Source organism: Tachysurus vachellii, chromosome 18 (genome assembly GCF_030014155.1).
Source record: "Tachysurus vachellii isolate PV-2020 chromosome 18, HZAU_Pvac_v1, whole genome shotgun sequence".
NCBI classification, from domain to species: domain Eukaryota; kingdom Metazoa; phylum Chordata; class Actinopteri; order Siluriformes; family Bagridae; genus Tachysurus; species Tachysurus vachellii.
The window spans coordinates 3318105-3390193 of NC_083477.1; the positions used below are offsets into that span (position 1 = coordinate 3318105).

Below are 72089 nucleotides of genomic sequence, written 5' to 3' on the forward strand. Positions count from 1 at the left end.
AATGCTAGCAGGTGCTAGCTAGCAGGTGCTAAAGCTAAAGTGCTAGTTTGGAATGAAATGGGTTTATTTCTAGCCAGCTAAAGAATGTTGTCTCGTTTCAGATCCATCATTTAAATGTAAAGTTCCTGCATCGACATTAAGTCAGTTTTTTATAATACACTTTCTTTCCTTTTCTTTTTTCTTTTCTTTTCTCATACAGTTGAGTGAAGGTTAAAGTGACCGTGTGAACAGAAATGATTAACAATACATAAACTCTAATCCTTGACTGAGTCATATGGCTGTGCACCTGTTCAGTCTTCAGTAAGAGTTTTAATCCTGGTCAGGATCTTGGACGATCTGGAGACAGGAATACATCCTGGTCTATCGCTGGGCTCAACACATTCAGACATACAGGCAATTTAGCATTATCAATATAAAGAATATGGGAAGGCTGTGGAGATCCAGGAGGAAGAACTAACTGGACGGAGATATGCCGATTGTTTACCGATAACAGTAGACGAACATGGGGGCTGAGGGTTCTTTAACTGTCGCAGCTAATCTGATCGTATCGAGTGTTTAGTGCAGAACATGTGTGCACTCAGAACATTTGGATTCTCACACAACTCTCCCTAACAAGTGTTCACATTGCTTTAGTTCATACATATGATTAGTTTTCTGCAGTATTTATGCACGACCTAAAGCCATGTCTGTCTCATCTTGGTTTTGTTGCTTTGCTTCCAGGCTGAGTGATGAGGCGCTGTCTCTTCTTGCTCCCTGCACTTCTGCTGCTGCTGGCTCTGCCTGACACCAGAGGGCGTTACAACGACGATTTTGATGATGGCGAAGACCAGGCCGAGTTTGATGACAACGACTTTGCAGAGTTTGAGGATATCGCCGAGGAGCAGGCGGTCGAGACGGAAAACAAGCCTCCAGCCAGACAGATGCCTTCTTCCGCTCCAGAGGAGGACGATGAGGATGAAGCCACAGTGGAGAATGAGGATGGACAAGATGAGTTTGAGGATGGCGATGGACAGGTGAGCCTGATGCTCATTCGCAGCTGAGATGAAAGTCGATGGCCTGGTATTTTTGTTTTCAGATTTTTGTTTTGTGCCACAACAATACAGGGAGACAGAAGAAGAAACCGAGGAAAAGGGTGTGGGGATGTAAAAGGTACATTTGCTTGTGGTAGGGATGTGGTAGCCTAGTGGTTAAGGTTTTGGACTACCAATCGGAAGGTTGTGAGTTCGATTCCCACGTCCACCAAGCTGCCACTGCTGGGCCCCTGAGCAAGGCCCTTAACCCTCAATTGCTCAGTTGTATAAAAATGAGAGAAAATGTAAGTCGCTCTGGATAAGAGCGTCTACTTAATGCCGTAAATGTAGAGCTTTATCTTGCCTGAGGTGCAGTTGTTGGTTGGATTGTGTGATTATAACGATGTGGTTTTACATTACCGTTGATGTTTGGTGTCTGTCATTACAATATATAAGAAAACGTTCTCATTTGTCAATTTGCTCTTTTTAAGCTGTAAAAATACATGAGTTTTTGCATTTTTGTTAAATATATTTTCAAACCTCATGATGATTGCAATTAATTGTGATCATAACTTTTAAGAACATCTGTAATACTCCAATTAGTTTTTATTTAATGTGACCATTGTCTTTTATATGGGTAAGAACAAATTATTAATTTTCCTTCTGCATTTTAAAAAAGGAATAAAGTTTTTTTTTTTTTTTTAACTCCTGAGATCTTTAGTTAGCATTGTTGGAAGTTATGTGTATGAGTATTTTCATTCATTGAGATCCCAGAAGCATCAATGCTTGTTATATGAGGATGATTTGCAAAAGAAAAGCAATAATTAATATATTAAGTTTTACTTCTGCTTTACTTAGATGGCATTAAAGAGGGGGGAACGTTCTTCAGCAGTTATTCCTACTTTCATTTGATATAGCGGTCACAGGTTTCTTTTACTTAACTGAACACGCAGTCATAGTTCTATGTACGACTTTACAGGATCAGGACATTTACATCTATGACAATGAGGAGTTTGAGGGCCAAGACACGACCAGCCCCTCCAGCAAGGACACACTAATCTACCGTGAGGTAAAATGTCTTGTGACCGTTGTGCACATCAGTGCTGAAAATGACAGATGACTGATGTTTTACTGACGTGTGCTAGGTCCCAGCACATCTGCAGAACAGCTGGGAGAGCTATTACATGGAGATCCTGATGGTGACAGGTCTCCTGGCTTACATTATGAATTACATCATAGGCAAGAACAAGAACAGCAGACTGGCTCAGGCCTGGTTTAACTCGCACAGAGAGCTGCTGGAGAGCAACTTCGCCCTCGTCGGTGAGCGTCTTTTTTCCTTGCTTCCTCCTGACCTGAATTTACCTCTTCTTTACCATCTTATTTACATTTCATTGGGGTAAATTTAGGTACTGTGTTATGTTGTATGTTATTGTTGAGATTGATTGATTAATTTGCTGAGTTTTGGTCCACCGTGTGATTTGCAGGTGATGACGGGACGAGTAAGGAGCCCACCAGCACAGGGAAGCTGAACCAAGAGAACGAGCACATCTACAACCTGTGGTGCTCCGGACGCGTGTGTTGCGAGGGCATGCTCATTCAGCTCAAGGTAGATGCACAATGTTCAGTCGTAAAAGGTTTTCCATAGTTTCTCAGCGAGAAGACGCGTTTCTTTCATTTTGTACTGGAGCCCCAAGGCTAATGAGTAGCTGAAGCTTCATGCAAGCTGCAACCTAGGGCTGGGCGATAAATCGATTTTATCGATTAACTCGGATGTGTAGTTTACATCGATTTGTTTGAATGAAAATAGAGATACACAAACAACATAGAGATACACAAACAACATGGCAGCGAGCAGGGAAGAACTTATTCCCAAGAAAGGCACATTGTCATCTGTCATATGGAATCGGTTCTGTTTTGCGGCGTCAGACGCAGAACACACAACACCCCGATGCAAAGTGTCTTTAAAGTCTGTTGCTAGCAAAGGTAGCAGTACGACTAATTTACTGCAGCACCTTAAACAGAGGCATGCTGTCGAGTGGGAGAGATGTCGCACCCTGCGAAATGAAAAAGACCGCGGCAGCACAAACAAACCGCCAAAAAACAACCTGCCGTCTTAGAAACATTTACAAACTGTATCCAGTATGATAAGAAGGGGGCCTGTTGGAAAGCGACCATGGAGGCAGAGAATTCCTGTTATACGCAGCAACAAACATTATACTCTATGTTGTGTATTGCGACTTAAGTAAAGTTGGCCGCATGTTCACAGATTCGAGTTTCCCGAATCAATAACTCCTGAGTTAAACGCTCTTATTACACAAATAACACCTCCTTTTTTATCGTAGTAATGTAGAGAGGCAGCTATAACCCAATTTTCCTCAATATCAGCTTTCCTCCACGTTGGACAAAATACATAAGTGCGAAATACATATGTGCGAACACCTAAGAGACAGATTCCAAAGGACCGTCTGCAAAGTGCAAAACCCGAAAAGCGAATACAATAAAAACAGTCAATAACTTCACTGTAATACACTGTATTACAGTGGTTATTGACTGTTTTTATTGTATTCGCTTTTCGGGTTTTGCACTTTGCAGACGGTCCCTTGGAATCTCTCAGGTGCATAGAAGCCTTTATTATTGCCACATATACATTACAGCATAGTGGAATTCTTTTCTTCACATACCCCAATAGAGGAGGTTGGGGTCAGAGTGCAGGGGCAGTTATGATAGTGCCCCTGGAGCAGGGAGGGGTTGAGGGCCTTGCTCAAGGGCCCAGCAGTGGCAGCTATGCTGTGCTGGGCCTTGAACCCCGATCCTCTGATCAACAACCCAGAGCCTTAACCAGTTGAGAAACCACTGCCCCATGGGCATTGGTGACTCAATTGGTGGCTTTTGTTTTTTTGCCCCTAGGGCTGGGGACAAAAATTGGTACACAAGAGACACCAGTTGAAATAAACCTCTACTACAAAAGTCTAAATAAATAGTGCCTATTTCTGATACTTTGTGCCAAATTTCTATATATGTAAACATTTAAGTTAAAAAAAACGCATCATTGCACCTGTAATGCTAATTTACTTGCAGCAAGCAGCTGTTCCAGTGACACAGTCCTTTTTCTTGTGCTCATCTAGTCATATATGGGGGAAATGTGCCATTCTCTGTAGTACAAGGGTCAATGGTGTCTGAGGTGGGGAAAGCTTTGTTTACCGTAATATGCAGTTTGTTATAAATGAAACGCAGCTATTGGAAAAAAAAATGAGCTATCTAATCCTTACTGAAAACGTACCCAGCCCTGATGGGTAACTAACTTGTGCAGTCCTGAGTGTAGAGTATAAGTGTTAAATACAGTCTCATTTATTTACTTTATTGTTTGCAGTTTCTTAAAAGACAGGATCTGTTGAACGTCCTGGCCAGGATGATGAGGCCTGCTTGTGATCAAGTGGTAGGTGTATTTATATAAATATACACTTTCACTATACAACTGTTGTGTTTGTTTTTTGGAGAAGCAAGAGGTAGTTAAATTTTTTTTTTCTTGTTGCTTGTCTCTCATCTCTCCTCAGCAAATCAAAGTAACTCTGAACGACGAGGACATGGACACGTTTGTGTTTGCGATGGGAAACCGGAAGGCCATGGGGCGCATGCAAAAGGACATGCAGGACCTGGTGAGGACACTCTTAAGCAAACGAGAGCTCCGTCATGCAACAACGTTTTTTTTTTTTTTTTTTTTATCCTCTTACTTTAAATTTCTGTCTGTATTGCTGTTCTTCAGAGTGAGTTCTGCGGAGACAAGCCCAAGTCGGGGGCGAAGTACGGCCTCCCTGACTCTCTTGCCATCCTATCAGAGATGGGTGAGGTCACGGATGGACTGATGGACAACAAGGTGAGGTGTACGAAGCTTGCGGTACACTTGAACCTACCATAGATTCCCTGCGTTCTAAAGTTTTTCCCTTGCTTGCTCCTAAATCTTTTGGATTTTCTTTTCTTTTAGATGGTACACTACATCACCAACCATGCCGACAAAATAGAGTCCGTCCATTTCTCGGACCAATTTTCTGGTCCAAAAGTTATGCAAGAGTAAGCGATTGACATCTGTATACACGTGTTCTGTATGTTTTGATGGTTATGGGTCTAGTGTTTAAACTTATTAACTTTCAAACTGTCTGGTTGCCTGGTCTAGAGCCAATTTGCACCATCCGATCATGTGACTTGATAGGAAGAACACATACCAGTATTCAAAAATATCCCGTTATGACATTATATGCAACCACGAACGTGACGTGTTTTATTTATTTATTTTTTTTTTTTTAAATTTCAGTCACAAAAGTGACTAAAAGCTAATAATCGTCCTCGCACTGATATACGAGTCTAGCGAGAAGGGAAAACAGGGTCCTTATGCTGATGTTTCAGAGCAATAAGCCACACTATAATGGTGGGATCCTTCAGCATTTTGACAGACAGGATGTCGTTTTTAATCTTCCTGATATGTGAATTTGCTTCTGAATGGATTAAAAACTGGATTTGTAGGGACGTAAACGTCATGTTGTTCTTATTGAACAAGGTGAAAATTTATACGTTATCCTTACAAAAACTTGACAAACCGTTATTTCTATTTTTCATGCTGTTGTGTTTGTGTTTTAGGGAGGGTCAGCCCTTAAAGCTCCCCGAGACCAAGAAAACACTACTGTTTACATTTAATGGTGAGAGACAAAGAAACACTGAGGAAATCATCTACTAATGATCTATTTATAATGTTTTTAGAATTGTGTACCGAGTATCTGAAATGTTTGTGTCTCTAGTGCCTGGAATGGGGAACACTTCACCCAAAGACATGGACAGCCTGCTGCCGCTCATGAACATGGTGATCTACAGCATCGACAAAGTCAAGAAGCTACGCCTCAACAGAGAGGTGAGCGTGTGTGCGCGCACACACACACACACACACACGTACGTGTACCTTATTTCAGATTATTTTACGACGTGTGTGTATAGGGGAAGATGAAGGCGGAACGGAACCGCGCTCGCGTCGAAGAGAACTTCCTGAAGCAGACTCACGCTCAGAGGCAGGAAGCTGCTCAGACACGTCGGGAGGAAAAGAAGAGAGCGGAGAAAGAGAGGATCATGAACGAGGAGGACCCTGAGAGACAGCGGCGCCTAGAGGTAGGAGACGGAGATTGCGGCGAACAGATAATTGTAGAAATGCTGAACAACATAATTGAACCATTTCACCAGTGACCGTGAGACTCGTGTCAGTCATATGTTTAAATAATTTAGTTCCTGTCATCATAAACATGTAATCTTTGATGAAAAAAAAATAAAGCGCAGTCGTATTAAACGGCAACATAAATCGTTCGCTTTTAGAAAATCAGTGTTTTCTGTCTTTCAAAAGAAAACTTTACTGATCGATTTATGTGCAGAACGGAACATGTTACAGTCCAGAACAGTGTTTAGTGTTCATAATGTTGTTTTTATCTACTACATCACTTTACAGGGTTTCCGCGGGGTCATAAAAAGTCATAAATCTAAATAACAATAAGTATTTAAGGCCATAAAAAGACATAAAAAACGTCCGGATTTTCCATACAAGGTCATAAAAAACATTTAGCCACGTCTTAAATTGATCTGCTCATCCATTCATTTGTTCTTCAATCAAAATGCGCTCGCGGCTGCAATGGCATTCATTTGTTTCGCCTGTTGTAGTTCTGTATGAGGAATCTGGGTGGTATCACACTGGTATCACAGCGTTCCAGAACTACAAGGTCCATGCGGCAGAATACAGACTTGTCGGAAGGACTTTCACAGAAACCCGCACGAACTCCGAACATACTGTATCATACTGAGTCACTGCTTAGTTTAATTGAAATCATCCTCGCTATCACAATGGGAAAATGTACCTTTAAGGATCTGTGGCTCGAAGACGGTGCGTTTAGTAGCTGCCTCAAGCCCGTCGCTAACAATCGGTATCAAGCCTATTGCACTCTGTGTAAGAAGACATTGGAGCTGTCTAGTTCAGGCATAAAAGCCTTGAAGTCGCATGCAAAGTCGGAAAAGCATATCGTTGCTGTAAAAGGCCTGCAGCGGGTGCAGGCGATCCGGCTCCGTCACTAACGTTACCCGGTCCAAGTACAGCGCGGGATTCTGTTTCTGTCGCATCCAGTGCCACACACAGTGGTTTCGGATCAACCTCCACACTGAAAGCGGAGGTCCTGTGGGTGTTGAATACTATAATAATAGAATTACTCTTTAAATAATAAAACTTATTACTTTCAATGAAAGTCAATAATAAAGACTTTTGAAAGGAATTTTAATGACTGAAGTTCTTTATTGTAATTCGTGTAGGTCATAAATTCAAATCATAATGGTCATAAAAAGGTCTTAAAAAGTCTTAAATTTGACTGATTAAACCCTGCAGAAACCCTGCTTTATATCAGGGTTTACAGAGCAGTTCATAAATCATGTACCGACTGCAACGACTCACCGTCCATGAAGTATTCTTGTACATGATCGATTCTTTCTGTGTTCGTCTCTCCTGCAGGAAGCCGCTCAGCGCCGAGAGCAAAAGAAAATGGAGAAGAAGCAGATGAAGATGAAGCAAATTAAAGTGAAAGCCATGTAAACCCCCCCCAACACACACACACACACACACACACACACACACACACACACACACACACACTGCTTCCATAGCTGCTGGCATCTAAGAATGTATCCATTGCTTCCATAAGATCCAAACTTGTAAGAGTCTGATAGCCGTTAGCTTTCAGGTTGTTTTTTTTAATTGAAAGAAACAGTTTCGAATTTGATTTTCTGCTGCGCCGCGTTTGTCCAGTAACCGAGAGACGCCGGACGTGAGATCTGCACCTCCTCGACGTTTAAAGGTCTGATTAGTTGGAATAAAACTATGGCGATGAAATTAAAAGAATCTCTTAACTGAATTTCGCACTTAAGGGTCTGTGTTATGATGCGTGTACATTTCAAAATGCTGATGAAATAATATAATGATAATGATGATGAATTTTCCAGATGACTCAGATTTTTATTTAGAATTTGAAGTTTTTAATCGCCCACCTTTTTAAGTGTGACGTTCAGTTTGAGATTTTAGATTTAGAACCAAGTTTCAGCTTGTATTTAATTAAAAAATTCTAACGGCTAAATTCACCCAAAAGAACCGAAACACTCCTGGTTTAGTAGCAGCATCTGAGCAGAGAGCTTAGTGGCTTTAGTCAATTAATGTACTTCAGTCTGTGTAAGATGATTTAAATAAAGAATACAGAATCATGTGAGATGAATACACTACAAAACTATGTTTAATTTTCTCTCTGTAATGTGATCGTGATGGAAAAGCAGGAAAATTGATTTATTTACGCTACTAAACTCTTGTAATCCTATTTAATATCGAAAGGAAAGACACAGTTTTTAATAATGAGATCAATTCCATTATACCCAGATTAAATAGATCACGAATAACCACTTTTAACGTTTGTTTGTAAGATTTAAAAATATTTGATCAAGTCCAAAAACAATCCAAAACTAATGATTAAGGATTTCTGAAGTGACCCTGCACTGGATTTGCTCCAGTACGTCGACGTCTAGCCGATTCATTCTGTTTAAACATCACCGGCCCTGAAATTTCTCACCACCCAAATGTTTCTGTCTGTTTTTCCGGAGAAGTAGAACCACCTCTTCCCACATGCCGGGTCTCACCTGTAGCTCAGTACAGAACTTGCTCCACCTGAATCACCCGAATGCTTCCCTTTGGTCCTGCGCTGAGCTGTGCAGCGTGTAAGCTTTCTTCCGTATCATACGGTGACGACGCTGTAAAACACGCCTCACTCGTCTCGTATCAATTTTCACACCTTCGTCCGTCTCAGAGCTGTAGTTTTCCCCGCTTTCACTTGAACCCGGGCGAGCGAGGAAGCACACGGTGCGTTTTATAATACTGTACACTCACAAAAATTCATCTCCTTTTATAGAAAAAAATGGCGACCGTTTTACTTTTTATGAGAAAACGAACGAGAAAGGGCTCGGCGTGTCTGTCTTCGTTCACTCACAGCAATCACTTTATGTATTTAATAAGATTTTTTTTCTTTTTTTTTTAATTTATAATTTACGTGTGTGGTTCATCTGTCACATGGATGTGTTTGTTGATGCACATGAGAAGCGTCACACTTCAGCCTGTTTCTGTACAATTTGTCTTTTCGTCCAAAGAGACGCTGAGCAAAACCGAATAAAACATGCACTGAACAATTGAACTGAAATTACTATTTTTTTTTTCTTTAATTAAATTGTCGTTTAAGTGCACGAATCGCATACGAAGTGTCCGTTTCATACCCAAAAAAAAGCCACATTTCGTCTACTTAAAAAAAAAAAAAGTTAAGAGAATATTATCATCACTGAGACTCGGTCATGTGCAGTGACCTCACCATGGGGCATAGCTGAGTAACAATCTGGGGTGAAAAAACAACTGAGCGCATAATACGCTTAAAATAATCTGTGCTTTGATGTACAGCAGCAGACTGAGTCCCTGTATACAGATATGCTGAATTAAAAAAAAATAAAACCAAGACTTTCTGAGCAATCAGAGTAGAGAATTCAACTGTGGTTTGTGAGACCTGAAACTCACCTCCATAATCAGTTAAGTGTGAGTTTGAACATGAAACATGATTACTTCAGCACAGTTACAGAAAATTTAGATGTCACTTCACCGGTCTGATCATCTTACAATCCCAAGAGTCCTCCAAAGAGATCACGTGTCTCTGGATATTGTTCAGAACCCGTATTGTGTTCACGTCATCGAAAAGCAGCCAGTTTTTATTTTTCACCTATAAATCCAACTACTGCTATTACTCAGTCAGCCCCGGATATGAAACGTAAACACAGCAGAACTGGGATCTGAAGACGTTTAGTGGACTTGGTTTTAAATGTAAATGCTACCACCAAATATATACAGTACTGTGCAAAGGTTTTAGGCAGGTGTGAAAAAATACTGTAAACAAAATGCTTTCAGAAATATAAATAATGAGTGTTTATTTCTGTCAATTTACAAAATGCAAAGTGAGCAAACAAAAGAAAAATCTAAATCAAATCAATATTCGGTGTTACTACCTTCTGCCTTCAAACCAGCATGAAGCGATGGCACGACCCCCACAGAGCCCTGATCTCAACATCATCCAGTGTGTCTGGGATTACATGAAGAGACAGAAGGATGTGAGAAAGCCGACATCCACAGAAGATCTACGGTTAGTTCTCCAAGATGTTTGGAACGACCTACCGGCCGAGTTCCTTCAAAAACCGTGTGCGAGTGTATTTAGAAGAATCGCTGTTGTTTTGAAGGCAAAGGGAGGTCACAGCAAATATCGATTAGATTTAGATTTCTCTTTTGTTCGTTCACTGCATTTTGTTCATTTATGAAAATAAATCTTTAACAATTCTTTGTTTACAGCATTTTTTCATACCTGCCTGAAACTTTTCACAGTACTGTGTATATACACAGCATATCGTCGCTGTCGGGCGGAAACCTTGTATGTCCAAATTTGGTCAATTTCATATTTTTTCACATATCGATGCTATTGGTCAGTCCCCACGTGGGTCTGTTATTTTTACAAGTTATTAACCAATCTAAAGTCTTGAAAATAGCTTGAGTGCAAATCTCATAACTCCATTGGACACTTCAACTGTCCACCTCTTCCTCACTCCGCGGGAGAGCTTCACGGCATATTTCTCCTCAAGAAGAGTCGCAACGAATCAACACGTCTTCTGAGGTAAATGTCTTCAAAACACTGGGCTCAAAGAAAAAAAAATCTTGACCCCCGCTAGTTCTGGTGCTCGTCTGAGGACAGGAATTTCGCGCAAGACAATCCACTGCAACGCGGACTAAACCCTGTGCACTGCAGATAAGGTACGGCGTTTTTTTAATTTCCTGAAAAATAACGGTTTTGGAGATACGAGGATTCCGTCTGACAGCGACGATATATAAAAACTAAATGAGCTAAAGTGAGAAAATGGTCACAAGAAGGAACGCACACAATATGTTTGATTTATTAATTAAACCACTCTGATGATGATTGATTTCAATAACACAACATGGGAAAAGTGTTGGATTCACAGCAATGTGCCAACAAATTGATTCTCATTTATTTAAAAAAAAACAAAACAAACAAAACTTAATTCTAGTTACACCCATTTTCTTTTAGCGCCACCGTAACCAAGTACGCTTATATATTTATATATGATCTCTACATACATTCATGCGCTAGGTGTCAACTTTTGAAGAGACACCTAGTTTATGTAAACTGTACAAAAATATCACCGGCATTGAAAGCTCAGAAATTTTAGGCAGGAACATGATCACTGTGCCCTCATCACATAGAAACCGTTCCTCGTCCGTTGGCACTATGTAAGGGTAGACGATGTAGTACACTCTAGGAACATAGTACAGCAGCAAGAGTACCAGGATGCCCAGAATGATCCGGAAGGCTTTCCTCTTAGCCGGGTCGAGCGTTCCGTTACTTCCTGGACTGCTGGAAGACAGAGCTCTCAGCGTGCTGATGGTGAAGAACATGCTGGGAAGATTGGTGTTATAGAGCAGCATAGACCAGACTAGATCAAAAATGTTGGTTTCTTCGACTACAACGGCTACGTTTACGGCCAAGGCGTAAACCCATCCGAGTGTGACGACCATCCACTCCCAGTGGAGCCAGGGTTTGGCGGTCATGTAGGTCACCGGATGAACGATGGCTAAGTAGAAGATCACACACATGGCGAGTAAGAAGACAGGCCTTGCTGTTAAGGTTGTGCTGAAGAAAACCATGTACAGGGTATTAGAGAATTTACTGACTTGCACAGCTTCCAGAAACAGCATCAAATTAAAGACGAAGAGGCAGACGTTGACCAGGTTGATTTGTAGGAGGAAGATTTCGGCCGACGACAAGCTCCTTGCTTTATAAACTCTGATCAGAAGTTTCACAATAACAACAAAGGTGGCGGGAAAACTCACAAAAAGCAGGATAGCATTCAGCACTTTGTGAACGGTCTCCAAAGACTCGCTGCAGTACTGAGAAGTTCCATCTTGCTGTTGTCCTTGAGTCAGGTTGAACATTTTAAAGTCTCTCATTTGAGAAGAGAAGTCAAGTTCGTTTTCTTCATCCGTAGAACGCTCGACTTTATAAATCGTATGTACCAGGACCTGTAATTTTTATTTCATGACCTCACAAACCACCAGCTCTCTTCTCCAATAAAATATAGACGCTAAAACAGCAGATTAAAAATACATTCGTTAGAACTGTCACTGATATCAATCTCACTGTTGTGGCATGTTAATGTCCTGCGGGTTTCATTTAAATAAACCATTGAATAGTACAGAAACATTATGGATTTGGATTACAACTGGAAACGACGTGTTGTTCTCTTGTGGTTGCGTTTTTGCATTTCCTCAAGTTACATAGCATTTTATTTGACTACGGGAAATCTGTTCTTACACACTCACTCACTCACTCACTCATTTTCTACCGCTTATCCAAACTACCTCGGGTCACGGGGAGCCTGTGCCTATCTCAGGCGTCATCGGGCATCAAGGCAGGATACACCCTGGACGGAGTGCCAACCCATCGCAGGGCACACACACACACTCTCATTCACTCACACACTCACACACTACGGACAATTTTCCAGAGATGCCAATCAACCTACCATGCATGTCTTTGGACCGGGGGAGGAAACCGGAGTACCCGGAGGAAACCCCCAAGGCACGGGGAGAACATGCAAACTCCACACACACAAGGCGGAGGCAGGAATCGAACCCCCAACCCTGGAGGTGTGAGGCCAACGTGGTCTTACACAAATACACTTAAACACTTAAATGACATGCTGAATTATTGTAACCCAATGGGATGCAACTGTAATTCATATTACGTATATATCGTGTATATACAATAAAAAAATTAAATAAAAGCATTAAAAATAAACTGCCAACAAAACAAATTCTGCGAAGCAGATTATATAGAATTGAGCTCTGTCATTGCACCTCTTTAAAGACTTTTCAATTATTCATTTTGTTTGAAGTTTTGTTTTTCTCTCTTTTTTTTCTTCTTACGATTTCAGGAGACACCTTTCACTCTTTTCTGAGTAAATAATGGTTATTGAATAATGGTTTTCTCTGACTGACTGTCTCTTTCAACATATAAAAGTATTTCAATTCCCTTTCCTAGCTTTGTTATTAACGTAAGTAAGTAAACATTTTACTTTTAAGGTATTTTAGAGCTGTTCATTGTTTCTTCCTTTCACTGCACAGCCATCGTCTTGAATGAAGCACATCCGAAGTCGCAGGCTTTCAATTCAATTTTATTTGTATAGCACTTTGAGCAAGCCTACGGTGACGGTGGCATCTAAACTTCCTTAGATGGTGTGAGGAAGAAACCTTGAGTGGAACCAGACTCAAAAGGGAACCTCATCCTCATTTGGGTGACACCAGAAGACGAAGCCTTTATTTTGTCACGTGTACAGGTGCATCTCAAGAAATTAGAATATCGTGGAAAAGTTCATTTCTTTCAGTAATTCAACTCAAATAGTGAAACTTGTGTATTATATAAATTCAGTACACACAGACTGAGGTAGTTTAAGTCTTTGGTTCTTTTAATTGTGATGATTTTGGCTCACATTTTACAAAAGCCCACCAATTCACTATCTCAAAAAATTGAATAGAATATGGTGACATGCCGGGGGGCACGGTGGCTTAGTGGTTAGCACGTTCGCCTCACACCTCCAGGGTCGGGGTTCGATTCCCGCCTCCACCTTGTGTGTGTGGAGTTTGCATGTTCTCCCCGTGCCTCGGGGGTTTCCTCCGGGTACTCCGGTTTCCTCCCCCGGTCCAAAGACATGCATGGTAGGTTGATTGGCATCTCTGGAAAATTGTCCCTAGTGTGTGATTGCGTGAGTGAATGAGTGTGTGTGTGTGCCCTGCGATGGGTTGGCACTCCGTCCAGGGTGTATCCTGCCTTGATGCCCGATGACGCTTGAGATAGGCACAGGCTCCCCGTGACCCGAGGTAGTTCGGATAAGCGGTAGAAGATGAATGAATGAATGAATGGTGACATGCCAATCAGCTAATCAACTCAAACCTGTAAAGGTTTCCTGAGCCATCAAAATGGTCTCTGAATTCGGTTCACTAGGCTGCACAATCATGGGGAAGGCTGCTGATCTGACGTCCAGAAGACAATCATTGACACCCTTCACAAAAAGGGTAAGCCACAAGCATTCATTGGCAAAGAAGCTGGATGTTCACAGAGTGCTGTATCCAAGCACTCACTCACTCAAGTAATACACAAAGTAATAATACACAAGTTTCACTATTTGAGTTGAATTACTGAAATAAGCGACATATAATAAGCACCTGTACATTACAGCACAGTGAAATTCTTTCTTCGCATATTCTAACTTTGGAGGTTGGGGTCAGAGCACAGGGTCAGCCATGATACAGCACCACTGGAGCAGAGAGGGTTAAGGGCCTCGCTCAAGGGCCCAACAGTGACAGCTTGACAGTGCTTAGGCTTGAACCCTGATCAACAACCAAGAGACTTAACCGTTTGGGCCACCACTTCCCCAGAGTGTGGATATAAATTATTATAAACACTCGACAGTGTGAATAATAAAAAATGTCCTTTCTACGGTCTTTTGCAGTCTATTTGGATTCGTATAACCAGGAACTCCTGAGCAACTCATAAATCTGCTTATCATCTGAGTTCTTTACAGATTCAACACCAACTCATCCGTGCCAAAGCCTTCAAATGCTCAATGATGCAGATACAGCATATGTAGAATGTTATTTTGTGTATTGATTAAGAGGTTGTCCTCCTGGTTCCTCATGGTTTGGTCGCCATTTACATGCCTCCTTGGAAGACAGGGCCTTCTAAAAGCAAGCCGATAGTTAGAGGAAAACAGGGTGAGAAAATGGTTACATTTATGGCAGAGGAACTGATCCAAAAGAGTGTGCTGATCAGACAATCCCATTGGTGCCAGGTTTTGGCAGATGACTAGATGAATGATAGCTGAGTAAATGGTCTCACAGATGGCGAGTATCATGCAATGTGTCAAGTTTGTCATAGAGTTTAAAAGAAGCTGTTCAGAAGTTTCACGCTAGCAGTTACAGTCAGTAAAGTTGTATAAAGTACTAGAAAGCAATACTTGAGTAAAAGTACAAGTATCGTACTAGAAAAAGACTTTGGTAGAAGTGAAAGTTACCTTTTAGAATATTACTCAAGTAAAAGTCTTAAAGTATCTGATATTTACTGTACTTAAGTATCAAAAGTCATTTTCTGATATTTAATGTACTTAAGTATTTAAAGTAAAAGTAAAAAGTACAATTTCAGTGATTTTCGGTAGACATAAGAGACACTTCATCCGGTAGAAAGAATCTTTCATTCCAATGTACAGAAACATTTCTTGCAAATACAGCCACAGGTGTATAACGTTATCTTCTTCACCCTGTTCATCACTATCGTCGGGGTGGTCGTCTACGACAGGGGCGGCCAACCCGCGGCTCCCGAGCCACATGCGGCTCTTTGCCTGGTTTCATGCGGCTCTTACGTTCATATCGAAGTTTGTATTTGTGTCTTTTTAATATGCGTGTTCGCTTCGCTTGAGTTCAATACAGTATTTTTGTCAAACGCAAAAAGTGGGATGAAAATACCTCAAAGTTTCCCAGTAGGAGCAAAATCATTTGAGTAAAAAGGTGATGTTCATGTGTGCCCATGTGTATGATGCGGCTCTTTGCGGTAACACAGTAAAAAATGTGGCTCTTGGTCTCTGACTGGTTGGCCACCCCGGTCTACGATAACGGGAGGTCCTCCAGTAGGTGCTCCCATGGCGGTTTCAGTTGTGCTTCCGCCTCCTTTTGGCAACATTACGCTGAAATAGAGCATGCGGAGCTGCGTAATGCAATCTAGGAGCAGTGAATCACCAAACCTCCCTTATTGCAGTCGCACACATTTCTTCTCATTTTATTTTGTAGTAACGAGTAACGAAGACGCTTAGTGGAAATATAGCGGAGTAAAAGTGTACATTTTATCTAGGAAATGTAGTGGAGTAAAAGTGAAAGTTGACATAGTAACGAAGTTGACACTACAAAGTTGACGGTAACGAAGTATTTGTACTCCGTTACATTACAACACTGGTTACAGTGATAAGAAAACCATCATCATCAGTCAGTCACTGGAAACATTCATTTTTAGTTGAATCCCTTCTTTATTCTGTCATGGTAATAGATTGCAGCTTGATTGATTTGAATAAAGATAAACATCGGTCAAAATTGTCATGGTTAGGATTTGGATTTCATGTGCAAACACTGCCGAACGTGTCAATGTTCTGTCAGTCAAATGCATGATATGTTTCCTTGAGGTTAAAATGTGGCAAATTCTCAAATTAAATAGCAATTCATTTGATTACACAGACGATCTAGCAAAATATTAAAAAAACAAACGGAATTCATGTTACAGTGGAATGCGTTGGGCTTCATATCTTTATTTTGTAAGGATTAAAACGTTTAATGTACTTTTACATGTTTACAGATTTCATTTACATATCACAAGTAACAAAAACAGTCAAGTAGTGTATGTTAAGCTCAGTGATAAGATGGTGGCTGAAAGTTTGTGGACACAAGTTTCTTTTAAACAGCTCCCTCTAGGATTAGTCCTGCATTGCTGAAGGCTTTCGACTAGATGTTAAAGTGTAGATTAGAGGATGTGTTCTTTCAGCTACAAGAGCATCAGACACTGAGGTCAGGTTAGGAGACGCCAGTTCCAGTTCATCCCGGAGATGTTAAGTGGGGTTGAGTCAGGGCTTTATACAGGACACCAGGGGCAGTTCTAGGATTTCATCCTTAGGGGGTTTTAGTCCTCAGTGAGAATTTAAAACAAGAAGAGTTTTATATTATATATTATATGACTACATAGTAAGCCAAAAGTTATGGTATTATTTAAAAGGGCAAAAGTGGACACCAAAATTTTATGCATGATGTAATGATGTCAGTCTTGAATCAGATCAGTTCATGTATGTGTGCATTCTCTACAAACAGTGTGTCCAATGAATGCAGTCATTAATAAATAAATATTCACAAGACAAAGACCAAATCAATAAATGTTATTTTTATTTAGTATTGAATGGATTGTTTGCATTAATATTTTGTTTGTGCTACAACTCTGGTAATAAGAATAGTGACATTTCACTGCTTTTGGTTGCCGTCTTTGCGGCTTACCGCAGATTAACGTTATAGATAAACGCCTCCAGCTCTGACCTGGCGTGCACGCTGCGCGTCCCTGTGCTTCTCCATTCAAATAAAGCAGACAGCTAATGATGCACTTTTGAAAGGCTAAGCAAAGTAGAAAAATTCGCTCTTGGATAAAACTGATAAATAATTTTCTTTCCCATTGACGACTTGTCCATTTTTTATTTTTGAAAGTAAAAATTATACTTATAGTTTTAGGGTGGTTGAGATCACAGACAGGGGGGCTGGAGCCACCCTAAAAAAGGTCTAGAACCACCTCTGCACGACACACAAGTTCTTCCAGTCCAACCTTCACCTCCATGTCATGTCTTTATGGAGCTGGCTTTGTGGAGCTGGCTATTTACTTTGTGCATTGTCATGCTGGAACAGGTTCGAGCCTCTTAGTTCCAGTAAAGGGAAATTTCAGCCCTACAAGATACAAAGATGATCTATATAATTTTGTGGCATCAGTTTGGGAAAGAACCACATGGGTGTAATGCACAAAATAAGTCTTTGGATTGCAGGTGTGACTAAATATCTAGTTTAGCTAAACTGCACAGGCATATTACAGGCATGGCCAAGTCAGAAAGCATCGGTACCATCCGAATCACCAAACCCTCAGAACAGTGAAACCTTTGCCAGTCTGTTGGTGCTACAAAACAGTAGGTGAAGAAGTAAGCTTGGGTCACATAGTACATCTGCGAGGCCACCAGGCTGCTGAGAATGACCCGGAAGGCTTTTCTCTTGTTCGGGTTGACGGTTTGTCTGCTATTACCAGGACCCTTGGACGACAGCGCCCTTAGCATGGCGATGTTGAAGAAACATATGAATAGATCGGTTATGTGGAACAACGACATGAAGACTAGTTGAGAAGTGTCGGTTTTGTAAATGATAAAGGAGACGGTAATGGCTAAGGGGTAGATCCATCCGAGTGTGGCGATCAGCCATTCCCAATGGCGGTAGGTTTTGGCAGCGATGTAGGTCACCGGATGAACGATGGCCAAGTAGATGATCACACAGATGACAAGTAAGAAGATGGGTCTTGCCGTTAAGCTCAGGATGTAAAAAAAACAGGAAAAGGGTTCTAGAAAACTGACTGATGTGCACAACATCCAGAAAAAGAAGCAAATAAGCGATGAAGAGGCAGATGTTAGTGAAGGTGATTTGTACTGTAGAAGGAAGACTTCAGCTGGCGAGAAGCTCCTGGTTTGATATAATCGGTTCAGAAGTATCACTACAACCACAACGGTGGTGGGAAAACCGAAGAATACTAAGATAATGTTCATCACAAAATAAATAGTATTGTAAGGCTCACTGCAGGAACTGATAGTCCAGTTGTGCTGTTGGTTTAGCATCAGATTTTCCATTTGGAAGTCTTCTTGTTCTTTCACAACCTTTCATCTTTTCAAGTGACAAACTGGCCAGACAAAGGTTTACTTCATGACCCACCAAAACCCCATCCCTCATGTCCACTGAAATATAGATACTGAACAAGTGAATAGTAAAGTGAAGTACTCAGAGCATGTTACACTAGATAGACCAACCATTAATCAACCACAGAAAACAACATTTTGGGTTTCTTCCCTTCTCTTCTGTAACATGCTAATGGACTGTGGCTTAAGTGATTTGAATAGAAATAAATATCGTCGCTGTCGGGCGGAATCCTCGTATCTCCAAAACCGTTATTTTTCAGGAAATTAAAAAAACGCCGTACCTTATCTGCAGTGCACAGGGTTTACTCCCCGTTGCAGTGGATTGTCTTGCGCTAAATTCCTGTCCTCAGATGAGCACCAGAACTAGCGGGGGTCAAGATTTTTTTTTCTTTGAGCCAGTGTTTTGAAGACATTTACCTCAGAAGACATGTTGATTCGTTGCGACTCTTCTTGAGGAGAAATATGCCGTGAAGCTCTCCCACGGAGTGAGGAAGAGGTGGACAGTTGAAGTGTCCAATGGAGTTATGAGATTTGCGCTCAAGCTATTTTCAAGACTTTAGATTGGTTAATAACTTGTAAAAATAACAGACCCACGTGGGGACTGACCAATAGCATCGATATGTGAAAAAATATGAAATTGACAAAATTTGGACATACAAGGTTTCCGCCCGACAGCGACGATATACTGGGATTTGAACTCACAACCTTTCAACCGGTAGTCCGACACCTTATCCTCTAGGCCAGAGGTATTCAACTAAAATTTAAAGAGGTCCAGTAAGAGAAAATTTCTTGAAGCAAAGGTCCAGAAGATCATAATGTCTAACTAGTTAGTGTGATATATATTTAAGTAGCCTAGTAGTTGTATCAACATCTGCAAGCAATCAATACCTGACTGTCAAATCAAATAAATTCAGTACAATTCAAAAACTTTTTGACAATATTTATTGTCACGTAACATAGAACTGAACAAATGTATGATTGTAGATATGTATAACGTTCTCTCATTAAATACAGAAAAGTAGGGCTACATTTCAAAATAAGAGAAAATAAATAAAATGTGAAAATAGTTAACTTTCCCTTTTATATCTCAGTGAGAGAACTGAGCTCTAGCTTGGCTTGGGTTAGGGTTAAACCTGGGCTTGGGTTAGGGTTAAACCTGGGCTTGGGTTAGGGTTAAACCTGGGCTTGGGCTTGGGTTAGGGTAAAACCTGGGCTTGGGTTAGAGTTAAACCTGGGCTTGGGTTAGGGTTAAATCTGGGCTTGGGCTTGGGTTAGGGTTAAACCTGGGCTTGGGCTTGGGTTAGGGTTAAACCTGGGCTTGAATGGAGTCAGGGCCGTTTCTCATACACATGTGGAGGTGCTCATTAGTGACCCTGGAGCCATATTTAGTTTTGATTATGTTCATTGTAGAGAAAGCTGCCTCGCAGTTGTATGTAGAGCCAAACATGGTCTTGATGTATAGGGCGACTTCCCTCAGACCTGGGAAAGCTGTCTCAGGGACGCTGTCTTCAGATTAGAGTGGATATGTTTGTTCAAAAATTTTTTTGTCGTCTCATAATGGTATTTCACAATGCCTCATAATATGAGACATTCTGCTGAAGTGTGACGTGTGACGTGTGAACAGAAGTCAGTCTCCGTTGCACTCGTCTGTTTCTCTCCCTTTCTCAAAAAATTTTTTGAACAAACATATCCACTCTAATCTGAAGACAGCGTCCCCAGGTTCCTGAAGTAAACACTGCGACTCAACAGTGCAAGACAGATGAGAGAGAATTAGAGTGATTAGAATATTTTGGTCATTTAACAAATAGGCTTTAGGTTATAAAGTGTAAAAGACATACCATGCATTTATGTGCAACAAATCAAGGTAAATTTTTAAAAACATTTTATTTATCTCCAAGGTTTCAAGTCATTTATGACAAATAAAAAGATCCTGGGCAACAACAGAAGAAGTTTGAGACAAGAAAAACTCTAATCTTATATATAAACATAGACCTGAGGTAGACAGCACACTGCTGTTACCAACGGGACACTCTTTTATACCTTAAGGCGAAGTCTTGTTTGATAGCTTTTTCACTGCCGCTTCTTATTCATTCATTCATTTTCTACCGCTTATCCGAACTACCTCGGGTCAATCGCACACTACGGACAATTTTCCAGAGATGCCAATCAACCTACCATGCATGTCTTTGGACCGGGGGAGGAAACCGGAGTACCCGGAGAAAACCCCCGAGGCACGGGGAGAACATGCAAACTCCACACACACAAGGCGGAGATGGGAATTGAACCCCCAACCCTGGAGGTGTGAGGCGAACGTGCTAACCACTAAGCCACCGTGCCCTTCTGCTTCTTAATTATAGTAAAATTAAGATTACTTCTTTTTAGAGATTTAATGTTACATATATTTACATAAAGACAAGAACTGGAGATTTGATTAGATGCCAACTTTATGTAAACTGAACAGAAATAATATAGGCATTATAAACTCAGAAACCTTAGGAAGCAACATAATCACCAGGCCCTCAGAACACAAGAACCTCTGCCAGTCCATCGGGGCTACAAGGGGATAAATGAGAAAGTACACTCTTGGAATGTAGTACAGCAGCGTGATAATCAGGAAGCTTAGAATGAGCTGGAAGGCTTTTCTCTTGGCCGGGTTGAGGGTTTGCTCGCCGTTTCCAGAGCCACTGGAAATAAGAGCTCTCAGATTGGCGATGTAAAGGAAAAGGCTGGGAAGAATGGTGATGTGGAACGTCACCATGAAGCCGGGGTGAAATATGTCAATTTCATAAATCATAATTGCTACATTTATGGCCACCGCGTAGATCCAGACGAGTGTGACGACCAGCCATTCCCAATGGCGCAAGAGCTGGGCATTCCTGTAGGTCACTGGATGAACTATGGCGATGTAAACAAGCACAACGATGGAGAATATGAAGAGAGGTCTTGCTGTTAAGCTCGGGCTGAAGAAAACCAGGAAAATTGTCATAGAGAAGTGACTGACATGCATGGCATCGAGAAAAAGCAGTAAATAAGAGATGAAGAGGCAGATGTTAGCAAAGTTGATTTGTAGGAGGAAGACTGCAGATGCTGAGAAGCTCCTTGTTTTATGTAATCGGATCAGAAGTTTCACGATAACCATAACGTTGGTGGGAAAACTTAAAAAAAGTAGGATATCATTCAGCAGTAAAGAAATGGCATCCTTGCAGGAACTGAGAGTCGAGTTTTGATCATGGTTTAGAATCATATTTTCCATTTTGAAGTCTATCTTGTATTTCCAATCGGTGTAGTCCTAGTTCTTCGTTCTTGGATCTTCATGAACGTACAGTATGCAACAAAAGTAAACCAGTGAAAAATGTTCGCTTTCACAACCTCTCAAAAAAAATAAAATAAATAAACACCCCTACTGTCTATTAAAATGTAGCTCCAAACTGTCATCAGTCACTGTTGCTAACATCACTGTTTTTCCTCCTGTAATCAGTATGTGGCTTGAATCATTTGTGTAAAAATATAAACCTGTAGAAAGATCATAGCCAGGATTTCATGTGCAAAGGATAAAAACGAAAAAACGTCTAAAATTTACATAATGCTTCTGTTGTTTCAGTCATTTCCGTCGGGGTTAAATTTGCCGCAGATTCTCAAATGACATTGGATTTCATTTGAATTTTGGAGATGAAAGAATTACTGGCCAGAAAAATAAAAACGCTTACAATTACAATGATGACAAGAGAATGAATGTTATTCAAATAACCAGGTACGGATGGGGTTTCAGTGCCCTCTCGTGGTTTAGCAGCATGTCTTTGTGGTTCTTGGAGCCAGGGTGATAGTAGAGGGGAAAATTAAACCTGGAAAAGAAGCGAGACCAGCACACTTGATGGGGGTTCGGGCATTTAGCAGTTCAAAATTATTTCAGATTCATAGATTCAAACTTTGCTCTTGGTTCATTATTTGGAAGTCTATTTTATTTTCTTTATTTTCCTTTTGTTCACACAGACTTTTTTCCTTTGAAAACGTTTGCAGCCAAATAAATCAGCTGGCAAAAGCTTTTTTCCACAATTCCTAGAAAGAAAAAAAAAACGAACAAAAAAACGACACATCCCTTCGTTCCATTAAAATCGAGCTGCAAACTCTGTTGTCAGCGTCACTGCTTTTCTCCTCCAATAAATTAAAATGCTAATGAACTATGGGTGGATTTATTTGTAGAAAAATAAAGATTTATGAAAACAATGTCAGCGTCTAAAAAAACTGTACATAATGCGTCTGCTGTCTCAGCTGTACAGTATGTGTTACTCTGTTTTCTTGTGGTTAAACTGCAGCAGGTTCTCAGATGACATAGGATTGTATTTGGTTAAAGGAAATGAATTACTGCCCAGAAAAATGAAAAAGAGCCACATACAAATAGGCCAATGTTGTTTAAATAGGCTGTTAAAATACATTACAACTAGAATATTGACTGGAAAAGTTTGTAAAGCTCTACATTGTGCTATGTGGAAACATTTCACTACACTGTGGACTTGGATTGTTATAGACCAGTGGTCTTCACTATTTTTTTCATGCGAGCCAAACTGATAGGACAAAGTCAATAAGAGAGCCACTTTCACCGCAAAGTATGCCAAGTTATTCAGTCTTAAATCGCTTATCTGCTTAAATACAATGTACAATATTGCAATACAATAATGACTTAAAAATCATTCTTTATTATGCACCTGTCAAGGGTTCGATCTGTGAAGGACAAATAAAAATTCATCTGTCCACTTTTCTTGAAATTTTCTATGCTCATCTTTTTTTTAGCAGGTGCGGACTCTCCACAACCTCCGTCTCCGTCTTCCTCTCGAGTTGCGGATGATGCATGCTCCCCATCAGTTACCTCTTTTGTCACTGTCACATTGCTTTGTTGCTGTTCATTTTGTGCGCGGGATTGTTTGATAAGAAATTGATCCATTTTTTAGTCTGTGTGTGTTCAGTAAACACAAGCAAACACAAACTAGCTTCTGGCAGGCCGCCAAAAACTGGCTATTGCGCAGAACGCAGAGTCAGTGACGAGTCAAATAATATATATAAATATATATTATTATTTGTAATAGAGCACATTCGTTTTTCTATGCTTCCCTGATTGTTTTTAATGTTATTTAAATGAAAAATAAATTTTAACCACATGATCATATCATCGTATTATTTACTGCCATTCGAGCCGCATATTAAAGCTTGGTGAGCCGCAGGAGGCTCGTGAGCCGCGCAATGAGTAACACTGTTATAGACAGAGGCAGTGTTGGCTCAAGTGGTTAAAGCTCTGGTTTGTTGATTGGAAGGTCAGCGTTCAAGCCCCATCACTGCCAAGCTGCCACCGTTGGGCCCTTGACCCTCCCTGCTCTAGGTGCGCTGTATCATAGCTTCCCCTGAGCTCCGACCCCAACCTCTTCAGTCGGGATATGTAAAGAAAAGAATTCCACTGTGCTGTAATGTATATGAGGTAATAATAAAGGCTTCTATGCCTCAATTTTATTCATCTCTAAGGGCTTTTTTTTTAGATCAATAGTACTATTTTATAATCAATGCACAATTTCATTGAGAGCCAGTGTAGTGTGGATAAGATAATATTGGGGTGATTATGGTTCTACAGTACAGTGAACTTGCTGATGAACTCTAGACTAACCTACAAAGCTTCAAATAAAAGGCTGGAGTCAATAATTAGACCAAAGTCTTTTTACTGCCGTACATAAATATAAAGACAGATCATTTACAGTAATCATCCCATTCATTAAGACATAACAACTACAAAACATGAAAAAAATCTAAAAGGTTTTGCTATAGTTCTGCACCAATTAGACGCTACTGTATATTAGATTTTACAATCCCTTTAAGGTTTTCAGAATAAAAGGTATATACAGTACGATTAGGTCATCTTGAGCAACAAGAGAAGAAAATGAGACAATTACATATATAACTGTTGAGTTAGAAAAGAAAAAAAAATGACAGAAGTTAGATTTTTTTTTTTTTTTTTTTTAGAAAACAGTGAAGAGTTCAGTCAAATGCATTGTTGCAGTTTAGCTCCAGATTATTTATGATGAGAAGCAAACAGTATATTTCTCATTTTAAGAGCTTTTTTTTTTAATAACAAATACATTTATTATAAATGCAAAAATTTGGGTTTTGGTTACAGGTGTGATTAGACCCCTAATTTATGTAAACTGTACAGGAATATTACAGGCATTGCAAACTCAGAAAGTTTAGCTACCATCAGTATCCCCTGGCCCTCAGCACAAATAAACCTATCGTAGTCCATTGGTGCTATATTGAGATAGACGTACACGTAGGTTCGGGGCACGTAAAACATTAGCAAGACCACCTGGATGCTCAGAATGATCCGGAAAGCTTTCTTCTTGGCCGGGTTGAGGGATTGACCGTCATTTCCAGGTCCACTGGAAATCAGGGCTCTCACCGTGGTGATGTTGAAGAACAAAGTTATTGGAAGGCTCATGAGGAGCATAGCCATAAAGACGGGATGAGAAGAGCTATACATGTTAAAGACAATGGCTAAATTTACAGCCAATGTGTAGATCCAGACGAATGTGATGACCAGCCAGTCCCAGTGGAACCAGGTTTTGGTAGCCATGTAGGTCACTGGATGAACAATGGCCAAGTAAAAAATCACACACATGGCGAGTAAGAAGATGGGTCTCGCTGTTAGCGACGGGCTGTAAAAAAGAAAATATAGTGTGAAAGAGAAGTTAATGACGTTCAGCTCAAACAGAATAAGCAGCAAAAAAGAGATGAAGAGGCAGATGTTAGTGAAGTTGATCTGTAGCAGGAAGGCTTCGGCTGCTGAGAAACTCCTGGTTTTATAGATTTTGTTGAGAAGTTTTGTAATAATGATAACGGTGGATGGAAAACCGAAGAAAAGTAGAGTAGTGTTCAGCACGAAGTAAATAGTAGGGTAAGCCTCCTTGCAGAAACTTAGCTGTAGGGTTAGTGTTTGATTGTCCATTCTGATGTTTGTTTTTTTCTCTTTTAATCCTTGTGGTCCTTTTACTTTGCCTCTAGTAGCACATGCAAACAAGTAAACCAAGTGCCGAAAGTTTTCTTTCATTACCCCACTAAGCCCCACCCCTCTTGTTAACATTTACAGCATTTGGCAGACGCCCTTATCCAGAGCGACATGGAAAAGTGCTTTTAAGTATCTACTGATGAATACCTCAACACTAGTTCATTCAGGCTGCAGATTTAGGCTACCATCAACCTAGCTGTTTTTTTTAATTTAATTTAATTCTTTTTAAACATACACATAACAAACAAGGGAAAAAGTGCTAGTTCAAGTGTTTCAGGAAGAAGAAGGTCTTCACCCATCATTTGAAGCTGTTCGGACATCTAGGGGAAGTTAGAACAGAAAAGAGTGTACCTAGTATCCTTACCTCTTACCTTGAGAGATGGTGGGACCAGTCGAGCAATGCTGGTAAATCTGAGGGTGCGAGGTGCAGTGCGAGGAGTGATAAGGGGTTTGAGATAAGAGGGAGCTGGTTAATTTTTGGCTTTTTAAGCAAGCATCAGTGTTTTGAATCTGATGTGTGCAGCTACCGGAAGCCAGTGGAGGGAGCGCAGTAGCGGGGTGGTGTGGAGAACTTTGGCAGGTGGAAAACGAGTCGTGCAGCTGCATTTTGGATCATTTGCAGAGGACGAATTGATTTCATGGGTAGACCTCCAACAGATAGTTACAGTAGTCCAGTCTTGAGATGACAAACAAATGACTGAACAAGTAGCCTGTGTAGACAAAAATGGCCGAATCCTTCTAATGTTGTAGAGAAGGAGCCGACATGAGCGCGTCACATTAGCAATATGCAAGGAAAAGGATAGTTGATTATCCATATTAAGAGTTGAGTGTCATCAGCATACCAGTGGAACCTATGTGAGAAAATAACATTACTAAGAGAGTGAGTATAAAGAGAAAAAAGGAGAGGACCAAGTACTGAGCCCTGTGGGACACCAGTGGAGAGTCTGCATGGAGCAGATTTGCCACTCTCCTCCATTGCCACTCCCCTCTTGTCAATTAAATATATTTTATATAGCTGACAATGTCAGCAGATGAATGTTTAAAACCACCTCAATCACTTTCTTTTTTGGGGCATATTCATGACCTGAGGCTTGATTCATTTGAATAAAAATAAACATGTAGCATTGAAATATCTTGGTTAGGAAGTGAGTCTGAGTTTCAAACACTGAAGGCATGCAAAATTTACACAATGTTTTCCTGTCCTATAAGCCATGTGTGTGACATGTTCTGGTTAAATTGTGAAAGGTTCTCAAATTTCATTGTATTTTAGCAGGTAAAATAGTTTATCTTAATGAAATCCAAGGAATACATATTACTGACTGCAAAAGTTTGTACACCCTTACTTTGTAATTATGAAATCATTTAATGCATGGTAGGTTTCACAGATCTTCTTTCAATATTTAATTATCAGTAATAAAATCAAGTTGCGTATATTAAAAACCATCCTCTTCAGAAGAATTAAGACGACAGTACAGGAAAACCGCAGTGTAGTAGGATAATATCCATCATGAAATAAACAGCGCTGGTCAACACTGTTCGGTTTAGAGGCAATGTAGCCGTACTTTTCTTCAAATATTCGGACAACACAAATGGCAAGCATTATATTTTACTGCCCTCATTGTCACTTTACAAAATCCTCATTGTCACTACACTCAGGACATTAAATTTACATAAGGCCTGGCTACCTGTCTGTGTCTGTTTCATCCGTGTGCGATATGATGTTCTTTTGTGGTTAAGTGGTTGCAGGCTTTGAATGAAATATAATAACATTTAATTTCATCATGTAACATTTGCTGTCTAAAGATGAGGTATGAAGAATACTGATGAAGGTGTTTGTGAAGGTCTTGAAAGTTGATGAAGGTGTGCTCTCTCTCTCTCTCTCTCTCTCTCTCTCTCTCTCTCTCTCTCTCTCTCTCTCTCTCTCTCTCTATATATATATATATATATATATATATATATATATATATATATATATATATATATATACTGTATATATAGGAAGATTTATATTTATATAAAATAACAACTGAACATGATGAAAAAACATCTATTAATAACAGGTAAAAAATTAGATATATACAATATCATCCCTGATCCCTGATTTTTTTATTCAATAATAAAGAAAATTAATTAAAAAAAATGTAATTAAAATTAGAAAATAATTATTTCTTCTTTATATTGTATCCACTTGTGCCTTATTTTTATTCCTTTATTCCTTTATTTTATTCTTTTATTCTCTACTATTGGCATTTTACTTCATGTCGTTCTGTTTATGATTGTGTATGTGACAAATAAAATTGGATTTTGTATTTCCTTCCTCCATATCACCATGTTTATTGTAAATCTATCTGCCTCGCTAGAGCTCAAACATACTAATCAACTAATCCAGCTGGAATCCAGTAAAATGTGCTAAAAATCAGATTTTATTCTATTCAGGATAATAATGTTACTTAAATAATAAGGCAGATTTTTTACATTTAGTCTTTTAGTAGTTATTTTTTTTCTTTAAGCATCCTGTTCTCATCTCCGAGCCTGTTAACGAAATTTCACTTTGATCCTAGAGAGGCACTTTGGTGTAGTAAACGGCTGATCCTGAAGTGGGCAGCACAAACAACATTGCAAACTGTTCTACTCACTCATTCACTAATTTTCTACCGCTTATCCGAACTACCTCGGGTCACGGGGAGCCTGTGCCTATCTCAGGCATCATCGGGCATCAAGGCAGGATACACCCTGGACAGAGTGCCAACCCATTACAGGGCACACACACACTCTCATTCACTCATGCAATCACACACTACGGACAATTTTTCCAGAGATGCCAATCAACCTACCATGCATGTCTTTGGACCGGGGGAGGAAACCGGAGTACCCGGAGGAAACCCCCGAGGCACGGGGAGAACATGCAAACTCCACACACACAAGGCGGAGGTGGGAATCGAATCCCCAACCCTGGAGGTGTGAGGCGAACGTGCTAACCACTAAGCCCACTAAACCACTAGTGTCCCCCTTTTCTTTCATATATATATATATATATATATATATATATATATATATATATATATATATATATATATATATATATATAATATTATTATATTATTATATATATACTGTTGTAGCAGGGAAATGATTTATATTCACACTCTCTGGTGTCACACAGGCATGGAGTCTGGGTCCTCTCAAGGTTTCTTCATCATATCGTTTCAGGGTGTTTTGCGATTTCATTTCTATTTAAGTATGAATGTAAATGAAAATTTGAACACAATTTTTTCCCCGCTAAATTTTAAACTTTGTGAAACTTCGCAAAAACAAGGATGCAGGGAACAATAATAAAAACCGGATGCGTGAATAATAACTGCACAAAAAAATCAACATCGTTTATCATATTATTTATGAAAACACGTGTTCAAATAAAAGATTTCAGCACTGCATTCTCATTGTATTACATTGTAAAAAATGTCATTGTGAAGTAGGATTTCCGCTGAATACAAATATTTCATCAATCCACGATTAGTCCTGTGTCACTACAGTGATTTTAGCGGAGCAGAGCGCCTCCCCGTGGACGTTGATGGCTTTGCATGTGTAAGTGCCGCTGTGCTGCAGGGTGACGCGCTCCAGTGTGAGGACACACATCCCGTCTTCTTCATAATCCACATGCACAGAGCCGTCCTGATCCTCCAGGACCTCATCATCCCTCAGCCACAGCACTTCAGGGTCTGGGTAACCTATAACACACACACACACACACACACACACACACACACGTATATATAAAGGTTCCATTTAACACTACTTCTTCAATAAATAGTATGTTATACTGTATGTATTGTATTTTTTAAAAGTGCAAACATTTTTTTTTTGGTCTTTAAAGCCTGATCTGGTCCAACTAGCAGGAAGATAAACGAGCTCTTGTGTCTGGATAAAGGCGTCTGATAAATGCTGTACATGTAAATGTAATTGATGTAAAAAGAATCCTGACAGTAGACAAAGGTGTGTGTGTGTGTTTAATGATAATAAGGTTATCTAACCAGCGACATGACAGACGAGCTGCGCCGTGGACTTCTCGAGGACCGACAAGTCAAATGGAGTCCTGATGAACTCAGGTTTCGACTGCATCCTCTCCTCTAGGGACCTGAGGACATGTTGTGTATCTGCAGCGAGGAGACAGAGACAGAGACTATCACAGACAGGGGATGATACTTTCTGACATCTGATGACTCATAAGAGGTGCTCGAGAAAAATACACACGCTCAGATGAGAAAAAAAAAGCATGCACGTTTTGAAGGAATACTAACATTGTAACACTTGACCTGTCTGTGTTTAAGTCAAATTGTATGTGTGTCGTATAAGTGCAGAAACTACAGCGATGATGATGATGGTGATGATGATGATGGTGATGATGATGATGATGATGATGATGATCTGTTCGCTGAAGGAGATTATGATGTAGTGAGTGTATTTACCATCCACGGGGCTGGTGATGGACGAGGAGTTGTCGGATTTGGACAGCAATGCCATCCTCTTCAGAGCCAGCACGGCTTTGCCCGTTTTCTGCAGACAAAAAGCGGATGCGAGTCTCTATTCCTCCATAGAACAAACTTTATCAGCTACAGTACCGTTTTTCACTGTTCTTTTACTCTATGCAAAAGAGACAGAGTGAGACATAAACAGTAGCTTCATACCAATATATGATATGTCTCGTATTCTCGTATCAGAGTGTTATAAAGGATGTTGTTTCTATAGCAACAACCAACAACCAACAACTACGAGTGACCCAGCGTATAACTCAAGGCTAATAATAATAATAATAATAATAATAATAATAATAATAATAATAATAGCAATAATAATAATAATAATAATAATAATAATAATAATAATAACAAATCAAAAATGTGTTATCATTTAACAAAAAAAAATCAGTTAGAATTGTTGATTTGGTAAAATTTTGGGCTAAAAAGACGATTTTTTTTTACTTTTATAGAAGGAGTCTCCAGTGTCAATGAGTTTTCCACTAGGGGAAAGACTTTATAACAGGAGTAACATGACAAACTGTGTGTGTGTGTGTGTGTGTGTGTGTGTGTGTGTGTGTGTGTGTGTGAGAGAGAGAGAGAGAGAGAGAGAGAGAGAGAGAGAGAGAGAATCTTGGAATCTTTCAATCCAAGAAAATCTTGCCAAAAAACCCTCTGACTCTCAACTTTTTTATATTATTTTTATTTTTATAATTAAAAAAAAAATAAATTCTACATACCTTCCACTTCTGCCTGGCTAAGAACTTCTTTATCTTGTCTTTAGAGATGTTCTTGGCAGTGCCGGAGTCTGTGGAATCTAACGTCTTCATCCAGATGTGAGACAGAGCTTCGTTACAGGACATCCGTTGCCTGTTTACAGAGAAGTCAGTTTGTTTCTGTGTGTGTGTGTGTGTGTGTGTGTGAGATATTGAGTGTATGAAAGTGTGTGTCCCAATGCCCCAATATCTAACCTGACATTTTTCTGCAGTAGAGAGCTGATAAAATCTTTGGCATGGTTTGTGATATCCACAAAACTCTCCTCATCAAACTCCCACTGGGCCGCAGTCACTAAAGCCAGTGTCTCTGTATCGCTTTCACCCTGGAACGGAGACTCACCACTCAGCCTGTAAACACACACACACACACACACACACACACACACACACACACACACACACACACACACACACACACACACACAAACAATTCGCTCAGCAATATTTTACTCTTGCATGCAATCATCATGGACACCACTAGATGGCAGCATTGCATTCTCACCCATGAAGACAATTAATACGGACACGTTTCCTATTAGCGTTAAATTATATACTGGGTTCAATAAATAACTTGTTACCATAGAAACGAAATCCTAATTTGGCACCCTTATCTATTTTTTTGTCTTAAAGCAAAACAAACCACATCTAAACAATTAAAAGGACAGAAATCCTAGCAGGGATCCACTGTGACACAGAGCACGTGGATACAGATCTAATCACATAGTGTGTGTCTCTCACACTCTCTCACTCACTCTCTCTCTCACTCATTTTCTACCGCTTATCTGAACTACCTCGGGTCACGGGGAGCCTGTGCCTATCTCAGGCGTCATTGGGCATCAAGGCAGGATACACCCTGGACGGAGTGCCAACCCATCACAGGGCACACACACACACACTCTCATTCACTCACACAATCACACACTACGGACAATTTTCCAGAGATGCCAATCAACCTACCATGCATGTCTTTGGACCGGGGGAGGAAACCGGAGTACCCGGAGGAAACCCCCGAGGCAAGGGGAGAACATGCAAACTCCACACACACAAGGTGGAGGCGGGAATCGAACCCCCAACCCTGGAGGTGTGAGACGAACGTGCTAACCACTAAGCCACCGTGCCCCCCATAGTGTGTGTCTGAGAGTTCCAAATCAAATCAAATTTGACTTGTCACATACACATACATACAGAATACAACATGCAGTGAAATGCTTTTTGTGTCTGTCTGGTATTTAAGCATAAAAGGAATACAATTAGGGGTAAAAAAAAATAAATAAACAGAAACCAAAAGGAGATAGATAAATAAAAAGTATAAACTATATAAAAATTATATAAAATATGAAAATATATGTGAAAAAATAATGTATGTACATATACATAAATATACATATACTGTACATATACATACATAACAGTTCACCTGTTCAATCTTCAGGAAACCAAAGATAACTGGATTTACTCGTTCGTGTTATTTTGTATTATACTGTATTAACGTTTGAACTCGGCGTGAACCTCCGTGAGATCTTCTGTCAGGACTTCTGTAATTATAGCGTCACCTAAAAGCTGTCATGTGTTTTAGAAGCTGCTAACAATGCTAACTGAAAAACATCATGCAGAGAGAAAAATATAATTGCAGGTCACCGGGTTGAATTTGTTTATGGATATGTGCCAAACAACAGCACGCACACACGCACACACACACACACACACACACACACACACACACACACACACACACACACACACACACACACACACAAACACCTGGAACTTACAGTATATAGCAGATCACCCCAATGCTCCACATGTCTGTCGTCAGACACACAGGTTCATAGTTGATGACCTCCGGAGCCACAAACTCAGGGGTTCCGTGCATCACCTTCAGAGGAGTGGAAGAGTCTGAACAAAACACACACACACACACACACACACACACACACACACACATTGTTTTGTACACCCAAACACTGACCCATAAACACACTGTCCTGTGGACACACACTGACCCCATATATACACATACATTCCTGTACACACATACTGACACGTACACATACACACACAGCCCACTTACACACACGCACGCACACACACACACACACACACACACACACACACACACACACACACACACACACACACTAGTATACACATTGACCCACCCACACACACTCTCCCTTTAAAAACACACACAAACACACACACACATACACACACACACACACACACACACACACACACGCACGCAGACCAGTGTACACACTGACCCACCGACACACACACACACACACACACAGATTAGTATACACATTGACCCACCCACACACTCTCCCTTTAAAAACACACACACACACTCACACACACACACACACACACACACACACACACACACACACACACATACACACACACATACACACACACATACACACACACACGCACATACACACACACACACACACACACACACACACACACACACACACACACACACACACACACACACACAAACATACACACATACACACATACACTCACCCATTACACACTCAACCCTACACACACACTCACCCCTTACACACATTATCCCTTTCACACACTCACCCCTTACACACACACTCACCCAGCTTGCTAGCGAGCCCAAAGTCGATAATTTTAATCCGGAATCCTGTTCTGTCCTCACACACAATGTTCTCTGGTTTCAGATCCAGGTGCACGATGTTCTGCTGGTGCATGTACTGAACACCGTGCAGGATCTGATGCATGTAACCCACGCTTGATTGTTCTGTGTGCACAAAGTTATCGTCCACAATACGCTCAAAGAGCTCCCCGCCTGCAATGCTACACACACACACACACACACACACACACACACACACACACACACACACAAATTAGATTCAACACTAATCTAATGATAAAGTTAAACATCAGCCACATGAACTGCCCTGGACCTGGTGACAGCTCATGGGCTTCCAGACTTGTACCACAGCTTTAGACTAACAGTTAGTAAATATATGTTAGTGCTCCGTTTGTGACACAGACATAGTACTGTGGATACTCACAACTCCATGACCATCACTATTTCAGGCTTGTTATCATAAGCTGCAAGGCACTGCACCAGTTTGGGATGATGGAGCGAGTTCATCAGCTCGATTTCTTTCTTCGCTGCTTCTCTCTCTTTCGCACGCCGACCCTTATAGAACTTTCCGGCAAACACCTGGCCGGTTTCTTTATGGGTCAAACGATACACATGACCAAACTTCCCGCTGAAGGAGAGAGAGAGAGTCAGACAAAGAGAGAGAGAGAGAGAGAGAGAGAGAGAGAGAGAGAGAGAGAGAGAGAGAGAGAGAGAGAGAGAGAGAGAGAGAGAGAGACAGAGAGAGAGAGAGAGAGAGAGAGAGAGAGACAAAGAGAGAGAGAGAGACAGAGAGAGAGAGAGAGAGAGAGAGAGAGAGAGAGAGAAAGAGAGACAAAGAGAGAGAGAGACAGAGAGAGACAGAGAGAGAGAGAGGGAGAGAGAGAGAAATAAGTAAAAGATGACAAGTGCATTTTTACATCAACGCTACAAGTAGTGACTTCATACACTGGTCTTATTTATTCATTATTTAGACCCTTCATTTATTCCAAAGTGACCAATGAAACATGTTGATTTCCAAGCATGACAACATCTGGCTGGAAATAAAGTATATTTTCCTCCCATCTATAAAAAACACACACACATGCTTCAGCCTTTGTACTTACACTCCCAGTTTGTCCAGTACATTGTAGTGGTCAGTGACTTTGTGTGTGACATCAACGGTAACGGTGACGTAATCGTTTCTCTTCTCTTCACGAGGCTCCGCTTTGAAGAAGGACACACACGTAAGTACTGTACATACGAACAGCGACACAATCAGGACGTAGGATAAGATCAGTAGAACATGGTCACGTGTTAAAAAACAGGTCTAAAATGAATCTATGATGAAAAACATATTTTGAAAGATTGACTCCAGTCCAATGACATTATTAATTGCTCTCTTGTATGAGTCACCTGACCAGTGTGAACTGGTGGTTCTTCAAGATTCCATCAAAATGTTTCCACTATAAAACTATTATGCTGTTGAATTTTTCATTTTCATTTTTCCACTCGACTACAAACTGTTGTAGAAAGGACGTTATTTACATTTACTTATTATTATTTAGTGTCCAGTGTCACCCAAATAAGGATGAGGTTCACTTCTGAGTCTGGTTCCTCTCAAGGTTTCTTCCTCATATCATCTCAAGGTGTTTTTCCACACCACCATCACCTCAGGCTTGTTCATTAAGGATAAATGTTAGCATTGAATAGTAACCTAATTTTAAACTTTAAAATGTTTATCCACTTTTTATACTTCTGTAAAGCTGCTTGGAGACAACGGGCACTGTTAAAAGTGCTATACAGATAAATAATATCTAAACAAATCCTGAGTGGACTCGCTGGAAACTCATTACTATTTTTTTTTCTTTTAAGGAGATGTTTATTTCAGCGCTTTTAACAGAGGGAAAAGTTGTGAGTTTATGCTTCGTGCGAAAGATGAACAATGAGCTGGTTGTATTTGCTTAAAAAAAAAAATAGACAGGCTGTTGAGGGATTTTCTTGTACATTTCATTAAAACTATAAACAAGGGGGGCACGGTGGCTTAGTGGTTAGCACGTTCGCCTCACACCTCCAGGTTTGGGGGTTCGATTCCCGCCTCCGCCTTGTGTGTGTGGAGTTTGCATGTTCTCCCCGTGCCTCGGGGGTTTCCTCCGGGTACTCCGGTTTCCTCCCCCGGTCCAAAGACATGCATGGTAGGTTGATTGGCATCTCTGGAAAATTGTCCGTAGTGTGTGATTGTGTGAGTGAATGAGAGTGTGTGTGTGCCCTGCGATGGGTTGGCACTCCGTCCAGTGTGTATTCTGCCTTGATGCCCGATGATGCCTGAGATAGGCACAGGCTCCCCGTGACCCAAGGTAGTTCGGATAAGCGGTAGAAAATGAATGAATGAATGAATGATTTTTCTCACCTGTGCCGCTGTCCATCCTGATCACCTGAGACTCTGGACTCGGGTCACTGGGTCCCACAGCGTTACAGGTCCTGACCCTGAAGCGATACTCCGCTTGTGGCTGGAGTCCAGAGTTCACTCTGAGGGAAGTGTTTTTACCGCAGACCGAGAGCTCGGTCCAGCAACCTGCCCTGGTCGAGTCGACTTGCTGAACCTCCACCACGTATCCGGTGACAGCCGAACCTCCGTCGTAGCAGGGCCCTGACCAGGACAGGACGAGGGAGTGCGAGGAGAGCACACACACCACCGGGGACGAGGCAGGAGGCTGCGGTCGCTCTGTAACACACATACACACAAATCACAAATATTATTAAACTTTTCATTTTAAACTAGAATTCCAAACACTTTCTGATGTGGATTCTGAAATTCTATTCAATACTGTTACCCAACTCTAATATGATTGGTCACAAAAATAATCCCTACACGATCTACTCTGTATCATCTTATTAACTCACGATCAGTATTAAATATTGTATTAACATATCTACTCCCTGTGAAGGGAAGAATGGGTGGGGCTTACCGATGACTGACAGCGTGACCGAGTGCTGGGCGGAGTCTGTCCGGTCTCGCACAACTAGTGTGTAGCGTCCAGAGTCTTCGGGTCGAGTCTCTGAAATGACCAAACTGCTGCTCTCACTACTGCCCTCAATCTTGAACCTGGAGCTCTCGAGAACCTACAGACAGAATTTATTCACATCTTTCATCAGTTTTTAGAAACTGGAGAAATACGTTTCTCAAACCAACTCATTTTAACACACTTTCTAAACACCCCAGGACGTGCTGGGAAATAACCTCAAAGTCACAACATCACACCACTTTGTCGTTGATTAGTTTGCTAAAACACAATGAGGATTTGGGGGGCACGGTGGCTTAGTGGTTAACACGTTCTCCTCACACCTCCAGGGTTGGGGGTTCGATTCCCGCCTCCACCTTGTGTGTGTGGAGTTTGCATGTTCTCCCCGTGTCTCGGGGGTTTCCTCCGGGTACTCCGGTTTCCTCCCCCGGTCCAAAGGCATGCATGGTAGGTTGATTGGAATCTCTGGAAAATTGTCCGTAGTGCGTGAGTGAATGAGAGACAATGCATGTCTTTGGACCGAGGGAGGAAACCCCCGAGGCACGGGGAGAACATGCAAACTCCACACACAAGGCGGAGGCAGGAAACGAACCCCCAACCCTGGAGGTGTGAGGCGAACGTGCTAACCACTAAGCCAGAGCTGGTTTAGTATTTCTAAATTGATTATTTAATTTTTTTTTTTTTTAAATCAACATGAAAATGAAAAGGGGAAAAGTATTTCTTTATTTTTTTTGTTTGTTTGTTTGTTTGTTCATGCATGCCTCCTTCCTCAAACCTGGTTATAATATTGTTCAGACATTTAGTTAAGATACTATAACGTGAACTTGAATGAATGAATGTATGTGAGTGAATGGACAGGGGGGGAAAAGCTCCTGGAACGTGTTCATGTCTTTAAAGGTTTCTATACCTCTTTTTTGTTATAAATCCAACAGGAGACGATCGGCGCGTTGCCTTTGAACGTGCAGCTCAAACGAGCCGTCTCACCTTTCCGCACCTCCACCTGAAGACTAGGGGACACAATCTGCAGAGGGACAGCTGCAGAGACAAAAGGACACACACGGTCCGAGTAAAGAACTGAACTGTGTTACAGAAGAAATGCTCTTCTTTACATTTACATTTAGCTTTCTTTAACTGGCGTTATTTAACACGTTAGTTAACACGAACAAAGAAAAGCCATCACTGATCAGTGCCAAACAGAAGCTGGTGATTTCACGAGTAGAGAAATGAACACAAAATTCCTGAAGATGTTTCACAAGGTCAGAGATGATTAGATTATTATCATTACTAAGGTGATTAAGTCGGTTTTTAATTACCAATCTGTGGCTAGTTAATGCTATGAATATCGAGCTTTTTAAAAGATCGACTAATTGTAGAAATAAACATGAGATAAACAAACAAAATTTATGGAAACAAAAACATTTTTAATTACTAGCTGGTCAGAGACACAGTGGCTAATAGTTTGCTGATATTTTTGGAGAAAAGTTTCATTGGTCAGAGCTGATTCAGTATATCTAAATTCATTCACTCACATTCATTTTCTACCGCTTATCCGAACTACCTCGGGTCACGGGGAGCCTGTGCCTATCTCAGGCGTCATCGGGCATCAAGGCAGGATACACCCTGGACGGAGTGACAACCCATCGCAGGGCACACACACACTCTCATTCACTCACACAATCACACACTACGGACAATTTTCCAGAGATGCCAATCGACCTACCATGCATGTCTTTGGACCGGGGGAGGAAACCGGAGTACCCGGAGGAAACCCCCGAGGCACGGGGAGAACATGCAAACTCCAAACACACAAGGCGGAGGTGGGAATCGAACCCCCAAATCTGGAGGTGTGAGGCAAACGTGCTAACCACTAAGCCAGCATGCTCCTGTATTTCTAAACTAATCATCGAATTACTTTTTATAGAACAACATGAAATGGAAAAGGGGAAAAGTGTTGATTTGTTTAATTCTGCATGCCCTCCTTTCTCAAACTTGGTTAAAATATTGTTTAGATATTTTGCCCACTGTTTTTTTTTTCCGTCCCAGATGTTAAGATACTATGAGGTGAACTTGGATCAGTTCTTAACAAAACTGAAATAACTGAGGTCGAGGAACTGCGTGTTTACGACAACATACCCCCGCTTTGATCGGACTTCGTTTCCCAACCCCATTACTGCACTATGCCTTATAACTTCACGTTCATCTTGAAGCTATGGATTTCTGTTAGCGTTTAACATGACGTCATTGTCTTTGGTGTGATTTTAAAAGTTTTCAGGAAATGTTCGTGGAGTTTTTTTTCTGTTACACTTGAGATGAAACCTCAGCCATGTCTGGTCATGAGAATGAGAATAAAATCAACAACAACAACAACAACAAAAGAAAACTCTTTCCGCTTTGTTTACGCTCTCTCATAGTTAAAATACAGATTAGTGAGATTTGCAGCTCTAAAGAAATACAGGATTCATTGTTCTTTATATCACACTGAGACGATTATTATTATGTCACTAGACTTTATGGCTCCTCATTATGTCACTGGACTTTACGGATCCTTGGCTCACGTTTTTCATATCAGCTTTGACTTCGGTAATTAACAACCCACACAACAACCCAGCCCATAATCCTCTAAACTTTACGGCTCTGCGCTCAATAAAAGCCGGTAATTAAAATCCGAGCTCTTTATATTACTGCACGCAAAATGATATGTGCTTTTAGTGTTTGAAATTTGTGATCAGAAAGATTTACCTCCAAACCTCTATTAGGAATAAAATAGAAACACTGCATTCAGGAGTGAAAGTGAAATGCCGGCATGCATGCTTTAGTTTGCTGTGCATTCCCCTTGCACATGATATTCAGATTAACAAGGTTAATATAACCTGCTGACCCGTCACCATTTGCTGAAAACATTCGAGCACTTAAACCATTCCTAGCAGCTGAAACCGCCAACACAAGACAGCGTCATCCGTCACAGCGAGATTAAACAGCATAACAAAAACTCGGCGTCCCTGAACAGAACACTTTCTGTTACTAACGTTAATTGTTTCGCCCAGTTGTAAACTGTTCTTTAAATGATCAAGAACGTTTAAAAATAATAATTTTCCAGGACAACAAGATTTTTTCAAGGACAATTTATGTTTTCTCTCATTTTCCATGTGTTTTCCAGGACTGGAACATTAATTTTCCAGGATTTCCAGGACGTGTGGGACCTTGTACAACTATACAATTACAGTACAAAATATATTTACAAAAATCATTTACGTATTATTGGGTTATTGTGTGTGCATTTATGGCCAAAAAAGAGTCCATTCCTAAATAAATATATGAAGCATGTAAAAACGTAAGAATTTTTTTTTTCCAAAAGCCTTTTAACTGAAAGTAAAAGGTTCTTTATTACTATTATGCTTCAGATAAATAACCTCCGTTAATACATTAATAAAACCTCGACAGCACTAATCAAACCTGCATTTTATTATTTTTGTATTAATGTCAATGCATTTCAAGCTTGAAGCAACATCCATTACAGGTCATGAAAACTGGACAATAATTCAACACGTTCACCCAGTGAAATATCTGAAATATCAACCAATATCATCCAAATTTCCTGAAGATCAGGTGAAGAAGAAATTCTTAAAGTTTTCTTTATTTTCAGCGATACTGAGATGTTACTAATGTGGTCACTTAATAACAAAATTTCAATAAAAAAAAAAATTTGAGTAAATCGTTCGAATGTCCTTTATGCCATCCTGATGCTAGCATGGATGCTAGTTTAAAGGCATGTGTGCTTTTTTTTTATTGAATGATTAAATCCATGTTTTCTGAAAAAAACAAACAAACAAACAAACAAAAAACAGCGTTATATTGTCAATCCTTAGTTTACTATTAATTCAATACGTTAGCCACTTTTAGAGCTTCTTATCACTTTATGATACCATCTTTAGCTCTGTAACGACACGACAATAAAACTGAAACTTGGAACAAAGCCAACGGCCAAATGCAGTTATGAAATCATCCATTTTGTGGTTTCCGTGATTTCCTATTTTCACATCAAGCTATATTCAGTCCAGGTCACCAAAATTCATGATGAATTCGAGTTGTTGTAGCATAGCAAAGGCATTTGAAAAGACCTGCATGGAGCAGAAATAATACTCCAGCTGCTGTATTCTACACCCATAACATAAAAACCACTGGCAGGTGAAGTGAATCACACTGATGATCTCCTCAGCATGGCACAGTGTGAAGCTCTGAGCAACGTCCTGCTGGGAAACCTTAAGGATTCAAACCTGGCACTTCACCTCGCTCCCTCAGATCTACCAGCACTGCTCGACGAGTCCCACCATCTCCACCATCTCTCAGAGTAACAGGTAGGTACACATCAAGCTTCGTCTAGATACCCGAACAGCTGAGTCACTTTAAAGTAGTAATATCTTTATTTGCTGTGCTGTTACAGGAAACGATTCGGTTTATTCTATTATCTCTGCCAAATTCTGGTGAGAAATCACGAATGCAGCGACACCTATTTAAAAAGTCTGAAGTAATTGGAAGTAGCATTCGCAGAACTGTGTTAATGTCGGAACGGTTTATCCGATTCCATCCTCTTACACCTGTGTCCCTGTACCGTGCAATCGTACACAATTAACACACAAAGACGGCTGATCACTGCTTCAAACACACCATTAATTATAACCACTGCTAATTTAATCGTGTAAACGAAACAACGTCAGTGAACTACACGAGAGAATTTCCTTACCCTGAAAGTTGTCTGTACTTTTCCTGATAGTATCAGGTAAGGCAGGGTAGAAACCTACAAACCGAGGACCGACTTACTCTGATGGCTCTACAGATGCAGCAGCAGTAGATAAACTAGATTACACTGTATTATAGATTACACTGTATTATAGATTACACTGTCGATAAAGTAGACTGGATCTAAACTGGAGCCGAGGCCACAAACTCGCCTGTTTACATTTTTTGAGGTTGGACCTTTGTGACCGATGGAACCCGGTGCTTAAAAAAGCTTTCAGAAGTCCGGAGAGAAAAAACGACAACAAAGCGAAACATAAAAGCAAACACAGGTCCGGAAGCGTACAGCAAATTTCCATTAAAAAAAAAAAAAAAAAATGTAAGACACGGTTTAATCTGCTTTAACTTCATATCATGAACGTCATTACTAGATGTAAATGGTTTAACCGTTGAGTAAAAATAACCCACGATAACTTCAGTAGGTGGAAAGTCTCTGGGAAAAAAAAGGCTCAAAAAGAGGAAGATTCTGATCAGGTTTACTGCAAATAAAAACTCAGAGAATTCTAGGTAAAGATGTTAGAGTGGTGTCGTACCTGTCCCTGAGCTGCTTCTCCTCTTCACCGGGAGATCTGAGAAGCCTGGAGAAGAAGCACAGATGATCAAATGGTCAGGGGAGGGGTTAAGAGACTCTGTGTGTGTGTGTGTGTGTGTGTGTGTGTGTGTGTGTGTGTGTGTGTGTGTGTTGGGAGAGTTATTCAACCTATTCAAGCTGTTCACAGACAAGAAAAAGGAACTGTTTGAGTTCTAGCTATCACCCACTAGCACATACCGTTGTGTTTAGTAACCTGATAAACAAGTTTTTATCAGTAGTGATACTTCATTGCATTACATTTTGCTTGTAGATGTAGTAAGAAAAAAAAATAGTGAAAAATAGCTGAGCCAGCTGTCATGGCCGTGTTTGTTCTGAAAGTGAAAAAAGTCACGTGACATACGGATTAGTACGGTGTCCCATACGATCAAATGGTCGGGGAGGTTTCGGTGCCTTGCTCAAGGGCACCTCAGTCGTGGCCGGCTCGAGACTCGAACCCACAACCTTAGGGTTAGGAGTCAAACTCTCTAAGATTTAGGCCACGACTTCCCCAGTTAGGAGTAATTGACTCGTTCGTTGAAAGGGGCGTGTTCAAAATACAACACTGTGGAGTTTAGTTAGAGCACTCACTCACTGTGTGAAAAAAACCCCAAACAAATCAGATGTCATTAATGATGTCATTAAAGAAGAAGGGAAGCAGATGTTCCAGACATTTTTATAATATACCGTATATCGGGCCGTTCCAAACACTGTTTTGAGAAATACCTCACTCATCTCACCCATTTTCTACCGCTTATCCGAACTACCTCGGGTCACGGGGAGCCTGTGCTTCTCAGGCGTCATCGGGCATCAAGGCAGGATACACCCTGGACGGAGTGCCAACCCATCACAGGGCAATCACACACTCACACACTCTCATTCACTCACGCAATCACACACTACGGACAATTTTCCAGAGATGCCAATCAACCTACCATGCATGTCTTTGGACCGGGGGAGGAAACCGGAGTACCCGGAGGAAACCCCCGAGGCACGGGGAGAACATGCAAACTCCACACACACAAGGTGGAGGCAGGAATCGAACCCCCTACCCTGGAGGTGTGAGGCGAACGTGCTATGAACGTTCTCCCCCCCCGAGAAATAACAAATAATAAATTTGATTAAAACGTTGATCAGAAAGAGCACTTTATACATACAGTATAAGGAAGTGTAGCAAATGATAGGATAGCAAATGATTTAGCTCAGCTAAAATATCTCGGATGCTTTATAACGGCAACGAAAACCTGAAATACGTGGAAGGAAATGAGTAACTTCTGTTAAAATGGATCGATGGCAGAGATTCAGCAGATCTTTAACCTCTAGGAAGATCAAAGATGATCTACAATGACCTGTAAGTACAGTTACATTTAGATGACTTTTGACTGAATCTAAGCTATTAGCAGGAGGTCCCTATAAGGCACCATTGTTGAAAAAAATGGCGTGTGTATAGATCGGTTAAAATTTGTCAATTGGCACAAAGAGAAATGGCGTAACATTCTTTGGTCTGAGAGGAAAAATGTTCTTTTCAGGTCTGGTGGTCATCGACAGTATGTCAGGTGACCTCCAGGTACTGAACTCAAGCCACAGTACACGATGCCTCTTTTCCACCGGAAAGAACCGGGTGCTGGTTCAGAGCTAGCACTGGTGCTGGTTCAAAGTTGGTTCCACTGGTGAACCTTCTAAGAACCCGGTTTGCCTTTCCACCGGCTAGAGAGCATCAAGAGCCGAGTGTGACGTCACTTTATACGTGTCACGTGTCCCAGCAACTTTAGCGCAGCAGCGGCAAACACAAACACATGAACAATGGCGGATGTTGCTTTACTGTTAATGCTCATGGCTTTGTGAACCTACATTAACGCGGCGAAAAAAACGTGTACGTGCAGCTCCATGTAATCTGTATAAACGGAGGTTGTAATCGAGAAAGTACATAACGTTATTTTATCATTAACACAGAAAAAAGTTAGCCTTAGCATGTAGCTACATACTATCATGTGTGCTGATAATGTATAATATCACGGTAAAGTAAAAGTGTATTAAACACTACTATACTTAAGGTACATTATCAAATGCGCTAACAGTAGCCCCGCCCACAGCCCCGGACACAAGCAGTTCTTAATTCTACACCAGCAACGTTTTGGTGCTACTTAAGAACCACTTTTCCTGGTTCAGAGCCGGTGCTTTGGCTGTCGAAAAAGAAAGAACTGGTTCTAAATTAGGCTCCGAACCAGCACTCGAACTGCCTCGGTGGAAAAGGGGCATATGACGACGTTAGGGATGATTTTCATACCACGGTGCTGGGCTTGTTTACTGTATACCAGGGATCATGGACCAGTTTGAATACAAAATCCAAACACAAAGAGGAAATGCCCCTGAAATTGGTGTTTCAACAAGACAACAACCCCTTCTTCAACTTTTAAGATTCATCTACTACTTTTGTTCCTGGAGAGAACAGAACGCTCACCTCTTGGGCTCGACGGCGTTCCAGGACTTTGCGTCTGGGGCGAATTTTTTCCTCTGAACACACTGACATCCTCCAAAATAGTCTTTGGGGATTTCAAGCCCAGGTTTCTCAGAACTGGGGTGCAAGGAGAGGACGAAGAGGAGCGTGTGTGATTGTTCGGGGCAGCAACTGACGTTTCTTCAGAATGAAAGAGGAAGAGAAAGAAGAGAGTTGATAGAACATGGTGGAGTTTATTTATAGACAAAACTGTGTGTGTGGGGTAAAGATAAGTCCATGAGGGCATGTTTTTAAGAAACAGATCATCCCTCAGTGACCATGTTGTTAAATTGTGCATGTGTGACTGTTGTGAGTCTTAATAACAGAAACAAGGTCAAGACTGAACTTATGGATGACGAGCAAAGTGGCAGAGAGCTTGAAGCGTGTCGGTTCTTTGCCCAGGAAGTCACTCGAGCATGAAGACTTCTTTAAAAAGTCTCCAAACAGCTGTGTGTGTGTGTGTGTGTTTAAAGTACCTCTGACATACACTGCCGAGCTGCTGGAAGTTTTTCCTGCTGTGTTTTCAGCTACACAAGTGTAAGCTCCAGCGTCCCCTGGGACACATTTCCTAACAGACAGTCTCGCCTCTCCACCGACAAATGAGGATTTTGCGAATTTCGCCGGCTGACCTGAGAGAAACAGACAGAGTAAACAGCTCAAAGATAAATATTAACTCGTAGATTATACAGGGAAAAGAAGAAAGTAAGAAAAAACAGGGTCAGTGACAAAGCGACACCATGACCCCAGCACTCAGGGCCCTTACTTGTGATTGGGATCTGATCAGATTGAATGCTCAGTTTGTGGACTAGACAGTGCTGAAGAAATAGCAGGAACGCATTCATTCATTCATTCATTCATCTTCTACCGCTTATCCGAACTACCTCGGGTCACGGGGAGCCTGTGCCTATCTCAGGCGTCATCGGGCATCAAGGCAGGATACACCCTGGACGGAGTGCCAACCCATCGCAGGGCACACACACACTCTCATTCACTCACACACTCACACACTACGGACAATTTTCCAGAGATGCCAATCAACCTACCATGCATGTCTTTGGACCGGGGAGGAAACCGGAGTACCCGGAGGAAACCCCCCGAGGCACGGGGAGAACATGCAAACTCCACACACACAAAGCGGAGGCGAGAATCGAACCCCCAACCCTGGAGGTGTGAGGCGAACGTGCTAACCACTAAGCCACCGTGCCCCCAACAGGAAAGCAAAAGAAAAAAAGAAAAGAAGAAAACGAAAGCTTTCCTATCTGACTGATTTTGACATCGTCTGATCCTTACTTCCGGTTTTGTAAAACCGTGTACGCTTTAGTGTCAGATTTCTGTAAGTGACAGGAACGGAGCCTGATCAGATCTACTGCTGTTGAGGCCTCAGGTTTCATCGTATTGTGTTCTGAGATGCTTTTGTGCTCATCGCTGTTGATTATTCAACTAGCCTTCCTGTCATCTCCGGCTGTTTATCTCGGACCTTTCGAATCCACAAGAGATATAAAAATCCCAGGAGATTCATAAAACACTCGAAGCGGCCTGTCTGCCACCAACAAAACATACAACCGAAGTCACTTAGACGTAATAAAGTGACCGATGAGAACGTATTAGTTGATGCATTTTCTTTTATTTGTTATTTTGGACAAACGCTTACTACTGTATAATGCTTATTTTTCACTTGAACAAAATTCCCAGGGCTGATTCTTTTTTGATTCGATCTACAATCCCATTTCCTAAGAATGTTCTCTCTTTGACAGAGGCACATCGCTCCCAGATTAGACAACCCTTAAATACTCATTGTCCGAAGTGTTCTGCTCACTTTATACAGACATCCAAACAATATCCCTGAAGAAAATTCCGATTTCCGATTTCCAGCGGTTAATCACAATCTGATGTCTAATCTAAATCTAATCTAATCATCAAATAGAAGCAAGGCAGTGTGAACTTTCCTTCCTCTTGGTTTTCTCTACACTCGTCTAGTCCACGTTTGCTACAGAACAGGAGCTGTTGGTTATTTCCGAGTGAGTCCAAACCAGTTCAACAACCATTCAAAATCAGAGCAGAGTTCACTGAACCCGGTGTAAACTGACGCTCCTATATGCCGTATTCGTCCGCAAAACCATGACTACCGCTGACACCGACGGTGCGACATTTACACCATCATGTTCTGCAGTATGGTTCATTAAAATTGTTCAGTTTTTCGCAGAGTCTTTGTCTTTACTCTTTCTCTCTCTTACTCTTCATCTATGCAAATTAACTTCAGGGCACAAGGTGGGGGACACACTGGACCGCTCACAGGGCAAAATCCCACACATTCTCACACTACAGACAATTTAGAGACTACAATCAGCCTACGATACGTGTCTTTGGACTGGGAGAGGAAACTGGAGAACGTGGAGAAGAAACCTTGGAAGCACAAGCATTTAGAACATGCACACTCAACACCACACACTCAACAACACACCATCAACACCACCAAGACAAAAGTGCAAAGCAATCGTGCAAATCACTAAACCATTCTACTTAAAGGTGAAGTAAGTAAAATGAGTCGAGCTTTTATTTAAGGCTCAAGCAGTTACGAAAGCAGGTTAAATTTACATTTAAAGACGGGGTGCACGATGTTTGAAAGCCAATGTTGACATTTGAGATCACCAAAACAAACACGCCCCTAACCCAAATGGGTGTCACCCCTGTTTTGATAGCTCCGCCTCACACATACATACGTAACCCAGGCAACTATTATGGCGGAACCTGCTGGGGCAGCTGACCGAGGGGGTGTTTTTATCAATAAATGAACACAATGAGTAATACCATAGTAATACAAATGTGTTTTTGTTGTACTGTGTGTTGTACTGTGAAAGGTTTATCTCTGTTCCACGCGGAAGACGTTCAGTTCTCTCCAGCGCTGGAAAGCTGATCCTATATTAAATAACACGGGTCCTACTTCTTGCCTTTTTTGCTTTTCATTTTTATCCACCATGTCAATGTTTCAATCGCTTTCGGCTAACGTCAGACCTGCACACTAAACACTCTCTCCGCCGCATATTGACAAGACACGCTCCTTTATGCTCATTGGCTACACGTTTGTTTTGTTTGCCGGCCCGACTCAGTTTTCTGAAGCATTTCTCAAACAACGTGCACCGCCCCTTTAAGGAGGCAATCCTTAACAAAAACACATGAAGGGGACAGGAATCGAACCCCAGCTCTGGATGAGTGAGGCAAAAATGATAAAAGCCACTGTGACACCCTAACCTCAAACAACCCCCAACCACCCACATTACACATAATATATAAATTATATATTAATGATAGAAATTACCATGAAATATTGCACATAAATTATTATTATTATTATTATTATTAATTTCATTTTTAAAACATTTCTGCTAATAATTTCTCTTCAATTAACTCACCATTATGCAGCCAAGTCACCCTGATTGGTTGACTCCCTGTGATGACGCCCCTTAGTGTGATGTCACTTCCTTTATCAGCCACACAATCCTGCAGAGGTTCAAGGAATAGTGGCGTGTCTGCACCGTTCTCTCCTTTATACAGTGAATTGAGGGATAAGAGAAGGATTAGGACAGAACGCAAAAAGATGCAGAATAAAACGTCTCCTTGCTGAAATATTCACCATGTCAACAATTGCACACGTTTTTTAAATCCGTTTACACAAAGCACCCGGCGGTCTGTGTGTAAGTTGTTGCAATAGATATGATGACTTTGTTAGAGGAAGCACATTAATAAAAAACTGAGATTGTGACCAATCAGAATAGAGGATTTAGTGGCACTGTGTAATAATTGCGAAAGATAAGCTACAGGACTGGGGCGGGGGTTGGTTGGGGATGTTTAAGGGGAGTGACTGCCCCCCTCTGGTGCCCACATGACTGAAAATTTGCCACAAAAATGCCCTCTAGGTTTCTCTTATGAAAGAAAAAACATGATAAAGTGCCCTCTAGGCTCCACTTAAAGTGGAGGTCCTTCAAATAAAAATACCTTCAAGGCTGAGAGAACAAACGATAAATTATCGTCTATGGGTGCAGATATATATGAAAAAATGGGTTGAACTGCCCTTTATGGAGCCCCAGTCGAGAATCTGTGATCCTACAGATTATGAAAACTTGATGAAGTGCCTTCTAGGTCGCCCGTTCAGTGGACGACATGCCATGCAGTCTTCTTTCGGATTCCATTGTATATATGGAAAGATATGATCATGCCCTCTAGGTCGCCCTTCCAGTAGAGAACACAAGATGAAACGCCCTATAGGTGAGACCCCTATAGGGAGACCCCTGTGAGACCCCTGTCTCACAAACAGCCTGTAAGGAAGACCTCGATATCGGTGTTTAATTCTTAGAAGAAACTCAGTTAGGTCCTAATTATTGTCAAATAAAATAAAGAACTAATTTTTAACACTATTTTCTACCCCAGGGGTGATTTAAGATCTTAAGCACGGTATCTTCTGCAGTTCTGAGATTGAGGTGGAGACAAAATTATTTTGTTTTGTGGCTGTTGTTTTGTCTGTTTCACCTGGGACAGGAACTAAGACACCATCTGACTGTCTGTCTATCACCAGTGAGTCAGAGCTCACATTCCACTGTGTGCCATATCACAGGTGTTATCAGGAACATACACACACACAGACACACACACACTACACACACACTACACACACACACACAGTAGGAAACAGGAAACAATGTCATATTTGCTCAGTCACCAAATCTGTCGAATGTTTAATGCTACTTTCAGATTTCATGCTCAGATTAGATTGGATTTGATATGAATTTGATATGAACTTAATATGAACGCCCAGTTAGTTTCTTCAACATTCGCTGGAATCAATTCAAATATGAACCAATTCCCACCTTTTTTCATTCATCTTTCTAATTAATAGCAGTCACTGTCGCTGTCATCTGTTTTACAGCCACATGAACTCTGATCTAGTATCCAATCTAGAAACATATGGAAGTGCCTTAGGTCAGATCTGAAAATTTTACTGGTTCACATTGTTGCCACATTAAAGCAGATAATCTGATTCTTTCGTCCTTAATAAACTTAATAATGTGAACATAGACCAAAGTTGGCTGGTTAGTCATTTTAACCAGTACACTAGCTTCCATTATGCTGGTGGAATAGAAATGGACTTCTGGGACATTTTCAATCTGTATAAACAAATGAATGATTTTCTGGCATCTCAGAGTCAGGACTCAGCATGAGACATGTGTTTTTCCCTCTGTTGGGAAAGTGCTAGGATATATTAAAAAAAATGAGTAATGGTTGAATGTGATTTGTTCAGAACGTAGCAACATAACTAACTGTACACAAAGAAATGTATAGAGACCATATCAATATGTATAAGGAGGCTCTCACTACAGCTAGATCTGTTCAGTACAATACAATAAACTAATTAAGTCTGGTGAATTGGGGAGGGCACGGTGGCTTAGTGGTTAGCACGTTCGCCTCACACCTCCAGGCTTGAGGGTTTGATTCCCGCCTCCGCCTTGTGTGGAGCTTATCCGAACTACCTCGGGTCACGGGGAGCCTGTGCCTATCTCAGGCGTTATCGGGCATCAAGGCAGGATACACCCTGGATGGAGTGCCAACCCATCACAGGGCACAGACACACACTCTCATTCACTCACGCACTCACACAATACGGACAATTTTCCAGAGATGCCAATCAACCTACCATGCATGTCTTTGGACCGGGGGAGGAAACCGGAGTACCAGGAGGAAACCCCTGAGGCACGGGGAGAACATGCAAACTCCACACACACAAGGCGGAGGCGGGAATTCAACCCCGACCCTGGAGATGTGAGGTGAACGTGCTAACCACTAAGCCACCATGCCCCCCCGCTTTTAATTATTATAAATAAAATTACTAATATTCATTAGCAGTTATCAGCTTCTCCATCTAATATCCGTTATAACCACTTCCATAGTATGCCTGCCTGTTGATTCTCCTCTCACCATTCTCTTGTCCTTTAAGCGTCTGGCCTTGTTCTATCTTCTCTTAAAACAGCTGCAATAACTCAAATTCTTATAAAAACCGGTGCCGATCCCAGTACTCACAGTAATTTCCGTCCAATATCAAATCTTCTTTTTATTGCCAAAGTTCAGGAAAAAGCAGTTGCCACACAGGTTCATGCTCACTTTAGAGTCAATAATCTGTTTGAATCTTTTCAGTCTGGTTTCCGGTCTAAATACAGTTCGGAAACTGCTTTAGTGAAGGTCACTAACGATCTCCTGATGGCTGCTGATGCTGGATTCTTAACAATTCTTGTCCTGTTAGATTTGAATGCAGCATTTGATACCATTGCGTACACTATTCTATTAACCCGTTTAGCTGCTAATGGCATTGCTGGTATACCTTTGGCTTGGTTCACTTCATGTCTTCCTGAATGTACTCAGTTTGACCAATTAAAAATATTTTGTTCTCAGCAGTTCCCTGTAGGTAGTGGTGTACCACAAGGTTCTGTCCTGGGCCCTCTTCTATTCTTAATCCTTACTGCTTAGGTCAAATTTTGGATACATTTCCATTGTTATGCAGGTGATACACAACTTTATATGTCTACTAAACCTGACTCTGCTCTCCCACCCTCCTGTCTAACTAACTGCTTAAATGAAATAAACGTTTGGTTTTCCTCAAACTTTCTCAAACTTAACAGTAACAAAACTGAGGTTCTCCTCATACAGTAGGTTCATAATCTACCCTGTCCAAGTCCAACAGTCATCACTTTACATTGATGGTTCCTCTGTTTTCCCCTCTGAACAGGTTAGAAACTTAGGGGTCATCTTTGATAGCGTTCTGTCCTTTGAATCACATATAACAGCATTTCTAGATCATGTTACTTCCATCTCCATAGCATTGCTCGTCTCTGCCCACACCTCACCCCATGACCTGCTGTTATTCTTACACATGCTCTGGTCACCTCCCACATTGATTACTGTAATTGACTTTTATCTATCTGGATTGCTATAAAAGCTTCTTCACATTACTCCCTCCCTGCCTCCCTATTAAACACCGTATTGACACCATATTGATTCCTCACTTTTAAAGCTCTACAGTACATAATCTTACTCCACCTTACCTCTCAGATCTCATACAGTTCTACACTCCCTCCCGTACTCTCCGTTCTTTCTCATCTAGGCTCCCTATTACACCTCCTGCCTGTTTAAGCACCATGGGCACTAGAGCCTTTAGTCATACTGGAATTTGCTCCTGGAAAACATCCACATGATCTTAGGCTGCACTTAAATCTCCTTTATGTTTAATGTTGGATAACTGCTTTTCTCCTTAATATTGTTTTATTGTTGTTTACTGTTATTTATTATTTATTTTTTGTTTGAATTTGTATGGTGACCTTGAGTGACTTGAAAGGTGCCTATAAATAAAATGTATTATTATTATTATTATTATTATTATTATTATTATTATTATTATTATTATTATTATTATTATACGTGAGTTAACAGATGCCCACGATTGGCAGTGATTCCATGAAGAGCAAGATAGCAAGATAGCAAGGGCAATTTCTCTTCTACCAGTTTCTGATGCTAGCTCTTTTCTTCTACTCGTTCTTTTATCCATTTTTATAGTCTCGTTTTACTGAACACATCAACAAGTCTGAACAGTTTTCAAAATGCTATTTGCGTTGCGAGAAAAATCGGAAAGGATATGTAAAACTTCCGACAAACAAGTAAGAGGAAATAACATTCATGATGATGACTGTTTGTTCATGTGGAATTTTGCAAGGAAGTTTGGGGGCTAAAAGAATATCAGGATTTCCTGCTGTAATGGACCTTAAACCTTTTCAACATTAACCTCCTTAAACAACACAGATTTTTATATTTTGTGTACAGCCAATGTAAATAAAAACAAACAAACAAACAAACAAAAATGCTGCCTATCTCCAAACTACACATCTTCTTATACGTCTTATACAAGTTCTAGCAAACAGGAACAAAGTTAGGTTTAAACCTGAAAGAAGAAGTGACAGTTAAAAAATACTGACAGCAGTTCAGAAGAAGAACAGCTTCAGTTCCCTTGGTCAGAGTTCCCATTCAAACCAAACCCCAAGAAATGAAAGCACTCTCTACATAAAGAGATCCTTTCCTCAAATGGTAAAAAGGTGGAGTTAACAATCGAATTAATTGTGGGACCAAGAAAAATAGCTAAAGATTCATCCATGTTTAAATTAGGATCCAGCATCAAATAACACACACACACACACACTCACAGAACACACACACACTCACACACACACACACACACACACACACACACACACACATATATATATATATATATATATATATATATATATATATATATATATATATATATATATATATATATATTCATTTATATGGTTTCTATGGTAACAGCTCATTCAGGTATATATATAGTAGATGCTCCATATAATCTAAAACAAATAATAAACAATTATAATTGTGTAGAATTTAGAATTGGACAAATGTAGAATTGATATGGTGAAGATTAGGAGACTTTTACTTTGTCCAGCACTTTGTAACTGGAAATTTTCCAGAATAGTTATTGGGATTTTCTGGTAACATATCAATTAAAAAAATAATTAAATAGGAAAAAGTAAAACTTTCCTTCATGCATGTCACATTTAGGATAGAATTATTGATATTCTTTAATTAACAATAATAAGAAATAATAATATATATATATAATTGCAAATACTGTGGTGTAACAGGAATAAAGCACTTCAGGAAGTCCTGTTCTCGGCATCACACCATGCAGTCGTTCATTCTTTTGCTATAACAGTACACCAAATATTCTATTCCTTACTAATTAAATATAATATAGAGTTAACAATGGTCTATCCCAGGATTATATATATATATAGTTAGGGTTAGGATTGTGCACAATGTCTTGGTATGCTGAAGCACTAAGATTCTCTTTCACTGGAACTAATGGGCCAAGCCCAACCCCTGAAAAACAACCCCCACACCATAATCCCCCCTCCACCAAACCTGTCACAGTGCAGTCAGGCAAGTACTGTTCTCCTGACAACCACCAAACCCAAACTTATCCATCAGATTGCCAGACTAAGAAATGTGATTCGTCAATCCAGAGAACACGTCCTCACTGCTCTAGAGTCCACTGGCGGCTTGCTTTACACCACTGCATCTGAAGCTTTGCATTGTACAGGCGATGTAAGGCTCGGAAGCAACTGCTCGGCCATGGAAACCCAGACTATGAAGCTCTCTACGCACTGTTCTTGAGTTAATCATAAATAAAGGTCACATGACCTTTAGAGGTCTGGAGCTTTTGACTGCAATAAGTAGCCTGTGCTCACCATGGAATATTTAGTACAGTTGACTTATCCACTTAAGAGTGGACTTATTGCACAGATGGAATCACGGTCCCACACTTAAATCTCCAGAGCTTCTGAGAGCAGTCAATGCCTAGTGCTTTATTTTATACACCTGTGGTCATGGAAGTAATTGAAACACCTGAATTCAAATTGTCTTTATGCTCCAAAAAACAAATAATCATCATATACAAAAAAAAAAAAACAGTTTGTATTTTCAGCATGGTCAAAATTTCCCATCAATAAAGTCACAGTTGTCTCTATTCATTATTTAAAATTCATTATTCATAACTATTATTATAGCTGAGCTGAGACATTTAAGGACCGAAATGAACCTTTAGAGGTCTAAAAAAAAGGTGTGCTGAATGTGACCGGTCCAGTTTGTCTGATTTTGTTCAAACAAACTCAATACAACGAAAAGAGAAAGTGAGAGTGACAGTCATGATGTATATCATATCAACACTACATGAAGCATACAGATTAACACACGCTTACCAGAGTTGGGGGACCTTTCTCTGTTCTTCCCCTGCGCACTGATGTCGACAGAGGCTCTTCCAGATGTGGGAGCTGATAGCTGGATCCTGAGAGTGGACACATATCTTTTCTGTTCTCTAAACACACTCATAGCCCTTTGTCACTGGACCAATAGACAGAAGCTGGCTGGACCTAAACAAACAACAAACACATTTCCGCCGACTTCTTATCAAGCTTCCTTCTTTTCTTTTCTGCTCGCTTTGACTTGCTATCACAGACTTACAATCTCCTGTTTTATGCTGCTTTCTCTCTCTCCCTCTCTGAACACACACCTCCCTCCCTCTCCTCTTTCCTCCCTCCCTCTCTCCCTCCCTTCATTCTCTCTTGTTAGCCTCAGGGTCTTTTTCACATTAGGGGACTTTGTCATATGGATCTTGTTTACTTTTTTCCTCATTCCTTTGCCAAGTAACCACAAGGTTATCAGCTGAACTTTGGCTAGATTACATCACTCTTCAACACCGGACTACATCGTTTAAACCTGTCCAGAAGACCTACTGAGTCAGAGTAATCCAACACTTCTTAATTAATGCCATAATATTATGCGAAACATAAAAAATGTAAAGAGATTGAGGGCAGGATTTGAATCAGAGACTGTCTCAGCCTGTGTGTGTGTGTGTGTGTGTGTTTATGTGTGTGTGTGTTTATGTGTGTGTGCAGTGAAATGGAAGTCAATCGTGTTGTTCAACATCTCTACAGCAACTAAAGGCCTTGAACAAACAATCCAATGAGCAACCAGTAATAAAGAAAGAGGGTAGAGGGAATAGTTAAAAACTAACCTACTAGTCAACTACCCACAAGCCACCAGTGAAGTGGGTTATTATCAAGCATGGACTAAAATGTTAGCATCTACAACAAGGTAGGAGGAAAGTGTTTGTTTGTACAGGTTGAAAAATTCCTGGAATGCCTCCTGCCTGTCCATCAGAGACCTCCAACGGTTCTTGTTCAGCTATCCTAGTTACAGGTCTTGTATACCTACCTCTAGCTTATTATCTCACCCACCATATCAACGCAAACATCTCTGTTTGGTCTTACCGCAAAATCTTGCTATGCACCACTCCCCGATTGCCTCAGGGATTAAATGTCTCTTACAGGTAAAGCACCATTACGCAGCAATGCTCTTTTGCTTAAAACCGTAATCATTTAATTCAATTTGAACTAATTAGATTTTTATTTGTAGTCTCAAAGCAGCTTCACAGAACATAAGAAATATAGTACAAAAAGATTTTTATAGTAATTATATAGATTATATATAGCTTTATATTATATAGAATTATATAGATAATTATAGACAAGATATTATATTAGACTTATATTTAAATGTGATTGTATTTATCCCTAATGAACATTAGGCCTGTGTGTTATTATGAATAATGTCCTCTCTACGGACAGATACAGTCTGACAGTTGTGTATTGATGATGAGGTTGTTGTCCGCAAAGACCACATGAGGTTTGTATCTCATCTTTGAATGTATTGTAGAAAGCATGGTAGATTTCATGAAAGATCTAAGATAAGTGACAGCTTAAGGGAATGTTGGTTTCACTGTTGCTGACTGATCTAATGTAAGTATGTAGGTGTGTGTCAAAGCCAGGAAATGGCCATAGTCATCTGGAGAGACTGGCACAGCAGGAATTTTGGCATCACAAAATAAAGATCCCACAGACATGTTGAAACACACCAGTTTCACCTACATCCATTACACGCATGCATTTTAGCTGCAGGACGTATTTTCTGATCATAAGCCCTGATAGAGCCCATGTGTATGTAACACCACCCCACGGCACAGGCACTAACCTGTAGGTAACATCAGACATGACTTAAAGCAGTTCTGCTGTATGAGATTGTCAATCATTAACACGCAGCTCATGATCAAAACAACAGAAAATAACATTATTGGAATGGAAAGAAGGAAGAAAAGTGCTTGTGTGGTTCAGCCCAGAACCAAGCTGAATTACTGTTTCTTCCAATAACATTATGCCCTAAAGAGTATGGGGACAAAAGCTTTCCATTCTCCTGATATTGTAGTAGTGGTAGCTCAGTGGTTAAGATGTTGGACTTGATCAGAAGGTCGTGAGATCAGGGGTAGTTGTGACTCAAGTGGTTCAGGTTCTGGGTTGTGGATTGGAAGACAGAGGGGGTTCAAGCCCCAGCACTGCCAAGCTGCTGCTGTTGGGCCCTTAATCAAGGCCCTTAACCTTCTTTGCTCCAGGGGCACTGTACCATGTCTCACACTGTGCTCTGACTCCAACCTGAAATTTTATTGATATGCGAAGAAAGAATTTCACTGTGCTGTAACGTCTATGTGGGAAAAAATTAAGGTTTCTTCTTCTACTTCTACTTCTTCAAATATGAGCACCACAGATCTGTCTCTGCTGGGCCCCTGAGTAAGGCCCTTAAGCCTAAACTGCTCAGTTTTTAGAAAATATCTTTTATAGAAAACTTAAAAAGTTTTCTATATATTTACATAAATGTTCCTTACATATTATATTTGATTTTTATTTTATTTCTATATCAAAAACAATTGTAAAAAGCATTTCTTACTGTGTGATGACAAATAGAATTTGAATTTAAAAAACATTCAGCAAACTCAATAAAACATTTCAAGCTTAGAGAAAAGAAAATACACAACGAGAAGACTCCTTCCTGTAACATTTAAACATGGTTAGCATATCTGGGGTTGGAGGCTCAAGTCCCACAAGTGTGTGTGTGTGTGTTTGTGTGTTCTCCAAGTTCTATGGTTTCCTCCAGGTTCTATGGTTTCCTCCCCCAATAAAAGGCATGCCTTGTAGACATCTATAAATTGTGTGTGTGTGTGTGTATGTGTGTGTGTGTGTGTGTGCGTGTGTGTGTGTGTGTGTGCGTGTGCCCTGTGATGGGTCGGTACAGTGCTTTATGCCCTAAGTCCCTTGGGATAGATTTCTCTGTGACTCTGCATACAATAATGGGTACAGAACACGGATGGATAGATGGATATTTGTAATTTGTAGGCTGGAGATGCATGTTCATTATTCCAGTGAGTTAGGTGCAATGCTGACATCACAAGGGGATTTGAGTTCTTCAGGACACTTGAGTTCTTCCAGTCCAACCTTCTCCTCCACACCATGTCTTTATGGAGCTGGATTTGCTTTGTGCACAGCTGCATTGTCATGCTGGAACAGGAGCCATTCAGTGAAAGTGAAGGGAAATTTGAACCCTTGAGGATACAGAGACATTCTGTAATTGTGTGATGCCTCATGTGGTTGTCCTACTGTGGTGTCCGTGTACCTTTGACCATACAGTCTCCGTTAACCCTGGAAAGAATGAGAAGACTTTTTGACTGTTACAAAGCACTAACACTGGAAACTCCTTCCATAAATGCCTAATGAATATCTCCTTTTATATACATTTATTATTGATTACCTAAACCTTTGATTGATCAGAAATCAAATGTTGTAGAAGGTATTAGAACTTGGTCATATCTGTCAATTGGTCGATGATTGACCCAAAAAAAAGAATACTATGAAGCAGCGTGTGTGTCCAGCAGGGGGCGATCAGTCAGTGTGTGTCCAGCAGGGGGCGATCTGTCAGTGTGTGTCCAGCAGGGGGCGATCAGTCAGTGTGTGTCCAGCAGGGGGCGATCAGTCAGTGTGTGTCCAGCAGGGGGCGATCAGTCAGTGTGTGTCCAGCAGGGGGCGATCATTCAGTGTGTGTCCAGTAGGGGTCGGTGGTGTTTCTTCTCAACAGTCTGGACAAACTGGAAACTCAACAGACAGGACCAACAACAAGGCCAAGAGGAGAGGAGAGGAGAGGAGAGGAGAGGAGAGGAGAGAAGAGTCTGCTGGTTTATATGAATATATGAATATACAGTTCACTAATTTACTGAAAACAATTAGAATCCCCATTATTTTTCTTCATTAGTCAGCTCTATCTACAGCTCTACTACAAATGTGATCAAACAAAAACCTGAATAGTTTATGTTTGGCAAACACAAATAATACGACAGCACAGGCGTCTCCAGCTTCACGTCTTGTCACGGAGGATTAAGAGTGACTGCATAGCTCTGTGTGTGTGTGTGTGTGTGTGTGTGTGTGAGAGCTTGTGTGTGTGAGACCTAATGCTCACCTCCATTTTCAGGGCCTCTCTTTAGGCAGGTCCCACATGGAAGTGATTACACCAGGAGGAGGAAATTACAGCGTGTATGTACAGCTCATCAGCTTCACACACACACACACACACACACACACACACACACACACACACACACACACACACACACACACAATGAATCTATGAATCTTTGAATCTATGAAAATATATAAATGTTCCATTTAACACTGCTTCTTCAATAAGACATGCACAAAGACTACAAGTCACTTTTTTTATTCCGGTCTCATCTTTAAACTGACATGTATGTACACACACACACACACACACACACACACACACACACACACACTGCCTGGAGCTCCATTTAAACCTCGGTCTGGAATATGTGGTCATATATTAACTTGTTTCTCTTACATTTCTGTGTGTGCGTGTGTGTTTGTGTGTGGTGGTGTGTGTGTGTGTGGATGTAAATGCAGGATTGTAAATTCCTCAGAAGGAGCTGTTTTGAAGGCCTCCATTAAAGCTGCTGCGGCGCTGGTTGGCTCGTCTGCCCGGAGCCAGGGGCTGTAATTCATCACCTGAAACTGAGCACCACAGGCCCGGAGACCAGGAGTTCGAGTTACACATCCACTCCAGCCTCCGCCCTCCTTATCCTGGCACCATGCTCCAGCCTGTAGGCTGCTCCTGGATGTCTCTAAACCTTGCATAGTGATGAGAAAGTCTCAGATAGTTACGCTTTATTTTTCTTTCTTTCTTTTTTTGCTGTAACCGTACACCTGATGACATCAACTATGTTGTATGTTGGTGGGTCTCTTTATAACATTTCCAAGTAAAAACATTTTCAAGCTATGTTCATACATACGGTGATTTTTACCGTATGTATGACCGGTTTCATAGTGACAACAGCTCGGTGGCACAGCTAGAGTTCCAAATCAGTTTCCTTGCTCTTAAAATGAAATGTTCTGGAGGAAGATTTGCTGTTTGTGTCTACAAAAACCATTCAGCAGTGTTTAACTCTGGACTTGCGCAGCACAGTGCCACTTTATACCACACCATACTGCACGTGGACACTTGTGGACAATCACTAAATCATTTTAATTTGTACTGCAAATATCTACCATACGCATCTACTGTATGTATATACAGTACATCAGACATATATCGTCATGTACATATCGTCGCTGTCAGGCGGAATCCTCGTATCTCCAAAACCGTTATTTTTCAGAAAATAAAAAAAAAAACGCTGTACCTTATCTGCAATGCACAGGGTTTAGTCCGCGTTGCAGTGGATTGTCTTGCGCAAAATTCTTGTCCTCAAACGAGCACCAGAACTAGCGGGGGTCAAGATTTTTTTTTCTTTGAGCCCAGTGTTTTGAAGACATTTATTGTACCTCAGAAGACGTGTTGATTCGTTGCGACTCTTCTTGAGGAGAAATATGCCGTGAAGCTCTCCCGCGGAGTGAGGAAGAGGTGGACAGTTGAAGTGTCCAATGGAGTTATGAGATTTGCGCTCAAGCTATTTTCAAGACTTTAGATTGGTTAATAACTTGTAAAAATAACAGACCCACGTGGGGACTGACCAATAGCATCGATATGTGAAAAAAAATGAAATTTACAAAATTTGGACATACGAGGTTTCTGCCCGACAGCGACAATATATTTTCACATATATTTTCATATAGTTTATAAACTATATAAACTATATGAAAATATATGTGAAAATATATGTATTTTGTTTATCTGCATCATATCGTACAAGATCGCAGAGTCTGGTCTTTGTTATGGATCACGTTCAAACGTAGTGTCTTCATTCCCATTGGACTGGATGTCGCCACATAGAGTCACTCTTTAGACTTATTTGAGTAAAGTTCATCCTTTCTTGTCGCTGATCTGGACACGCCCACAGTCTAGTCGCCAACGGTAGCGCAAAATAATTTATCAAAGCTAGTTAGATTTACATTTCCAGCATTTAGCAGATGCCCTTATCCAGAGCAACTTACATTTTGTCTAATTTTCAAACAACTGAGCAATTGAGGGTTAAGGGTCTTACAGTGGCAGCTTGGTGAATGTGGGAATCGAACTCTCAACCTTCCGATTGGTAGTCCAGCATCTTAACCGCTAGGCTACCACATCCCCCAGTCAGATGCTAACTAGTCAGTTGACGTGTCGACTCATACAAACTACTGTCTCTAGATGTTTGCTAGCAGCCTAGTATACGTTGCTGAACTTTGTAATATATTTTGTGACGTTTTGTAACTACTTGATCTCTGACACTGGAGACTCCTTCCATTGTTTAATAAACATCTCCTGATAGACAAATGGATCAATTTTAGTCCATGTGAATAAACTGTTACTATAGAAACCAGGATATATTAGAAGAAGAGCATTAAAGGAAACGTGAAAAGTCTTTACTGTCAGCGCTACTATTATAGAATGTTAATCAACACCTTCTAACCTATCAGAACTGAGGATTCAACAGCAGTGTGGTTGAATAATACCACATAATATTTCACAGGAAATAATCACACATTTCGCTTTCGGCTCTTCCGTGTGTAAGAGTGTGAGAAAGTTTCGGTCCGACCGCAGCCGTGACACAGACGGAGGGATGTGGAGAAAAATTATACGAGAGCTAAAAACCATAATGTCCATCCTGCCTTCACCCAAAGACTCATCGAATGACCACAGTTTATTTAACTGAGTTTATTTTACTGAGTCACTCACACAGGAACAGCGAACAAGCCACAAGGATCTGTGTGTGTGTGTCTGTGTGTGTGTGTGTGTGTGTGTGTGTGTGTGTGTGTGTGTGTGTGTGTGTGAAGATGCATGTTGTAAAACCTTTATTAACATGATGTAGTAGATAATCTTCAGAGCTGTTTGTTATTCGTTTACTAGCTTTTAGTTTTCAAGACTTTAAGAAGCTAAAAGAAAACATGAACCGAACAAACAACTCAAGATTTTGCTAAATGACAGTGTCTCTGTCCCCAAAGGCCACCAAAATCCTTTTAAAACAGTAAAAATACAGGTTTAAATGACAAAATAAAAGAGTTTAGTAGTGTTAGCTAGGCTAGCCAGCTAGCTAAAACAATTTAGAGCAACCAGGGAACTTAGCCTAAAGGTTAGTAAATATCTAGTAGCAAATATCTTCCTTTAGTGGCCTCTGGCTAGTCAGTGGCTAGTCAAAATTAGCTAGCAAATAAACTAGATAATGTGAGATAAAATTAATTCATCAAAACTAGTAACATGTCAGATTTTTTAAATTCTGTGGAATTAAACTCAAAAAAGTCAACGCTAGAAGATATATATACTGTATTTTTTAAATAGAAGAGTTTAGCAATGTTAGCTAGGCTGGCCAGCTAGCTAGCTAATCAAAGTGCAGAGCTAAGTTAAAGCCACCAGGTAACTTAACAATAAAGTTAAAATCAGATGCTGCAGTAGTTTTCATACTTTATTGGCCACTAGCTAGTTGGTGGCTAATCAACCTTAGCTAGCAAGGTTTGAGAATTTTTTGAGAACAGTGGTTGCTAGCTAGATAGCTAATTAAGGTTAAGTCAAATTAATATAGTAAAACTAAAAACATGTTTGCTAGCAAGTCAGATATATGTATGCTGTTTGCTAGCAGCCTAGCTACCTTTGGTAAGCTATCATGTACTAGATAGCATGTTAGAGCATGATAATCAACCATCAGCTTTGCTTTTAGCTAATTATTCCTCTATTAAGTAGTTAAGCTTGTTATGTCAGGACATAATGTAACAGCATTATTGACATTTTTTCCATCACCCACTCAGAGTTAGCGTGACAGACACAATTGCCTTCGAGCGTGACTATCTGGTAGGTTGCACAGATAATGAAACTAAAAGTGACTTGAGAATGAGACAAGATGCAAAAGCAGCATCCCATAATTTCTCAAGGATATCCGAAAATACTTTGCTTTTACTTACTACTTGCTACTTGCTGCTGAGTTTAGTGCTTAGAGATGAGAAAAAAGCTTTGCTGTGTTAGCTCATACATGATAACTAGCTAACTAGCAAAAATTGCTAGTTTTTCAGCTAAAATAAAGGCAATATTTGAATATTATTTCTTTTCTATTTTAGTATTGCTTTAGAGCCTATAAGCTCATTTCAGCTGCAAGATTAGCTACAAAACATTAAATATCCGACAGTGACTGTACATTTATAATCACACCCTCCAGTGTCACCCATATGAGGATGAGGTTCCCCTTGAGTCTGGGTTCCTCTCAAGGTTCCTTCCTTCAATTCTAGGGAGTTTTTCCTTGCCACTGCTGCCTGAGTCACCTCAGACTTAATCATTGGGGATAAATACATACACATTTAAATATATCTAATATTAATCTTGAATTAATACACACACACAATCACAAATCCCCCCACACACACATGAACACGCACACAATCACACAACCCCCCCACATACACACATTATCACACATCTCCCCAACATACACACACATGAACACACACGATCACACAACCCCTCACATACACACACACACAATCACACAACCCCCCACTTACACACATACACAAAAGACACACAATCAGGTAATTGTGTTATGTAGCTACTGTCCTTCCGTAATTAACTATAAAACTGTCATCACTTTGGCCCTCTGTTGGTTCACATCTACCCCTTTATATCCACCATACACACACACACACACTACTGAGTGTGACACACTGAAAATAGCCACTACAACCATACACACATGCACGCAAACACACACTGAGAGAGCCATAATACATCTGTCGGCACCTCTCTGAGCAGCAGCTGGTAGCAAAAGTTGGCTTTACCTCCCCCCAACACACACACACACACACACACTTCATGTCTGCCACCCAGAAATACAGTGAGCCAATTAGAATAGTTGAACACACCCCCACTGTTAAGACACACACACACACACACACACACACCAAGTTTGCCATATTTTTTACAATCACTTGCACAGAAAGACAGACACAAATATATAGACACTTAAACAGTATACTTCAAGTTTGTAACTTTCAAACACAAATAAATCCAAACTGTAATAGCACACACACACACACACACACACACACATAACAGAACAATCTTTAAACAGGAAGCAATTCCTGATAAGAGAGGTGGTATCCTGAACACTGCCCGGTTTCCTGTTTGCAACTATTGATGTTGTTATTGTAGTTCATACCACCGCTGCTAACTATGTTCTGCCAAGGCAGCTAACACAGATTAAACTAAACTGAAGAGTCCTGTGTGTAGGTTTGTGTACCCTTAGGACAAACCAAAAACAACCCAAAATGTGTTTATTCCAGTAAGAAATTCAGTGTGTGTTGAGGTCTCATTTTAGTGTTTAGTCATCAAGATTCTGTTATTTGATGGAAGAGAAAATTGTTTTAGATACGGTTTAGAAAAGGTGATATTTTACAATTTGTGACGTTTTATTACTTGTTATAATGAAGAAGAATCTGTCAAGCCTTTGTTTTGTCCCGAGGGTGCACAAACTTTTGCACTCCCTTATTAGGCTGCAGCAGTATGTTTACATTTATATCATTTAATTCATGTTTTTTTTTTAATTTATTCCTTGATTTAAATGGCAACAATAAGAAATCGTTCTTATCTTCTCGTGTCAAATCCGCAGTCGTCATGTCACATCTTATAAGTGGAGAAATGAAATTGTCTCTTATCGTGTGCAAGCCTGAGACAAGAAATGTCCATTTCTTAGCTTAAGAAGTCGTTGGTTGCGATGGATAGCGATGTTCCTAAGAAGACTTTAAAGCTTTAGATTTGGGGGCGTGTCCACACGGATAGACACGCCCTAAAGGAGGAGTCTTGTGCTGTAAATGACTTCTTTGTATCATATACAGCTTGTGATGACATTTCTTATTAAACTTATTATAGCAAACTATGAATTGATATTGTATGACAGTATGTGGTTTGCGACTTGGTTTCCCAGAGGCATTGTGTGAAAAAAACTCAATTGTGCATTAAAACTCCCTGGGGTCCAAAAACGCGGCGCCGCGTTTTGACGCACTTTTTTCCTCTTCAATGTGAAATCCACTTAAAATACTCCGTCATTCATAATCATACACATACAGGTAATACATCATTCGAAACTGTGAAGTGTCTACTTTTATTTGAGTGCCTTCATAATAACAACAAAATGCTGTGCTTTTGGCAAATAAAGAAAATAACCAGGGTGTGCATTCATACATCTCTGTCTCCTTGACCATCTTCCTGAAACACGTTACAAACATGAACTGATAACTCCGCCAATACTTATCACACGAACATGGTACATATGTCTAATGAAAGCCTGAAATGTCTACTTTTAAATGAGGTAATTAAAATCGAAAGCAAATATTGTCTTTTTGTGTAATCTGTATGTAAGTAAAGAGAGGTACAGTTTTTCTGGCTCGACCTCATTAGCACTAATGTGATCCCACCTACCGCGTGCGCGCCATTCATATGGAAATTACCTGACGCGGGCTATGCAAACAAGATCAACGCCCCTAGTTTGACTTGTGATGAGTTGTTGAGCGGCATGTAAAAAACCCAAACCGTTCTGTCGCTCCACTGTAATTCAGCTTTATCACAACTCTGTGTGTGAGGATGTCACGTACATCACGGTCCGTCAGGTTATTTTCAACGATTTCATGCAGACCGACGCGCTCTGTCTCCAAATCTGTACAACTCTGCCGTCGTCGTGATTGCTGTCATGAGCCGAATCTCAAAGCAAAACATCTGACTTAACATTGAACAGTATTTACTATTCTAGAAAATCCAGAAAAAAAGATATTTCAGTAGGCTTGTGACAGATTTTTGAAATGTTAGTTAGAGTTATCACTCACTAACTATCTAGAATATGCAACTAATGCAACACTAGTCTCTTTAGTCCGTCTCTCTCTCTGTCCTCTGATTGGCTGCCAGCTCTTGTCTGTCACTATGGAGCTGGACTTCTTTCAAGACCAAAATTGCCACATGATGATTTTTTTGATCTGTGTGAGTATATGATACACAGATCAACGTATGTACACGCAACCAAAATCCGCATCAAATTAATACTCGACCCGGTGAGGTTTTAAGGCGACACATAGCAGCACAGGAACGTTACGGATGCGTCTGTAGTTCACTGGTCAAAGCGTTGACATTTTAATCAGATCATCAATGGTCAACTCACTCTGTTCAACGCCTTACTCGAAATGATGACGCCATATTACCTAAATATTACCTCTGCTAGGAAAAATAAGGCAGACGACCAAACGGCGGGACCAAACTTTCAAACTTTGCCTAATGAATCACACTCAAATGATTCTTTAATTCTCAAATGATTCTTTTTTTATCTTTATTTGGCGTTTGGTATACGGTTTATTTGAGTAAAAAAAAATCCACTAGCTTAAAGTGGCATGACAGAAACACTCACGATTAACCTAATGCATGTTTTATAAGACATCTTAATGTCCCCGTGTTTTTCTGTGTAGTGAGTCAGAGTCCACCACCTAGGGAGCTAGCGAGCTGAATGAAACACCACCGATGTTTTTGTGTACTTTTAACAAAACTAAATCCGACACCGGTGTAGTTCTAAATCATCTTTGAAGCGTGGAAGGGTGAAGCTTTGAACTAGATTGCTCAAGTTTCTTGTCCTGTGTGTGATTATAAAGTGCCTGGAGCCTCAGTGTTTCATGTGCTCTTGTGTCATTTTTGGCACTCTTTATGTTATAAATAACGCTATTTTGAGAAAATACCAATTACCAGAGCTCTAGTTGGTGCATGAAGCAATTACAGAAATAAAAAAATCAAAACACTGATAAAGAAACTGCAGATAACTGCACTTTATGTGCATATTAGGGTTTACTGTGTGTGTGTGTGTGTGTGTGTGTGTGTGTGTGTGTGTGTGTGTGTGTGAAAATATACATTCCTCTGCCCAGTGTTCAGCCTGTCCCTTCATGCCCTGAGCGAGAAATGACAGGCCATGTCTACTAGTCATGATAAGCCAAGCGTAAACTCACACACACACACACACACACACACACTCACACACACACACACACACACACACACACACACACACACACACACACACAGAGAAAATCCGTCAGTATCAGTGTAATCCACACTAATGACTCATTTTGTCTCCATCACATTATGATCTTTCCTGTCAGATGAAAGATGATCATTGCACAAAGTCAGCATTCAGAAGTCTGGAATCTAAATCGTCCCTAAAGCTCAGACGAAAATGAGGCCTCGAGAGACGGAGAGAAGAAAAACGTCGGCTTGTGCATTTCTCCAGAAACTTGGAATGCCGAGCGACGGTCATGAATCCGCATCAGAGACGAATAGTTTTCGTGGAAGGAAAAAAAAAAAAAAAAACGAACGCAAAACTGGAAAGCGTCCAAGTTCCTTCTGGTCGGCCGAGTGAACCGTGCCAATCGGTTCAATATGGCTCGACTCGTTTTCAGGCTTAAAGTTCAGTTTTGGCTAAGCTGCTTTTTTAGTGTTTTGTATAGGGAAATAAAGCTCCAGGCCGCATAGACTAATCCGTTGATTGTTATAAACTCACGCTAGGCTGTGGCAGGTAAATAGAATTTGCATATGCAAATTGTGTGAAGAATTCATACCAAAGGTCAGAGCTCAGAAAAGAAACAGGATGACATGATAACAATACAGATTTGGGACTGCGGTTGATTCTTGCTTCAGCCCTGAAGACGGTCGGTCCAGTTTGACCGCCTTTCCCTTTTCTCTCAGGCTAGATCGAGACTGCAGACGACACGAGACGAGACGAGACGAGACGAGACGAGGCGGCCGAGAGAAACCTGAAACGCTTGCATGAATGCTGCATCTGAATGTGTTTTTCGTTAAAGGCCCACAGGTTGAAAAGCGGAGCTTTCTGTTTAACACATGCACAAAAGAGCGCTATCGTTTCTCATTCTCATCCCTCTCACCGTTCCCCCTTAACCTTTTCCCCCTTTTCTCTCTCTCTCTGTCTCTCTCTGTTTCTCTCTCTCTCCGGTTCCTGAGCTTGTTTTTCTTGGAGAAAGTAAAAAGCGAGTGTGTTACAGTAAAGTTGAACTTTCCATAATGCTTTCCAAACCTCTCCTCTCTCACACACACACACACACACACACACACACACACACACACACACACACACCCATCATCAAATTACTGAGCTCCATTCCTCTTATTTGTGGTCTTTTCCTGCACACACATACACTTAGTCTTGTATTTCTATCCATCTGATGTATTTCCATCGACTTCTCTGTTACTCCGTTGAACAATAGTTTAGTTGTTTTTTTGTAAACAAATTGCTCCATGGAGACCAGCTCTATCATGTCCAAACTGTCATTCTGTTATTATTATTAAAACAAATGAAGTAATAGAGATCACAAATTAGACTACTCACAAACTACACACACATACACACACACACACACACACATGTTTGATACATAGTGTAGGTCAAGCCTGCAATGACCCAAAACTAAAATCAATTAACTTGTAATTTCCTTTATGGCAGAACAGGATGCTGTTCATATAAATGGACAAACACACACAATCACACAACCTCCCCCTACATACAGTACACACAAACACACATGATCACACAACCTCCACACACACACACAAACACAGACAGACACACAATTGCACAAATCCCCCCACAATCGCACAACCTCCCCCTAGATACACACAAACACACACGATCACCCAACCTCCCACATACACACAAACACACACTCACAATCACACAACCCCAACCTCCTACACACACATACAATCACACAACCCCCCACATACACACAAACACACACTCACAATCACACAACCCCAATACATACACAAGCACACACACAATCACACAACCTCTGCCACATACACACAAACACACACTCACAATCACACAACCCCAATACATACACAAGCACACACACAATAACACAACCACATACACACAAACACACTTCCTATCACACAACCGCAAAAGCACACATACACACAATTCCACTAGCCCCCTTCTTGCATACAACAATTCTGTATAATTGTCCACAATATTTAAATGTATATAAATGTCTACCACACACACACACACACACACACACACACACACACACACACACACACACACACACATAGATGCAGGCAAATGTGGTACAGTAAAAAAAAAAACAACAGGGATGATGGGCTTGAACTATTTGTTAAACAAATGAAGTGGAGATCGATGGCACAACCGGTTCCCATCATGAGCAGTGGAAACACTTCAACTAGCACTTCTTTCCTTATCTTTCGCATTTTAAAAAAAACAAAAACAAAAAAAACACACCTTTGACACTTTTTCATTGTAACTTTGAACAAATGTTTTAAACTCATGGTATCTTAAGTATGTAACTTAGTGAGCCAGCATTAATGTATTCAATGTTAGAGATTTAAGCACTTATGTACGTCGCTCTGGATAAGGGGGTCTGTCACATGCTGTAAATGTAAATGCAAATGGAAATGGAACAGAAAGGGACTAAAGACCACAGCGATTAGAAAGACACGTGGTTCTTTTTTATCTAGTTCTAATTTCATATAATGTTGTGGAACATCCATAAAACAAGTCAGCTCCTGTTATCAGTGTTCACGTTCCCTCGCCGGGCTTCTCTTTATTCTCTAGGAACATATCCGAAATAAACCTGACCGCAGACCTCAACTTATCAAAATCCTGTCTTTCCGACATCCAACTTTACACACGTCCGAGTTCCATTTTTGTTTTTAAGTCATTGGCATCCTCGTAAAGCTTTTATATCGTTCCACAAAAGTCTGACGTATAGCGCTGGAAGTTTAAGAAATTCAAAGCGATTTTAAAGCCCTTTGGGATGAAACTACACCATCTCATCATTGATTATTTTCCCAGACCCCCACCCCCCCCACCCCCCAACCAAAGCCTTTTATACTTTAGCACAACTCTTTACAAACTTTCTCTACCAATATGTATATATACTATTGTATATTTTCTACAATCGCAGCTCTGACCTTCTGCTTATTTTTGTCCCACTCGCTTTTTAAAGTTTTTTTGTTGTATTTATTTATTTATTTATTTATTTATTCATTTATATTTTAATCGGTTACTCTTCCCCTCCTTTTTTGGAACAGAAGACAAACAGGCACGGCTGCTAGCATGAACCGTGTTCAGGAAGTGGGCCCCAAGGCTAGTCAGGCCTTGTACGGGTGTTCTTGTTACTTGTATATACACACACACACACACACACACACACACACACAAGCAGTCGCACTTGCCCGCTGACTCATTCATCGCATTCCCTTCTTTCATCTGATCGGAGAGAGGGAAGGGAAAAGAAAGACAAATGGAGAGAATGAGACAATGAAGGAGTGGAAAAAGTTTAAGACAAAAATTGTTTTAAAGAGCCAAACTAAAAAAAAACAAAAACAAAGCTTTTCTATTGGAGATAAAATGAGAATGCTTTTAATTTCGCTGCATGAATCCAGGGTTTGAGAAACAACAGACACCGAAATACGACGTCTTTTCATTGCTTTTACAATCTGCACATGAGCGGCAAAAGAGACGATCCTAAAAGGATGTTCCTAAGAAAAGAAAAACGAAGGAGAGGAAACAGGAAAGAAGGAAAAGAAGAAAAAAAGATAGAAAAACCTGTGTTTGTGTGTTTCAAAAAAAAAAAAAAAAAAAAAGCTCACGGTGGGAGCAGAAGATTTTGGGCAGATCTGCTGTTCGGTGCACGTCACGGCATCAGCAGGCAGGAATTAAATTACCATCTCTCTCTCTCTCTCTCTCTCTCTCTCTCTCTCTCTCTCTCTCTTCTAGGGAGATTCCAGTCTTCGGAGGCATTGTGTGCACGAATGAGTGTCTGTACTTGACTGGATGTTTGCAGAGATTATTCTTAAGGAGCAAAAAAAAAGAATAAATCCGGCACCCGCACGCTCACAGACACAAAACCGTCTCAGTCTCCAGACGTCACCAGACTCAAAGTCTGCTGGACTATTTAAAGCGTGTCTCCCAGTCGTTCCCAGCTTATATACCGTATGTGTTCTTATATCCTCCTTAGTGCTGAAAGAATCATCCCATACACCATATCTCCATCTGGTGTGGTCATTTTAATAGTTATTTATTTATTACAAAAAGACTCTCCTGCTATTTTTTTAACCAAAGACCATGTCTCACTCCACGGTGGTGTTAATATGAAACTCATATGAATAGACACTCAGGACTTTAAGGATTTGTAGTGTTTCATCACTATTTATGTTTCTCACTACAATACTAGGGACGATTCATAGATTCATATATTCATAGAAAAGATCCTGGTTAGCTTTTTTTTTTCCCACACAAATATTTGTATCATGATATCAAACCTGTTTCTGCTCTCTGAGACACCCCAAGTGCTTCTTCCTCTAAAAAGCAGCTCAAATTCGATCTTCATCATTAAATTCAGTGTAAGTATATACAGTATATACAGTAACAGAGGGAAAAACACACGTCTTACACTGAAAAAAAAACCCAACAGACTCCTGATTCAGTTTAGATCAGACTCACATTTGTTTCTTTGATAGTGTGACAACTGTGTGTGTGTGTGTGTATGTGTATGTGTGTGTGTGCTCTCATGCAGGAGTTATGGATTTCATGGCAGTTGCTGCAGTTTAAAAGCGAACAGATGCACACATCCGGTTTATTGGCTTTTCTCTGTCGAGCCTCCGGACAGAGATGAATGAAACGATGCCTTATTTCTTAGACTTCCTCATACATGTTTTATTACAGTTAAATCACGATTAGTGCCACAGGCTAAACAGGAGAAAAATATTATGTACCTCAAGATTTATTCTGAGAACCAGTCGCTCTTAAACCCCTAATGAGGATATATAAAAGATTACAGCCACCCATGTTTTAATTACAAAAATTAGATCCAGAAATAAAAAAAATCACAATACGATAATATACAAAAAAAGCATACGATACTATAATATACACCACATGAAACTGCTAATTGGTTAATGGAACAAGCCCCTTGTTTGTTTTCTATCTAAGACTCCAGGGAGTGATGGTGTGTGTGTGTGTGTGTGTGTGTGTGTGAAGGATGAAGGACTGTTTTGTTTTTTTTATCAGGAATCTTTTACTCTATTTACTCTATGATTTACAGTTGAGGTTGAGGTTGGGAGTTTACATAAATCGTACATGATGTGTTCATTTTAAAAATAACTCGCATTGTGTTTGCTTTGTAAATGTTGATACCTGCTTGATTTTATTACATTGATGATCAACGACTGTTTTTATGATTCTTTGTTTGCTGATCATTGTTTATGAGTCACTTGTTTGTCCTGAGCGGTTAATCCCTCCAGGTTCTGCACTTTATTTACTTTTCCAGCATCTTGTACAGGTTTTGGCTCCATTGTTGTGGTGCAAACGTGGATGCATGATACTCAAGAAGGCAACAAGGTACATTAAGAGCTAGTGGGGTGTGTAAACTTTTGATCAGGGTGATTAGGGTACATTGTTATTGGATTTTGGGGGATGTGGTAGCCTAGTGGTTAGGGTGTTGGACTACCGGAAGGTGGCAAGTTTGAATCCCAGGTCTACCAATCTGGGCCCCTGAGAAAGGCCCTTAACCTGC

The 72089-nt window shown here is 40.5% G+C and overlaps 2 protein-coding genes across 4 annotated transcripts in view; one reads left to right on the forward strand and one right to left on the reverse strand.

Moving 5' to 3' along the window:
- Positions 1 to 9253, forward strand: part of ccdc47 (coiled-coil domain containing 47) — a 9841-nt gene extending 588 nt beyond the window's left edge. The window contains exons 2-13 of the mRNA XM_060892615.1: positions 721 to 1013; positions 1990 to 2079; positions 2156 to 2330; positions 2495 to 2616; positions 4381 to 4446; positions 4565 to 4666; positions 4774 to 4884; positions 4993 to 5078; positions 5643 to 5701; positions 5801 to 5910; positions 5994 to 6161; positions 7537 to 9253. Coding sequence (XP_060748598.1) covers positions 729 to 1013; positions 1990 to 2079; positions 2156 to 2330; positions 2495 to 2616; positions 4381 to 4446; positions 4565 to 4666; positions 4774 to 4884; positions 4993 to 5078; positions 5643 to 5701; positions 5801 to 5910; positions 5994 to 6161; positions 7537 to 7617 — 1455 coding nt within the window. The 5' untranslated portion in view covers positions 721 to 728 and the 3' untranslated portion in view covers positions 7618 to 9253. The remainder of the gene's footprint in view (positions 1 to 720; positions 1014 to 1989; positions 2080 to 2155; positions 2331 to 2494; positions 2617 to 4380; positions 4447 to 4564; positions 4667 to 4773; positions 4885 to 4992; positions 5079 to 5642; positions 5702 to 5800; positions 5911 to 5993; positions 6162 to 7536) is intronic.
- A 19855-nt stretch (positions 9254 to 29108) lies between these two features.
- On the reverse strand, positions 29109 to 54645 carry mylk5 (myosin, light chain kinase 5). Of its 3 annotated transcripts, XM_060893114.1 has the most exons (17): positions 54354 to 54644; positions 47928 to 48059; positions 44994 to 45146; positions 44482 to 44658; positions 41986 to 42030; positions 37566 to 37693; positions 36605 to 36758; positions 36046 to 36360; positions 34763 to 34862; positions 34084 to 34287; positions 33642 to 33859; positions 32794 to 32917; positions 31217 to 31369; positions 30986 to 31115; positions 30198 to 30285; positions 29763 to 29885; positions 29109 to 29459 (listed from the first exon to the last, which is right to left on the reverse strand). In XM_060893114.1, exons 1-17 carry the CDS (start codon positions 54481 to 54483, stop codon positions 29245 to 29247), a joined length of 2589 nt encoding a protein of 862 aa, XP_060749097.1. In that variant the 5' UTR covers positions 54484 to 54644; the 3' UTR covers positions 29109 to 29244. The 3 variants fall into 3 exon arrangements, with proteins under 3 accessions (XP_060749097.1, XP_060749098.1, XP_060749099.1); XM_060893115.1 differs by lacking the exon at positions 44482 to 44658; XM_060893116.1 differs by lacking the exons at positions 29109 to 29459; positions 29763 to 29885; positions 30198 to 30285 and adding an exon at positions 30711 to 30786 and having other exon boundaries at positions 54354 to 54645.
- Between the last annotated feature and the right edge of the window lie 17444 nt (positions 54646 to 72089).

What these genes read in the sequence shown, in the direction of transcription:
- mylk5 (XM_060893114.1), bottom strand. Translation starts at nt 54,483, where the DNA reads ATGAGTGTGTTTAGAGAACAGAAAAGATATGTGTCCACTCTCAGGATC. An exon ending in CTCGGCAGTGTATGTCAGAG is followed by an intron (nt 44,659 to 44,993) that starts GTACTTTAAACA and finishes TTCATTCTGAAG; the next exon opens with AAACGTCAGTTGCTGCCCCG. An exon ending in GGTCACGCTGTCAGTCATCG is followed by an intron (nt 36,361 to 36,604) that starts GTAAGCCCCACC and finishes TGTGTGTTACAG; the next exon opens with AGCGACCGCAGCCTCCTGCC.